Source organism: Phyllostomus hastatus, unplaced genomic scaffold (genome assembly GCF_019186645.2).
Source record: "Phyllostomus hastatus isolate PE091 unplaced genomic scaffold, TTU_PhHast_1.1 phas_contig_58, whole genome shotgun sequence".
Taxonomy (NCBI): Eukaryota; Metazoa; Chordata; class Mammalia; order Chiroptera; family Phyllostomidae; genus Phyllostomus; species Phyllostomus hastatus.
Genome location: NW_025333916.1, coordinates 3,622,175 through 3,694,263, shown reverse-complemented (window position 1 = coordinate 3,694,263; position 72,089 = coordinate 3,622,175). Strand labels below are relative to the sequence as shown.

The window sequence follows — 72,089 nt, the reverse complement described above, 5'->3', positions numbered from 1 at the left end:
TAGGGCATGTCTCCCAAACACGCAGTTGCTGTGTTGAACATAACAAAACCTGCCTCTCAATTGTGACAGGAATGGTGGCCTGCTGATGTACTTAACTCCTCCTCACGCTCCCTGACTGAGAGAAGGATATGCTTGTGAGGAAAGTAAGCTGAGGTAATTTAATAATGATTTAATGTATTCCTTTTGGAGCCAATTAGAACTTCAGTCATTTTTTGAATGACATCTATTGACTTTTGTATTACAGTTCACTAATTCTCTCTTCTGCTATATCTAATCTTCCATTAAATTTATCTATATGTTCCTTAAATTCAATTAGTATACTTTTTAGTTCTAGAATTTCCATTCAATTCTTTTTATATGTATAGAAAACCAACTCCAATTTAATTTTTCATCTTTTGGTCTATCTTGACCACCTATTTCTCTGTTCTATTGAACATTTTAAACAGTTAAAACTCTTATCTTCTTATGCCAGTATTTGGATTACCTATGAGATCTGCTTCTATAGTTTGTTTTATCTCTTCCTTTTAAATCTTATAGGGTTGTCTCTTAGAATCCCTCACGATTTTTAAAGATTAAAACCAGGGCAGTGTGCATTAAAAAAAAAAGATGCCTCAGTAGATGTTTTCTTTTCCCAGACAGGCTCTACCCCTCCCCTCACCAAATGGACAGAATGAGAGCTTATTACCCAAGTCACACCCCATACCCATTAAATAAAAATGTCTATGTTATTTCAATATTCAGCAAAGTTGGGAAGTGACTATTATGGACTGCTTTGTTCACTGAGGACTTTCTCCTAACCTTTGAGCCCTAATTTATATTACCTCAGCCTAGCAAAACTCAACAATTTCTTTTAACTCTCCAAGATATTGTGCTTTATTTCTTAACCATACTTGTCTCAAGCATCTTCAGTATTCAACAAATGTTTTCAGGGAAAAGCAGGTCATATTTCAGGTTCAATCATCTACACTTCCCTTTTTACCAGGATCATGGCCTCCAAATCTTTAACTGCTTCAGTCTTATGAGTTTGACAAAGTTCTGCTGGTTTCTTTAATACTAGAAGCTTCTCTTTGCCCTCCCCACAAAAGTTCATATTTTCAGCCTCTTGTCTATTCCTGAAATCAGCATATGTCCCCCAGGAAAATGCAGCAGAATAACAGTCCACTTTTTCAAGAACTGCTGTCCCCATCACTTACTAAATCTTGATCTTTCTAGCCTCAGCAACTCTGCACTGCCTCTAAAATACATATGTAGCTTTATAAATCCCATTTTCTAGTTGTTCTGTGTGAGCGTTGATCTGCTATAGACTACCGCACTTCACCAGAAGTAGAAGTCTATTTATTGATTTATTTATTTTACTTTGTCTTTAATGTTGACAGTATTACAGTTGTCCCCATTTTTCCCCTTTGCCCACCTCCACTCAGGCCTCACCTCCCTTCCCTCTGGCCATCACCACACTGTTGTCTGTGTCCCTGGGTTATCCATATACGTTCTTTCACTAATCCCTTCACCTTCTCTCATCCAGTCCCTCCCCCCACCCTGCTCCCACAGCTGTCAGTTGGTTCCATGTATCCATGACTCTGTTTCTATTTGTTTTTGTTTTATTTTATTTTTATTGTTGTTCAATTATAATTGTCTCAATTTTCCCCCCATTGATCCACATTATTGCTCATTTCTATTTTGTTTGTTGGTTTATTTTGTTCATCGGATTTCACATATAAGTGAGATCATATGGTATTTATCTTTCACTGGCATACTTCACTTGTTTAAAATATTTTCCTTAATCGTATTTGTGATTAATAGTACCTTCTGCCACAATCCATATTTAAATATAATTCATTTAAAACTTATTTGTGAACCACATACTATGTGACAGACACTAGGGGCAGAACAATGAGCAAAGCAAATACAGCTGCTGCTCTTGAGCACTTAACACTGCAGCGTGAGAGAAATAAGCACACAGTGTAACACCAAGTGGCAATTAAATGCTGTGAAGAAAGGTAAAGCAGGGTAAAAGGACAGGGAATAGGGAGGGTGCTTTGGCTTTAAAGGGTGGCCAGGAAAGGCCAAAGGTATAGCAGAGAACTGAATAAAGCCAGAAATAAATCCATGTGAATTATCAGAGGTATGTGCATTCCAGCCATAGAAACAGCAACCACAAAGATTGTGAGAAGAGAATGCTCCTGGAATGTTTAAGAAATAGCCAAGGGTAAAGTGGGGCAAGAATAAGGAGAAGGACAGTTGAACATCATCTAGTACTCTCCTTTCTCCTCTTTCTATTAGCTATCGTACCATGTCATGTTGCTTTTTTAAGGATTCTAGTGGGGAAGAGAGCACTATTTTCTTTATCATTCAACTTTTTAGGTACTAGAAGTCTCCATAGTCATTCTTTGGAGGTCATGGCCTACTAGGATGTCCTGGGACCTACCCCTCCACAGGTAAGATTTATTTTGTTTCACAGGAAGCCTTTAACATGGGGCCCATTTAATGTGTATTTATAGAGGACTGTCTACATCCAGACACTGTACTGAGCTGGGCATACTGAATCAGGCTGCTCGGAGTAGTGTTTAGGAGTCACTTTACTTTTCTGCAGCCCATAGACACCATGCATCCTTGTGCCATCAATTATATAATTTGAGAACTATGATCAAGCATAAACTATGTGTCCAGTATAATGGAGTGGACTTAAAGAGCACAAAAGAAGCATGGACTTGGCCAGCAAAGAGCTTCTTATAGTAGGAATCCCAACCTGAGCCTAAGTTGAGTTTGTACCAGGATTCAGCCACAACCTGGAGGACAGTCAGGAGGGTAAATGAGTCTCCTCTTATAGAAAAGACAGGTTAGAAACAGAGCTTTAGTCCCAACTCAGTAGATCAGTGTTTAATATTCAGCACCAGTGAACTCATGCCTCTGTCTTTGGGAGAAAGACTTCAAAAATATTGAGTAAAAATGAGAAGACCTATTTTCTGGATTCTAAGGCAGCCAGAACCCAAATTTGCACAGCTTTGCTGTCCGAGTGGCAGAGAGCAATTCTGGTGTTGCTGTATGAGCAGGAAAGGGACCTGGAGGGCCCAAGCAGCCAAAGGGACCGCCCTCACTCTAAACTGAGAAGACACATGAGCAGGCCTCTTTGATGCCTCTTGGATGATGGTCTTAATCCCCTGGCATTGGCAGGAGCAGTCATGCCTTTGGCAGGCATGGCTATCACTGGTGGCATTATCATTTTTGGCAGGACCATCAATGCTTTTGGGTAGCAACAGCCACAGAAGACATCACACACAGTACAATGGAGCAGGAGAAGAGGCTAAGGGCAGATACCATTTCGTACAGAAAAAAAGAGTCTGCTAGCACACGTGAGATAGTCCCTGGGGGTATCTCAAGTAGGGGAGGAATTTGAGGGAGCTGGAATGCCTAAAAGAGTGGGAAGTGACAAGGACAGTCATAGAATGACATTGTTGGGGTCATTCTTATGTTACTGTTATCTCTAAGATGTGTGGTATCTGGAGTGAGACATAAAATATAAAATCTAATCATAATTATTAAAAGGGGAGTAAAGTATCTTCATTTTAGGTGAGAAAACAAATGTTTGTGTGCCCCCAAATTCATAATGTTTAAACCCTTACCCCGAATGTGATGGTACTAGAAGGTGTGGTCTTTGGAGGTAATTAGGTTTAGACTACAATAGGAGGGTGGGGCCCATGATGGGATTAATGCCCTTATAAGAAGAGGAAGAGACACCACTCTTTCGGTGTCTCTTCTTGGCTATGTGAGGACACCCATCTACAAGCTAGGAATAAGGCTCTCCCCAGGAACAGAATCTACCAGTGCCTTGACTTCAGACATTATGGCCCCCAGAACTGTGAGAAAATAAATTTTTTATTTTTTAAGCCCCCTGGTTTATGGTACTGTGCTATAGTAGCCCATGCAGAGGCCACATGGCTAAGAGATTTATATAGAACTAAATGTATTCTCTGGAAACTTGAGTCTGAGTGTAGGCTTCTGTGGATTTAAACCCCTGGAAATCCCATAGAAACTTGTGAGCCAACCCATGACCAGTTTTCTTGCTCTAGCTTAACTCTAGGTATTAAGTATTTTCACTGACCTATTCATTAATTTATTCCATTCAATCACTATCTCTGGAATATCTACTATATATGCCATTAAATACTTATAATGGATTAAGTAGGAAATCAGGATTTTTTTGCTTTTGGGGGGGCTCACATTTGGTAGAGGAGAGATTTGTGAGCCAATGACCTTGAAATATTTGTTATCTCCTAAAGGCCCATGCCCTCTCCTAGCTCTCTGTTGTTTCCATTGATACACTTTTCTTGTTCTGCCCCATTCTACATTCTGCCTTGCAAGTTCCTGCTTACCCCTCAAGACAGCTCAGCTTCAGCTGAACTTCCTTCCCTCATCCTTCCTAGACCTGCCTCTTCTGCTTCCCATCACAACTTCCCTGTACAGTGATCCCTCACCTATCAAGGGAGTTACGTTCCAGAGACCCCCCGAGATAGATGAAAATCCACGAAGTAGCAGCGTTATATTTACTTTATTATTTATATATATTTTAAGGCTTTATAAACCCTTCCCATACTCCTATAAACCTTTCCCACTCTCTTATTAACCTTTCCCACACTCTTATAAACACTTCATATGCTCTTAAAGATTTTCTACTCAAATAATTAAAATCATAAATATTATATAAATACCTATATACCACAAAATCCCATGATATAGCAAAAACACCATGATACAGAATTAGATATATATAGTTTTTAAAAACCTGCAATACAGTGAAGCCACAATAAATGAACCGAGATATAGTGCAGAATGACTGTATCTTCTTGTATTGTCTCCGTACACAGGTTAGGCTTCCTGCTATTTTGATCTCCTTGAGGATGAGGTTTGTTTTTGTGCCTATCACTGTATTATTCAATAAACGATTCCCCTCAGTCAGACTCCAGAGGAACATGTGGACTGCCTGGAGCTAGTTCTGTCATCAGCACTGTTGGCCGATGTGCTGCTCATGTTAACATTCTCTTCTCTTGTGCTTTAACTCATCAGCACACATATGTTGCATGCCCACCATGTTCTAGACACTGTCAGGACTGGAGGTACACATATAAATGAGACATGGTTGGGTTTATAGACTAGAGGGGAAAATAGATAGTCATTTTCATAAAAAATAATCTATTGTACATTAAAATAGAGGTATGGGGAACTCCGAGGTAAGATACGAGACTAGGAAGGAGAGTGCACACTCCTAGCCCAACCTGAGGTTTTAGTAATCTTCTTGGCTCTGATAATCTAGATAAGCTTATGATTTTTAAAAATGCTTTAATTTACCCAGCATCTGTCATGTGCCATACACAATTCTCATTGTTCCAAAATGAATCTGGTTAAATTAATCCCATTTAATCTATACAACAAACCTGAAAGGAAGATATTATTCCCAATTTGAATATTAAAAAAGCTGAATCATAAAAAAATGTAAGCAACTTGCCTGTGGGCATGTAGCCAGTAAGTGCAAGAGCTGGGATGCAAATCTAGGTCCATCTGACTGTGTAGGTCCTGGGTAGACTGATAAAATTTTAAGGTTATATAGTGGAGAGAACGCCCTGGGCTTGCAGCCAAATCCTAGATGTATTTTATGTTATCTCTGTGACCTTGGGTAAATCATGAAAAACTCTCAAATCTCAGTTTTTTCTCCTATACAATGAAATCATGTAGCAAAGTACTTTAGCTCAATGAATGTATTAAGGAAAAATATTTTCATTTTCTTACATCTAAAAGCCATAGGCCCATGACACTCTTGAGGTTTTGCAAGATGCTTCCTGTCTCTTGTGTGCAGACCTCAAAAGCACAATTATTAGCCTGCAGCAGCTCTTGGGTCATTGTCTTGAGAATTTGAGGTTATATCAGTAGCTTTTGAGCTAAAATGTCTTCTAGGAGATAGAAGCATATTTTCACACTGGCTTCTAAGTCTCCTAAGTTCTTGAGCACAGCTATGTGAAATGAATTGGAAAGGAGTGAAATTATGATGTAACCTGCTCTCCCCACTGATGATGGGAATGGGTTTGACAGAAGACCAGCAACTCACACAGTCTTAGGACTCCAAGGAATTTTAATGGGCAGCTAAATGCTTTTAATAAGTTGCCAACAATTGTCAGAATAAGACTCAGATGATCAATTACATCAGGTCTTCACAGGCATCTTAGAGTTATTTCCTGCACATCTTATGTTTATGCTAGACAACTAATAGCATGGCCCTTGTACCACCGCACAGCCCAGAACGATGAGATGTGACAAGGATAGTGTTGATAACATCAGCATCACATGGGAACTCGTAATAAATACAGAATCTTGGGCTCCATCCCAGACCTACTAAACCAGAAACTTCACTTCCAATGATGCCTAGCTGATTCTTGTGCTCATTAAATCTGAGAGTACTGACTGGCCATGGGGCAGGAAGCATGGGGGCTCCCACCTAAGCTACAATGGAGGGAAGGAGAGTGGTAACAGATGATTTCAATGTCCTACCCCTGTGACTTTGGGCAACCTAGTTAACCTCTATTTCCTCATTTGTAAACTGGAGGTAGTAATACTTCCTATATCACAAACTAGTTAAACAGTATGTTAATAAATATAAAGCACTCAGAATAGAATAATACTTGATTCACAAATGATGATGATGATAATAAAGCTTAATAAATTCACCTTAGTCACACAGAGTGTAAACTGGAAATTATAAACCTCAAAATACAATAATTTCACTTACGAGACCACCAACTTGTGTTCCTATCAATGAAGAACCTTGAAGGAGGAAAAACATTGATACACTAGTGGTTTTGGGTAGATCATCTCTGGGTCAGCCATGACATCTTATCAGATAGATAGAAATAGATCATCATGTATCTGACATACCTATTGCCTGCCAAAATTGTTTCTTCTACCTTTTAGTATTGTAAACTTGAGTTTCTGTTTGCTACGAAGGCCAGAGAACCTCCTGGTGAAGCTGAAAGGTCTGTTTTCATAGTTGTAATGATGGTTGCCTTATAACATTAGGACTAGAATAGTTTTTTAAATAACAGCATTTATAAAAATATTTGCCTTAGACAACTGTATTTGTTCACCTAATGTTGTAGGAATTTAACTCTCTAACAGGTTGATACTCAACCTACTATTATATCTTTGATTTGGACTTAAACAACTAGACCAGTTAAAAAGGACTCTGCAGACACTCTTAAAATACATATACACCAAATAAAGGTGTATATGTATTTTTTTTTGTAAAATGTATTCTACAAGTAAAATACAGTGATTTGCAAATTAACTTTGAAATGTGCATTGTAGAATCTAAATTTGCCATGATGAACAAGTGTCATTATGTGACAATTTAGTTAGTCAGGAGAACAGGTACATAAAAAAGATGTACAAAATAGATTCATATTAGAACCTCTAACTGTGTCAAACTGGGAAAATTTAAGTACGTTACATAAAAAGCACTAAACATGCATATACTATACATTTAAAAAGAACATGAATGAAATCAATGATGTTTTATGACACTAAGTTATAGAGTTGCATGAGTTACTTCTAAGTTACTAAGTTTGATGAGACTAAGTGATGTTTATGAGTACTAAGCTATAGATGATTATTTGATCATTTTTGATATTTTTTCTGCTTTTCCTCCCTCATTAATCTATCATTAAGTGAGGAAGATTATTTGTTTTCAATTTGACCCTAATAAATCTTTTAAAATCACCTCTATCTTTATAAATATAATTAATTCCTTCAAGTGTTCAGGTGCTAGAATATCTTCTGCAAGTATATAGACACATAATTTAGATATTAAACAGGGGGCATTATATAGGTTATTGTGCAGACAGATAATGACATTTAGTTTATATGCTAGAAAATATTTGCATAAAGTAATGAAATTTGCTGAGAAATAAACATCCTCTGCTAATAGAAAATCTCTCAGATTTTCTTATACCAGGGAGCTCATTTGGAAATGCTCAAACATCAAAATGTTGAAACTTTCTCTTTTAATTATTGTGTAAACTGAAATTACTTTCCTAAATATAGAAAACAGCTTTGTTTTAAATGCTCAAGGTCTAATTAATCAGAGTAGCATAGCTCATTTGTACCAGGGGAAACCAAGAGAGGAGAGTGGGGAAGAAATTCTCACAGTTGTCTTTGTTCCTTGGTGTTAACAGATTTAAAACTTCACCTTTTCCGCAAACTGTACCTCTGTACTGACAGTGAGGAAGCACAGCTGTGTGCCTTGGCCCTCCTGCCACACCACGTGGCTTTTGTCGTGGCATCTGTGGTTAGGGTGAAGGAGCTCATTTGTTTAATGATACTTTGGTTCAAGACATCATTTTCCAGCCTCACTGAGGAAAATAAGTATGTAACCAGCACATGGGCACCATGTGAGTCTTTCTCTTTTCAAGTCCCTCTCTTTATTCTTTCAGGCCCCACCTCCTCTTTTCTTGGTAGGCAAAGGGGTATATATATTCTTTCTCATATATAAATATATAATATATATACATATATTATATGTATATGTAGATACATATACATGTAGTAATATGTATCTACATATATAATATGGATATATGAGAAAGAACACACAAGGGCTGCTATAGAATATAAAACATCTGTATTACATAATTCTAAAACATAACATAACAGCATGGTAGGAACCAAAGAATATAAACAAAAATATTCAGTGGCATAACCAAATGGATTGGTACAGTGAAGAGAGGCACAGAAAAAGGAAAAGGGGGACCACTGGTGTGACTCGAAAGGAGCGTTCACAAGCTTCAAGCACTCCATACACTCTAGCCAGCTCTAGCAGTGGCAGAGCTGTCCTCTAGAGGATGGGATCTTCCAAAGTTGATAAGTGCATCTTTTAGTATCTTTCCTCCCTTTGGTAGCAACAAACTCTGGTTCTAGTATGGTGAAGGGATGCAAGGCAGACTCAGTGACAGGTTTGAATATTTTAAGATAAACTTTTCATAAACAGAGAACTAGAACATGTTTGTATGAATTCTCCATTTGGCAGAAAGAGCAGAGACGAGGGGATTTATTATAACATATTTCTATAGCCACTTTCTACAAGGGCTATGTCTTCTTCATCTTTGTGTAAAGTTGCTAATAATCTTGATTTGTTCATCTGAATCACACACTTTCTCTTCACTCTTGTATATTTTTGTGTTTAACATGGAAGATAACAGCCACAGTGTAAAACATACATTACTTCTACATAATTGCCTCCTATCTCTAAGCATCTCTAATCATTCTGTATGTTTTTCTTATTTGATTGAGTAAAACGTATTAGTGAAAATAGAAAAATAGAAGAAAAAAGAAATAAACTCTTTTACCTGAGTAGATTCTTGGTCAGATGACAGGTCTGGTTTTGAAATCTAACTTTTTTTTTGTAGTGGAAAGCATTTCTAGGTCCATAAAAAGAAACATTTATTAATGTAGCAGAAGAATAATTCTGAAACTTAAAAACATGTAGGTGGTATTATGGGAAAATTAGACCACATACATTATAATATAGTATTTGGTTTTGTATTTTTGGAGAGTAATCTGATAATGTGTATTAAATATTTTTATGTATTAAGGATTTTAAAATATTCTGACCATTTGTCAAGTTAATTCTCCTTTAAATAAAAAAATTTTACTCATTTGGTTTCAGAAAAAAGGTGAGGCCATTTATATGAAATATATGTCATAAAATATACTCAAAATACTGAGAGAAGCTATCCTTAAAGAAAATAAATCACATTCTAAAAATTAATTTATACAAGCATTTTCAGAATGGTGCTACTAAAGATAATAAAAATTCCCCTGAAGAGTAAATAAACTTGAGATGTAAATACACTGAAGTACTATTCAAGATAAGTTTGGGAAATACGGTAATACATGGGAAGATTTACATGAAGCAATGTTAAATGACTAAAATAGAACACAAAACAATATGAACATGTATTAGAGTTATGGAAATATATGTAGCATATAAAATATGAGGTAAAATAGTTTAATGTTTATTAAGTTTTATCCCTCCTCTAAATTTACTTTCATAAAATGTGGAGAGAATCTCCTGAGTGAGAAGTTTTCAACATGGCTTCTGTTTGTTACTTGCAGCATCAATGGTTGAGGTGCAGGTGAATTTTAAGTCTTGTGTCCCTTGTCAAACCCTGACAGAAACTGCAAGAAATGTGTTATTGATAAACTGAAATCTAGCTTGCTATTTATTACCAGGATAAGAAATTTTATCTACTTTTAGTTTTTTCTATTTTTTTTACCAGGGTAAAAACAAATGTCTAATAGTAGTTGTTATATATATGTACATACATACACACACATATATATATATACACATTGATATATATATATATATATATATATATCATTCTGTTATGGAAAAAAAATTGCAGGCTTTTGCAATGTATCATTAAAAGACATTTTCATGGCTAATGAATGCCAAGTCAACAAACATGAAATGCTGAATCTATCATGTTGTTTTTATCTCCCTTTACTTTATTCTTAAACTTTAGCTTTATTTTTTATTTTTCCCTCTGATGTACATAAACTGCAATTTAAAAGACAATGTAAAAGAATTTTCTTCTTTCATCCCCAACCCCCACTTCCCCAATAATATTTAGGGCATGTCCCTCCAAATGTGTTTTTTTTTTTTACATATACTTAATTTAAAAAAACAAAGACAAATAAGCTTGCAATTTATGTATTGCTTTGAAAACTTTTTCAATTTATCTATATTGTATCTTTTTACATCTGTACATAGAGATCTATCTTCTTATAATGATTGGTACATAGTACCAGTCAATGCTGGCTAAGAGAGATATAAAGTGAGGTTCAAATATGAGCCACATATTCAATACTATATGTCCTAGTAGTCACATTAAAAAGGTAAAAAGTAATAGGTAAAATTAATTGTAATAATATGCTTAGCCCACATGTAGTCAACATAAAAATTATCAGTTAGATGTTTTACTTTTTAAAATATAAGTGTTCAAAATCCAGTGTGTGCTCAAGTCAGACTAGCCACATGTCAAGAGCCCAAGAGCATAAGGGGCTAGTCGCTGGCGTGTTGGATAGGGCAGTAAGGGATGCACTAACAACTAATCCAAACCTCCCAAAATTTACTATTAGGAACAATAAAATAAAGAACATACCTTTGCATATCTTCCAACATTTGTAAAAATGTTTCTACAGAATGAAACTGTAGAAGTGAAAAGTTCTGGGTCAAAGGGACAGACAGATCAAATTTTAATAGAGTTGGCTCCAGAAAAGACTATATTGATTTACATTCTCATCAAAACAGTGTAAGAGTATCCATTTCCTCACAAACTCATCAATGCTGGATATATAATTTAAAAAAAAATTCCAGTTTGATTGGTGGAGAAATTTTGTTTGGTAAGTGGTGAAATTGAAAGTGGAATTTCTTCTCTAAACTGCCTGTTGAGTTTGACTTTTTCTCATAACTGATAAAACCTGACTATTTTCTGCGTCAATGGAAGATCAGCCCTTCACTCTGTGTGTCTAGATTCTGGAGACTTCCCTCCTCTTACAGTTTGCCTCTGGGAAGTTGCAGAAACACTCCTGTTCCTCATTCCGCCCAGTGCAGGGAATGAAGGCAGTCTTCAAACTTCTAGTACAGTGTGCAGAAACCGGCATTGGTTGGCACAGATACTATCCTCCTAAGTTCCCCATTTTTGTAAAGGTTAACCAGAAACACACTAGGTAACTATCTTTTTGTGCCTTAGGATACAAGAAGCATGTTGGTTATAAAGAAAATCTGGAATAAAAAGTAGCTTTATGGGGATCCGATGCAAAAGAGAAGACCATAATCACTACAAAGTCAATCGCTTTCGATTACTTCTCACAGAACTTTAGTTCTCAAGTGTGAATTGAGAATAATTTGAGTGAAATGAATCAAATGTGAATATAAGCCACAACCGAGGGAAAACTGAAGACTGAACCCAGGGAAGAGTGCCGCCTTGGGTGAAAAGGAGAAATGAGGGAGTCAGGGGGGAGGGGAAGAAACGAGCCGGTGTTTGCGTTTGCGGTGAGGTGTGACCAGCCCTCCCCGGACGTGCCCTACCGTTCCCAAAGAGTCTTTTCTTCGCCGTGTTCCTCCTCTGACTCTGATATTCCCCTCTTCTAACTGAACAGCACATGGGAACTGTGTTTAAAATGGATTTTTTAAATTTATTTTTTAGGCTGTTAATTTTAGACCCTGTAAATCCTACCGCCCATGTGTGCGGCACCTGCAGGGCCCAGGAGGAGTTGAAGCTGTGCAGGTGGCAGAGAGGCAGCTGGGGAAGCCTCTTTTCAGAGCAGCGAGAGCTGAGGCCCTGGCTTTTCACAGGCAACTGTAAGTGGGACAAGGAGGTACTGTCCTTGGATTCCCATGAAGAAAATAAAAAGGATGCAAAGCACATGCCCAAGAAGACTGCTCCGGATGGAAGGCAGCGTGAAGGAAACTCGTCTTAAGAGAATTCACTACTCTAAAGGGCCCGATCTTTAACAAACATATTTATGGGAGTCATCATTCAAGGTAAAATGTTTCAGACTTCAGGAGAATTGAAATGCCTTCCCCCACATTTCGGATTTATTTGCTTTGTTGGCCATGTGACCAAAGAACTGAAAGATCTAAGTAGCCACAATGACTACATACACAAAACAAAATTCCCAGGTCCTTTGAAAACAGAATAACTGAAAGGGTAAAATAGCTGCTACTTTTTAAATTTATTACGATTTTGGGTTGGCTTTTCAATTCCTCTATTATGTTATTGGATCACCTGTGTTTTCAATATTTCCCTATGAATTTTGCATTAAGTGCTGCCTATTTACATTGGGACAGCATCTAACAAATCAGTACATGGAAACATGAAAATATCTGGAAGATACATGATAGATTGACTCAGAAAAAGTTCTTTCAAAAATCATTTTGTGATGGCCTGTGTCATGATTCGTGGGTCCAAGTGGAGCCATGGTTAAGGTTTGTGAGTCACTCAGTCACAAGTAAGGATGAATACACTACCCAGGCTATTAAAAAAGTCCAGTTTTGCCACAACTGTTTTCAATTGTCGGGATCAAGTGTTTTCTTTTCTATTAAGGGGCATTAGCAGCCACTGACAATGAAAGCCAGAGCCCACCTGAAGTAGACCAGAGGAAATTTCCAGACTCACTTGCAGAGCAACAATTCTTCAGCACTGAAGATATATGAAGTGTGATTGTAGAGTAATGTGGGTGATTAGGCTTCTCCACATGGCAGAACTCTCACATATAAATGGGCTGTCCCCTTCATGCGAGTCCTCAGAGAACCTGTATACTTACTCCAGTGATGTGATTTGTCTGGAAACACTTTTGGACCTCCCCTCAGGGCAGAATTTTTTTTTGAACATTCTTAATAGTGACAAAATCTGTCCTCTGGGGGTAGATTTGATTTTTGGAAGTGGTACAGTGTTTTCACAGGGGACATCTGCTGTCTTTTTGTGTATCCAAAAATCTTTTCCCCAACTAATATTTGGAGAGGCTGCATTTCTTCTATTGTTTATTCTGTTTCTGCAGGCTCTGAAGGAGAAATAGTTTCAAAAATGTCTTGGTAAATGATCATGTTGTCCCTGTTTTGGTCAGAGAACCACATTCACCTTGGCTGACTACTCCCCACCAGTAGGTCTAAGTTGCATGGGTGGGCTGATTTGACCACTCAATTCTAGAATTTGAGTGTTGGGATCTAGAGTTTTTAGATCAACTCCTGGTTTGTGCTTCTAGATCCAGATACACTCAGAGGCAAAAACTATCCCAGATTTGGAACTGCTGGCTACTGTCTCGCTGCTCCAAGGGGAGAGTGTGTATAAAAATAGTAGTCAATGCAAAAGAAAGCAGATTTGAGAAATGGACCATGATACACACACACACACACACACACATATGTATACATCTGTAGAATGAGAGAAATGAAGTCCTGGTATGTGCTTCTGGATCCAGATGTACTTGAAGCAAAAATTATCCTGGGACTCTTTTGTGTCACAAGTCAATAAACTCCCTTTTGCCTAGTAAGTTTGATGTGCATTTCTGCCTTACAACCAAGTGAGGCATGACGAATCCAGGAGAATTGAGCCAGGCCTGGTGAATAAATTAACTCACCAACCAAAGGAGTAAGAAGGCCTCAAGACACTGATGACAAATTTCTACTCAAGAAACATTCATTGAGCATGGGCTAAATATTAGGCCTAATGGTGGAGGTGCTGAAATAAAATAGTTCAGGTTGGCAAGATGCTTTCAGCCCACAAGAGACTGCTTTTCTGTCTTTGTACACGTAGAATCAGAGAGCCATTCCCAAGGAGGAGTTCGTGACAGGAATGTTTTTGGCAAAGACAGCACACTTCGGCATTGTCAGAGCATGTCATTAGTTTCCCAAGGTGACTGCTTTTTTAAGACAAAAATTATTTGAGATTATGAATTCTGTGTATTTAAAAATAGAATTCTATTTTCCCTCTGTGGCCATACTTCCTACTGAACATGAGAACGCAGAAATTTCTACTTAGGGGAGTGAGGACAAGATGGTGAGCACATAAATCATAAATTCATTTCAGATTTGGAAGGGACTCCGGACTGGTATGAGACTGCATTAAGGTGGGAGGGGTAATGAGAAGGGGGAAAGCTAGCTCTGTCACCAGTTCTGAGCATTATTTCTATAGCTTGAGTTTTTACCTTATGTAAGTATTTTTGGTCGATTCTTAGGATGCAAAGTCCAGAAAAATCTACTGCAGTTTTTCTCTGAAATGAGTAAAGTGCAGTTTCTTTGGTTGCAAGGCATGTGATACACTCAGATAAAGAATAAGCTACTTTATTGCAGGGCACTTGGGCTCAGGGTGCTTGGGCCAGGAGCTCTCATCCCTTTATGGGCCTCCTGCCCTCACCTGCTTCTCGTGTCTCTGCCTGTCTCCGCATCTGCTATCTGTACCAATTAGCTTCTCTTTCTACCGCCCTGTGGACTAATGCTTTCCACTTCCTCATCACTTCAGCCTGCACAGATGCAGCATCCATGAACATGACTCCGAATTCAGCTTCCAACTTGAACTGGAAAATTCCTCCCATGCTCCTTAGTTTACATTCCTGAGAGGGACAGACTGATTAGTCCAATTTGTCACTTTGGGCTGGATTGCCCAGAATTGGCTAACCATGATCAAGGGCAGCTGTGATCAAGATGGGGTTATGTCCTGTGGCACGAAGTAAGACCACCAAAGAGCAGGAACACCGGGGTCTGGGTCAGTGGGACAGGTTATGTGGTCAGCCTGCCCAGCCCAGCCTGCATCACCCGCCTGTGTCTTCCCCCACAGGCCCTGGTGAAAACGGACTCTGCAGAGAGGCTTAGTGGCTGTCATTTTTAGATCCCATGAATGTCCTTATTTCCAGGGACACCAGCTCTTACAAAGTTGTAAAGATTTGTGGTAAAGGCATTAAAAAAGTTACCTCTTCAGTAAGTCAGAAAGTAAAAGAAACCATGATTCTAAGAAGTGACAAATGATGGTGATGGGTGGGACAATGGCGTGCTGGTCTATGGGGGACAAAGAGAAATAAAGGGATGGATGGCTTGGAGAACCAGTTTGGGACTGAGAAATATGCTCCCAGGGAGGCCTTCAAATGCTGTGCTCTAGACCCACAGCTGCCCCGTGTTCTACCCTCCTCTGCCCACTCACAGCCTGGACCTGTAGTAGGTCCCATAGATCAATACTCTAGGTACCCCATTGCTTATATAGGCTAGTCTTGGAAATTTGCCACCATTTATGACCTGGCTCCTATAGAAAAATGCATCCTCAGGGTTGAACAACTGGCTGAGTTATAAATGGACTTGTGGAACATAATTGCTACTGACATTGGGAACTGCCTATAAATAGATATCTAGGACTTACACTTGGGAACCAGTAGTCCCTGGAGCATCCACAGCTCTCAGAAGGAAGCTTCTGTTCGCCTTTCCCACAACCTACTTTGTTCCCAGGAAGAGAGTGCTAACGGGGTTTAGTCAGGTTTAAAGAAGCAGCTTAGCCATGAGCTAAAAGAGATTTTCATGGTTTCCTGTATAGGAATTAACAGTAATTCCAAATATTGGGGCTAAAGAGATAAAAGAGTGGGAGCTGCTCTTTGGGGGATTAAAGGCAGCCATCTCTTTGCCCCTTCTGCTTTTTTTCTAGTGTCAAGAGGGGTAGGGCTTTGCTGACTAGTAACGAATGTGTTAGGTAGCTTTAGGCAAAAAGAGCTCAAATTTAAAGGTGATCAGAAACACCTGGTGAAGTGGCAAATAATCCAGACCCTCTCCTGGAATTTGGTCAGCAGGTCCGGGGTATGTGCCCAGGAACCTGTATTTTTAAACGAGCACCCCAGATGATTCTGGTGCAGTTCGTTCCTGTACTATATTTGAGAAAGAAAGCCTGGACCCTGGGGAAGAATCTGGTTCTCCTGCAAAAATGTGTGTGTGTGCACACATGCACCCTCCTTTAGTTCTAGGTTCCAGGAGAGTCTCTTGCCCAAGCAAAAGGATTTGCTCCTACCTGGCTCAGAAGAGCTCAACGTTTCACTCTGGGGCCAAGGCCAAGTGAGTAATAGTTCCCACTAGTTAGGACATTGACCTCTGAGCCAGAACTTCCTGGGTAGAGCAATGGTTCTCAATGTTACTGCACATTAGAACTACCCGAGGAACCTTAAAAATACGGATGCCTGGGCCACCCTTCCAGGGATTCTGATTTCATTGTTTTGCATATGGTCTGAACATTTAGGGTATTTTAAAGCTCTTTGGATATTTCTAATGTGCAGCTGAAGTTGAGAACCATTGTGGTAGGGAAAATTACTTATTTTCCTGGAGCCCTGGCTAACTGCAATCTTACTATTATTACCCCTTTAACATAATGGGCATCGTAGAATAAATCTTGATATTTGCATTTCTGCAAGGCTAAACAAAAAATATCAACAATATATAAAAGATAATATTTTGGATAATGGTTACCTGTGAGCATAGTCAAAGATAATGAAAATATTCTTAGTATAGCTCCTTTTGTCCTTTGGTAAGAAAGAAAGCTATGGCATGGCATAACTCAGAATTCTCTAAAGTATTTCAGAGATAAAGCAATTATAGTATTCTAGAGCAATTATGCCTCTAAAAGCTTTTCCTAAAGAAATAGGAAAGTGTTGAACCTTTATGATTTCTTCTTCTTTTTCCTGAGACCTAGCTGATCAGACTCATAGTTGATGTAGGTATAATATTTCAAGGATATCTGTTGCTAAAAACAGGTGAATGAATTTAACAGCAGAAGTATCCATGGACTATAGCTTTTGAACAAATGGACAACTGAATTCGGATCATTGGAGGAACAATGACTTTATTGAATCTGTGGGATTCTGATACATTCACATGAATTTAGTGACCGGTTTACTTCAGGCTGCTTTTTTTTTTTCCTCCATAACAGCCAAACATATTTGGATAGTTTGAAAATTAAACTTATCTCTTGTCTAAAAACAGGGCAATTTTGTATTTAAGGACAATGACGTTTCTCTTAGAAATAGCTTGCAGGGGCTATGTCCGAGTGAGGTTAGGTCCCTGCTGAGAAGTTGATGAGACCATAAGCATGTGTTCAAATTAAGAGTTCCAAACTGGGGGTTCTTGGGCAGAGAAATCCAAGGAATTTGGGGAGGTTCACATACTCTCTGAAACTGTTTGTGTAATTTTAATTGTATATGATTACTTCTATTTTCCTAGGAGAAGGTCCATAGGGTTTATAACCATGAAGGCTTTACAACCACTAAAGGTTAGGACACAGAGCTCCATACACTTACATCAAGACTCCTCCACTCTGGTCCCCTTCAACACAGTGTGTGATTGGGAACAGGATATAGAAAAGGAAAAATGATAATATTCTACTTTACTCTTCAACCCTGCTCTGCTCTGGGCCAGGATTATAGATGTTTTTGTGATGTATTGACAGCCATGATGTCTTAACTCAAATTGGTGTGATATGAAAGACCATCAGAGGAACCAGCACTGGTGAAGAATCTGGCCTTTGTGTCCTTTGCCGTAGCTTCCATGCCATTCTGGGAGGAGAGAACAGTTTGCACCAGCCAGGAAAAACAGATAGTGGCTGAGGGAGAGCTCCTATTCTCCATGAACAGAATGGGTGCAATTTGCTAATTGTAGAGCAGAAAGCAAATGTGATATTTTCCCAGCTGATTCCTGTTCCTGCATCTATTCAGATGGCGTCAGCTTGAGTAGCCGTTGTCAAAGGCTGCAATTGCAGTAAAGGTGGACCTGCCTTTAATTACACTCAGTGCAGGAAACTGTGGCTTTTTGCAAATGATAAAAAGTAATGACTTTATTTTAAAAACTACTGTAGATAGGTGGTTTCCTCAAAATTTATTCAACTTACAAACATTAATTCTGATTCTTTTGGGGGGAATATAAGGGAACAAAATTTTCTTCTAGGTGACATTAAGCCTCATTATGGGGAGAAATGTGATTTTTGTTAAAACAATATTTTAAAATAAAATGTATATAATGTTACATAGTATTACCTTTTCAAAACTTTAGTGTGGGGCAGATATGCAGGCAAATTTCCCCCAGTGAGGGAAATGTAATATGTGAAGTTAAGTTTTAATTATTATGACTAATTCCAAAATATATATGATCAATACATAATAGTATTCATAGGGATTTAAGGAGTGTCAAATATTTTGCTACATATTTAGATATAAGGCTAAAGTATCATATTTTTATAAATTTAAAGTAGCTATAATAGTTTTATCTTTCAGGAAAATTAGTTTCCATTTGCCTAAACAAGAAGGAAAGGAAAACTTATTTAAAATTGAGAAAATTGTTTTTTTAAATTTGAATTTTTGGACTAAATACAAGGGAATCCTTTCCATGTTATACATACGGAAATACCTACAAGAGTTCAAGTTGTCACTGCTGCCACTATAAATTTGAATGACCACCAACCATCTAAAATTTAGTTTGTATTTGCTTTTGGTTTTCTAATCAGCCGTTGGGCCCAAGCTCTTTTCAAAGAGAAATGGCAATGTCTTACTTTCCTTAAAGAAGATTCCAGCAATTTAAACTTAAAAATGGCAATAGATTTGAGCTACTGGTGACTTATGCTCTCAAACAATAGTGAAGGCAGCTGAAGATTCCTTCTCTCTAGTACATGAGAAATTAATTAAATGCAACATTATTAAATGCTTATAATTTTTCAAAATGTTTCAACCTTTAAAATGCCAGTAACCTTCCCCATGATAGCTATATGACTGCAGTGACACAAATAAAAACAAATCAATTCAAGTTATTTATTGCAAATTAGAAGTGAATGTGACTGATTGCAAAACTCATAAAAATTGGATATTCATTCTACTTGAAGATTCTTTTTAAGGGATCTATTGTAGGTGATATGGAAGGGTGTGGATTTAAAAAAATTATTATCACAACAGCATTTTAAATCACATTGATTTTTTTTAGTATTTTCATGCTATTACTTCAAGATCTCTGATAGTGGGATGTCCACATAAAGTTCTCACTGTAGATTTGGTTTATAGCTAGTAGAGTGTAAGCTCTCTTAGTTTACAAAGCTTAGGAAGAAACTCTGATCTTTGAATCTTTAACAAACAATCCATGTTTTCATTTAATCCCAACCCATGTTTTTTATTTAATAAAAATTGCTATCATGTTATTTTCCCCAATCCTGCCTGATGTTCTTTTGGGGGATGCTGCCCTGGCCCATTCTTTGAAACAACATATATAATCTAGCAGGTCACATGTCAACTGGGCCTTAGGCTGGAGCCAAACCTGGAAAATATTTTTCAAGCCATCCTGTCTCCATCCTTTCATTTTGAGGTAGAACTATTGGGAGTGTGATAAAAAAAAAAAAAACCCAGCATTGAGTGGGAGGTTGGGTCCCATATATGAGGGTCTTGCTGCTGCCAGATTCTGTGAATGAAATGGGCGGGGAGAATTAGTACCTCCTTCAGGTACTAGCTGTAGGTGCTAAAGCCTCCCGTAATCTCTCATTTAGTGAGCTTCCTAATGTTAGTGTGGGCTCTGCCAGCCTCTGGAGGAGTTGGAACCCAGCCTGGCTAGTGATAGCCACAAAGGGCAGTGAGGCTCAGCTGGTCATCACTGGGTGAGGAAGTGTCAGGATCGCTGTAGATCTGAGTCAGGGCTAAACTCAGGATTTCTTTCTTTTCTTTGTAAAACCGTAGTTCTTGTCCTGCTTTCCTGGCTTCCTCCAACTCCCTCAGGGCCATTCGTAGCTCTTGAGAGAGAATTCCTGGGGTCTCCTGCTCCTTCATGATCCAGTCCAGGGCCATGTGGCTGCGCATCTTTTCATCCAGGGAGTACTGGGAATAGTAGGAGATGACTTCCTGGGAGCCAAGAAATAAAGTCCAGAGTGTCAGTCAAAAGCAACAAAGGCACCTGTGTTCATGGCCTTTGGGTGCTTCTTTTCCTCTGTCCCTGCCACCCCCCACATCCATGAGGGTTTTACCAATGATGAAGCCTTTCTGATGTTCACAAACTGAAGCCAAATCCCATGACATACTTCTTAAAGAAAATGAAGGACTAGCTGATATGGCAAAGCAAAATCACTCCAGGTTGAGTTAAAACACTACACCAGGAAGAGTCAATAAAGTTCATGAAATAGAGGCCCGACCTCACTAGAAAATGTATTGTTAGCATAAGGAAGATGACAGTACAAATCGCTCACAGAAACTACAGAAATAACTTTAAAAAGTATTATGGCATGTAGGCATTATCATTATTGATATCATATTGGTACCTTCATGTACATTGTCTCTTACTTCTGTAAACAATTAAAAATCAGTCACTACCTGTCCATTCTCATGTGAAAAATTTGCCAATACATTGTAACGTCATGTATAGGTTTGACGGAGACAATTTAAGAAGAGTGGATGCATTGCTTATTTTTATTTTCAAGAACATATGGTATTTATTTATGACCTTAACAAATTAAAAACAATCATGGAAAAGTGTTTATAACCAACCCTGCATATTTCAAAGGCCTTTTATAAAATCAAAGGAAAAGAAAAAATAACCAAAGCCATTGTCAGCTACTCATTTCTTTTCCATCTTTGACATTTTGAAAGCCAGACTTTCTACGCAAAGAACAACTAAAAACTCCTGGGGCTGGAGTGCATGGAAACTCTTACATCCACCTCATCTTGCTGACTAGGGGCTTTGTTCCTCATACAAATTCCTGTTGGCGAATTCTTGAAAATAAACTACCATCCTTCAAAGTGTAATGGTGGATAAAGGAGGGTAAATCTTTGAGGATAGTGGGGGAAAACCATTAAATACACAGGAGAGGGTTTCCCTTTGCCATTAAAAAAGGGGGAAGGGCCCTTCTCAGGTAGCAAAGAAATAGTGAGACCCCCCTCTATGAAAAATAAAAAAGAAACTTCCAAAGCCAAAAACACTGAGGTGATTAAATACCAGCTTGCCCACTTTTATAATCATTTCTGTTGCATGCTGGGGACTTTTGGTTGTGGAGAGAAAACCCACAACCAAAAGTTCATTTTTCCTTCCGGTTGCAACAGTTTAATCTCTCCTCACTGAGGAGATTTCCAAGCATGCACCCTCAAGTTACCTTCTGCATTGGAGAGTGAAGGACACACATTCTACGTGGGCAGAAGAGGTAAATAGAGCATATTCTGCATTTGCCTTAGAAATGAAGTCTGTTTTAGTGATCCCTTCATTCTGGCATTCAGTACATGTATCTAAATCAGTCCTATGCCCAATGAAAGTTCTTAGTATGCATATTTGGACAGTTCCTGATTCAAATGTTTGGACATTTTATTTATATATATGTATTTCTTTTTGTTTTGTTCTGCTCTTAATAAATAAAGTACCAAATTTAAACAGAAAAATCCAAATGAAGGAAATCTCCCAGGAAGATGACTAGCCATCTGCTATGTCCACATGACACAAACCCACTCCAGACTGTGAAATCTCACCTGTCGGGAACACTTTGTTTCACGCAGGGCCTTCAGGCTTCCATTCCAGTGTAATAGTTGGAAAATGGTCATTAGCTCCTACAAAATGCAAACATCTGTCATCAGTCTTAAAGCAGAAATGTGGGGGGAAAAATTGCCTCAGTGATAGCTGAGCAGGACATAACTGTGGTCCCCAGCTCTATCAGGGAAGTAGAACACACAATATTGTCGAAACACTTCAAGATTACCAAACACCAGAGTCCTGACTTCCATAGCATTCTTCCTTCCTTCCCCTGCTACCTCCATATTTGCACAGTAAATGACTAAATAATTAATATCTTTGCATTTTACCAGTGTAAAAAGAGTTACATTGGTGTGTTCTGAAGTTATCTAAATAAACCAGTGCATCTGAGAATAATGTGTAGGAAAGGTTATTCACTGCATCATTTTTGAAGTTGCTTGAGACTGAAAGCATTTTAAATGTTCATTTTTAAAGGAATGGTTAAATAAAGTATGATATTGAAGGGTGGCAGAATATGCCGCCCCAGAATATGCCACTTCGGTGTATTGATTACTTTGAGCTGAACGCACTTGAAGACCAGCAAATACAAGGAGAGGCTTTCTCTGAACTGCTCTTATCTGTCTAAAGACAGATCCTCCTAAAGGCACTGATTGTCACAATCATTCCAGGGGAGTTTCACCAACCAGGGGAGACTTCCTCTTATCACAGGAGAGGGAACTGGAAGTCAGCTGTGACAAACCATCACACCTCTCATCAATTCTTCTAAGGGCCTGTCCAGGGTCTTCCTGAAAAACCATTTCCTCTCCCCTAAAAGGCCTGCATCCTGTCTCCCCTTGCCTTATTAAGATGGTATTTAATCCTGAATTCTAAGCTACCCCAGGAGGTAGTACTTGTTTTTCCCTAGGTATCTCTCATGTATACATGAGGTATTTATGTCAATAAACTTAATGTTTTTCTCTTGTTAATCTGTCTTTTATTACAGGGGTTTTAGCTAAGAACTCAGAGGTGTGAAGGGAAAGTTATTTTTTGTCCCCTATAATAATTCATACTACTAAATACATTGCAATCATAAAGCAAGAGTAAGATGGGGATAGTGGTGGAAGGAGAAGGGACTAGCCAAAGATATGTATGAATGACCTACGGATGTGGACGACAGTGTGGGGATTGACTGTGGGAGTGGGGGTGGGGAGATGGGCTGGGCAGAGGAGGGCAGAGGGGGAAAATTGGGACAACTATAATAGAATAACAATAAAAATGATTTAATAAAAATGTATTGGCTATTACACAATGCAGTTTTCATAGTGATAAAAAAAGAAGGATCTCTAAATTTTAATGTAAAGAATCTCTGTGATGTGTTGTTAAAATAAAAGCAAAGTGTACAACCTGTATACTGTGTGCTAGTAGTTGATAAAAACAGAATAGGTCTCTATAAACATTTGTTTTTAAATGCCCAGAAGAGTTCTGACAAGATACAAAAAAACTGGTTAAGAAGTTAGTCACCCCACCTCGGGAGAGAAAAGGACTATCTGGGGGCAGGCGGGGGAGGGGGGAAGACCTTCCTCTGATCGTCTTTTGTACCTTTTGAATTTTGAATCATGTGACAAAATTACATATTAAAGAAAAATTAAATTTAAAAAAGTAAGCCAAAAAGAAATATAAAACATATAATAGACAAACTCTAAAAACTATAAAATACTCCTAAATTTATAAATTCAGTCAAGAAAATTCCTTAAAATATGGATAGTGAGGTTGAACTGACATTAAATACACCCATAGTTTCCCATGGCTGGTACCTAGCATAGCAGACAGTCTTTCTATCAGCATCATGCTCTCCCTGCATGATGCCAAGGGTGAGCTAAAGAGTCTAGACATATCTAAGCTTTTATTTATCTAATGTGATTAGAACTAGCAATCTTTCATTGAAGTTATTTGCATTTCTTGTTTTTTTCTTCTCTATTTGGTCAGAGAGACATTTATTGTGGATTAATACCACAAACCACAGCCATATAATTATCAGAAAATAACAATACAATTAAGGAACTTCCTGGTAATGAAGCTAGTTATGAAAACCTTACATTTAGACAGTTGTCCTATGACTATTCAAAAAAGCTGACTTTTACTTCCTTTAACTCATCGTGAAAAAGTTTTCATTATGAAAATCAAGAGACACAAAGTCATTCTGAGATTTCAGACATCTTAGAATTACTAGGTAAATTTTAAAGCTATAAGATAATCAGAAGAGCAATTAGCCCTATTCTCATGTTGAAAATTGCTATTAGAGTATAATGTTTTGTTTTTTTTTCCAGTTTGGGATCCAGTTGGGTTTTTTGTCTATGTTCTACTACACAGTAAGCACCTCCAGGAGCCTACAGAGACCTCAGTAAAAACAAAACCATCTGTTTCCATTAATTAAAATAGGACATGGAAACCAGCTAAATTACTCCTGCCCCAAACAGAGACTCCACTGTCTGCCCAGGGTCCTGGGTCCAGTGCCCAGGGAAGCCATCCCCCTCATGCCGGCTCCCCGCCACTTCTCCCTGCCCCACCCAGATGCTCACTCTCTCAATCAGCAGGCTGATCTGGAAAAATGACAGTGGTTTGCTCCATAACCAAATCTTGCCTAATCTCGTTCTCATCACTGCTCTTTTTATCAAAGAAACCCAAGTGACTGAGGAAGGTACATTTGTGCTGCCCTCCTCACCTGATCTTCAAAGGTTCACTGAATGCCTTGTAGCCAGAAAAACAAACAGAAACACTCTCCACGTCTTGGTGTGGAGGAGTCTCAGTGGTGTTACAGGAGGGCCAGTATTTATGAAGAAGACATTTCGTCTCATGTCTTATCTTAACTCTCCACTTGGATTTTGTATTCTATTGGATATATATATATCCAAAAAAATATATATATATATATTTTTAAACAGAATAAACACCACCTCCACTCCTCCACATGTGCCCTTCTCCCCAAGTCTTCATGCAAAGATTAACAACACAGAAAGATGTACTGAGCTTGCTCTGTGGCTTCCAATAGCCCTGTCGGCATTGTCCGCATGCTGTTGTGACGTAATTTGAGAAACAGCCTGTTGCTAACGAAGAGCTTATTTCTTGCTCTGACAACTGTTGCCTTAGTAACATATTCTTCCTCCACGGATGTCTAGGCTCTCATTCTTATCTATACACCTGCCCCCCTTTCCAGATAAACTGTCATTCCATATAGCAATGCCCCCGCAAGACTTTAGAACCCACAATTCTGCCAAGAACAGAATCAGAAACCTTTCTCATGTCCCTTGGCAACATACATCTCTCAAAAACTTCCCTCCAGAGATGTGAAGTGTTTTTGCTTGCAGGAGGATGGTCATCCCTCTCACCCACTCTGATTTGTCTAAACTTCTATGTCATCACCAAACATTTTTTCCTCTGTAAGTAACACAAATGTCTCTTCCTCAGTGTTGCTTTTATTTCTAAAATCCTCCAGGGAGGATGACTTTCTGGCTTCTTTCATTATGTTCCCATCTAATTCTTACCTTCCTCTGTAGAGATATTAATCTCACTATCATTATGTAGAATATATTGCTATCATTATGTAAAGTATATTGAAATAGTTCTACATTCTTCCTGTTCCACTTCTTTATTTCCCCTCATAAGACCAAATTCACTAGCTTCAGATCTTCTGGAAGCTAAAGGAGCCCTAGGCTCAGCTCCAGGAAATTTCTGTATGCCTTCCATTGATTCACATCATCGGAAATCCTTGCATTACTGCAGATTGGCGAGGACAGGTCTGCTGTGGGCTTCTGCAAGGACTCACTTCCTAGTTTCACCATCACTCCTGCTGCCTGGTCTTCCAGTCTTGTTTTCTATCTATTGAAGTCCTGTCTCTTTATTTTTTAAAAGACTTTATTTATTTTTAGAGAGAGGGGGAGAGAGAGAGAGAAGGAGAGAAACATCAATGTGTGAGAGATACATTGATCGGTTGCCTCTCAGATGCCCCCAACTGGGGTCCTGACCCACAACCCAGGCCTGTGCCCTGACTGGAAATTTAACTGGTGACCTTTTGGTTCACAGGCTGGTGCTCAGTCCACTGATACACACCAGCCAGAGCTGAAGTTGTGTCTATTTAAAGGAAGTCTGTCCAATGAGCTGTCTGTCCTGCTCATTGCAGAAGTTTTTGTGCTGTGTTGCTTGTTATGTGGGCTGATTTAGGAACCTGGGGAGTCTGGGTACCCTGACAGATAAATAAGAAATAGCCTATGGGTTGGGTCGGGGCTAGGGTGTGGTGAGTGAACCAAGATTTCAGGTGAGTCATCCAGTTTCAGGGTCTTTTATTTAAAATTTTGTCATTCTTTAAAATTTTGATATTCTGTTAGTCATGAATTTTTATGTTAATTTTGACTCTTTATAATATTGCATTACAATATTACTTGTATTGATTACTGAGACTTTTGATGCTTCTTTACATTTTGTGCTTTTCTCTTCTTACCCTAGTCTGGGCCCATCTCAGGGGCCTGTCTCAAGGACAAGGCCAGCTTCACGAACTTGTGACCTGGGCATATACACAGGACCTTGAGCTTGGTTCAATGCTGTACTGTCTTGAAATTCTTGGTAATTTTTGAACAAAAGGCCCTGCATTTTTATTTTGCAGTGGGCCCCACAAATTGCAGAGCTACTCCTGATCAGCAAAGTAAATTTAACACCAAATGGAGAATCAAGCCCTGTGTTTTCTTTCTCCTCAGGGAAAATTGCAATTGTAGCTTTCATTCTAGAGCTTTTCCTGCTTTCATGTTGTCAATCATTCAATTTAAACCAACTACAACTGGGCTCTGTCCTCACAGTGCTTCCTGGTAAGTCCTCCTAGAAGAAACATACTTTGGCATCTCAGCTGCTTTGTGGAGAGAAAATGCACACTGACTCTCTCTGGAACCATGTCTGGGAGACTGGCGTAGTTCTGCAATTCATCAGAAATAAGAAAAACAAACACTATGAATGGAGAGCTTGAAAAACAGGTGGGTACCATCTCCCCACCCAAGAGAGTGGATTTTAAAGGAAATTTGTTTATGGGATGGGGTTTTAAAAGGCAACCTGGAGAATTTAGCAGAGATGTAAATAAACAACTCATCCTTGAATTGCATTAGGCTACAGAATAAATATATTAACCAGCTTCAGTCAAAGTCTGCCTTGAATCTGACCTTGACAAGACCCAGTGGCTAGTGCTGTCACCATCCCTCCCCCCCAAACATCAGGCAGTTTTCTCTAAGGCAAGGCTACCTCACAACAGGCATCCTGGCTTCCCTCCCACGAAGTGAAGGTAAGCAGAAGCCTATCACATTTCCTCTGATCGCTTCCTCCTTGACAGCCCCCCTGGAAAGCCTGAAGGCAGTCAGCAGACACCAGCCTTGTTTTTATATGGTATAGTCATCTATAGATACAAACACACATCTATTACCCACCAGGGGTACTGAACTGCTGTGTCGGCTGCAAAGAGCCCAGGACTGTGGTCAATTCCCATTATGTGCAGAAACAAGCTGACACACTGAACCTGGGTCACCAACGAATGTGCAGGACCCGCAGTCAACCTAGAACTGGCAGAAAGAAGAGGGATGTGCTCCAAGGCCTTTTTCCTGGGTTGCCAGCATCCCTGTTTGAGGAAGGGATTTTGGATTTTTCCTGTCCTCAAATTTTCCTCTTCCTATGTCTGTACCACATCCCGCCCCCAGCTTCCTCTGGGAGAACTTATGAAGCATTTCTGCAGCATGGCTGAAATTATTATTTCATATATTTAAATACCTTACTACGTAGACCACAAAAGAACACAGCCTCTACCAAGGCAATTCAAGTATTACTAAAAGTGGTTCAGTACAGCCTATAACAGTGCTTAGATGAAATTTTAAGAATAAAAAAAAAAAAATCTTGCCTTCCCCATCTTTGCCAGACTAACCCAACTGTATTTTTTAAAAAATCATTCTTGGCACTGAGGCCTATCACCAGCCTCCTTGCGTACTCCAGCCTTCTGTGCTGCCCCCAGCTTCCGGCCCACACCATGATCTAGAAGGCCTTCATCCTTACCACCTGGTGCTTCCTGTCTGTGACTTCCTCTCAGTACTCCCACACACTGATGCTGACTCAGACACAGGCATTTCCAATAACTCAGAGTTACAGACTGAACCAAAGCCAATCACTTACCCGGAGTTGCCCACTGCCCTAGACCTTACGGGTGATAAAGAATTGACCATTGATATTTATCTGCAGAATATGCAGGCTTTGGAATTGTCTACTGATGTAGAATCAAATACCCCCAGCTTTGTGGAAAAAGCCACTGAGGAGGCCCCAGTAAGTGTCACTGGTGATTATTTGAAAGAGCCCACAACCAGAGCACCAGACAAGCCAAGCCCCTCCAGGGAAAGCAACAAGTTCATCTCAGTGCTTGTTAAAAGAAGCAGATTCTCCATTGACCGTGATCTTTATTCTACCAACCACAACTTCCTAAGAAGATTAAGAGCTTCTGCACAAACCTACCATAGGAATTTGAATAATTCAGAAGACTGGTGAGCCATAGGATGTACCCAGTTGGGGAAAAACACAGTGGAGAGAATTGCCCACAGGGAGACAAGGTACATTTCCTAACCTTGTACCATTTAATGGTATCAGTAACTATTCATTTGAAATGAAAAAAATAATTCTTAATTTTCTGAAAATCAATCATATACAAAGTACTATGTACTGGGGCAAGCACCATTCATTCTATAATAAAATAAATACAATATTTTTTGTTGGGTGTGGAGGGGAGGAGGAATTTTTTAAAATGAGGTTCTTCTTTGAGGAAATCACTACACTAGATGTTTTACAAATGTCATGTTATGTAAGTCCCACAAAAATCCTATATAAGGGGCATTATTATTCTTATTTTATATGTGGAAAAACTGAATCTTGGAATAGTTAAGTTCCTAGGTGGCAAGTGGTAGAGTACGCCTCACACACAGGTCTGTATGATTTCTAAAAATCTCTGTTCTTTCCCTTGTGTTATTATCCTCTATTTTTTTTATTGTTTGACTTTAGACTGTTATGAGAGGGAATGGGGAAGGACCCTTCACAGTTCTACCTTTTAATTCTCCAGCAAGGACCCTGAAATGTGTAGTGTAGGGGAGCTACCCTGCTTCAGCTGAAACCTGTAGGTCATACAAAATTGTCAAGGGAGTCCACCTGCAGCCACAGACACTTCAGGTAAAGCAGTCCTTCTTTAGAAACACATCTAACCATGGTTGTTAACCTTCATTGAGCATTTATGACATGGATATGCCAGGAACTATTCTGGACTCTTTCTGTATTATCCCGTTTAATCCTCACAGTGGTACTGTGAGATAATTCCACTACTATTATTCTCCCTGATTTATATGCACACGAGGAAACAGATTTAGAGGTGAGCAGCAGAGCCAGGCTGAAAGGGACCAGCCCCCTCCAAAGCCTGGGCTCAGCACCACCGCGCTGATGCGTGCCCTGGTCTGCTCCAGAGGGTAGGCTGTAAGGGCACCTGCTCTCCTCCAAACCAAGAAAAGCAACATCAAAGATCCATAAGATCACGGCCACTTAAAAAACAACAAAACAAAACAAAATCAACAAACAAAAAACTAACTGGGTGACCGAGGTCTCCATAGGACAAGGTGAAGAAAGACTATTGCTTCGTTCAAACAAGGCACTGATGAGGAAATACACTGTTGTGAGAAATGGGCGGGAAGGACATACTCACCTGAGAAGTGACTATGCCTCTGTAGGCGGGAAAACAGTTTGAAAGGTATCAAAGAAAATATTTGAAAGTTTGTGGCCCCGGGGCTCAGCTATAACACCATTGTAAATTATTTCATGATAAACATATTTTTTTGTCCATAAAACACTGTATCTCTGATTCCTTCTTAGAACCTAACCTAAAAAAAATAGAAATACTGGGGGTATGTTCAATTGCATTCAAGTTTAGTTTTTTAGAGGACAAACATTTCATGCTTACTTACAACTGAATTTTCATCTGCCCAGCCCAGTATGGAATAACAGCTGAGGGTGTGAGCTCAGAAATCAGATTGCCTGGGTGTGAACTCTGGCTCTGCCGTTCGCTAAGCTATAGGGTCCACTTCTTTCAGAAAGACATGGGGATAATACTTATATGTTTATTTTGAAGGTTAAGTTATGACAGTATTTGTTAAATGTTTAGCATAGTGCCAAAGTAAGCATCCAATAAGTATCAGCTATTGTTGTTCTTATTGTTGTTGTTATTGATACAATTAATTAATTTGGAAATAATAGATAATGTAGTTCATCAACTCTATTATCACATGTCTGAACAGACAAAAAAGGGTTATAGCTTGCTAAATCTTTTTGTTTTGTTAATGATAGGAAGTGGCAGATTGTATTTAATAAAAATGCCAGAACTAAGGGGAGCACTGTCTAATATACATTGCGGGAATCTTCCCCTATGATTTCTGAAAATTAAGAATCAAATGGTCACAACCAACACTTCAAACTTCCTGACTTGAGGAAAGGGGGAACTTTGTACTGAAAAGCAGGTGAAATGTTACAGACTCCTAAGTCAGGGGTGATCCCTGCTTACTTCTTAGACATGGGTCTTTTAATTCCCTTTAAGAAAGCAAAAACAGTGCCTTGTTTGCATGTTTGTTTTAGCCCACGAGGCCTAGCAAAGATGGAGCTGCCTGCTGGACTTTAGGAGGGTTACAGTAAAACGTCCGAAGCAAACAGAAAAAGTCGATCTAGGGAACAGGAGATGTCAGTGAAGAGAGTGACATTCTCCCAGGCTTTTAGATGGTGCAGCAAAATAAACAAGTGGCAGGAAGTCAGGCACCTGAAATTCCAGCATGGTCTTCCCCATGTTCGACTCCAACATGTAGTGGTAGGCTCCAACGCTGGTGCTGGGGTCGTCCGCATCATCCAGGGTGCCCTTGGAGGGAGCAGAAAAGGGAAATGTTATGGATTGCCTCCTCTTCTTTGGGTGATCACAAATGACAGCTGTGGCCCCACAGGGACCCTCCTGTTGTTGTCCTGACCCTCCAGATGTGCACTCTACTGCCAAGTCTCCAGCTGATTTGGGATAAAATCCTGAATCTCACCATGACTCGGGGGAAAGAGGGTTTTATAATAAAGTTGAATCTGGTATTTGGTCAGAATGTTAACTGATTATGTCTATTCACTAAAAGAATAATTGTCCCAAAGCAGAAATTCCTGTATCTTTGCACAGGGTTGTTGTTTTAAGGTTTTATTTATTTATTTTTAGAGAAAAGGGAAGGGAGGGAGAAAGAGGGAGGGCAACATCAATGTGTGGTTGCCTCTCACATGGCCCTTACCAGGGACCTGGACCTCAACCCAGGCATGTTCCCTGCCCGGGAATTGAACTGGTGACCCTTTGGTTCACAGCCCGCACTCACACCACTGAGCTACAGCAGCCAGGCTTGCACAGGGTTTTTGTTGATGGTGGTATTAATGTATGAGTGGCTGTCCTCTGAGCATTGCCTTCATGAGTTATTAAACTCCTGAAATGATGACCTTGCTCTGATTCCGATGATAACCAGGCAAGATTATATAACTGACAGGGACAGAGTTCTCCAGTTGTGTGGACCGTTCATATTTTACTGCCATAATTCTTAATGGGAACTTTTAAAATAAGCTGGTGTGTGGCCTACAGACATGGGTCTTGGTTTACATTTTCACTTCTAGATCACTTAATTTTTAGCGAACAAGGTGGGTGGGTGATGAGTAGAAATGACATTCTCCTTCAATTTAGTTAGAGGGAGTGGCAATAAAAAAGCTAACATCAGTTCTGGGCCGCCCTTCAATATCCCATGGTCTTGGATTCCTGAGAAGGTGGGCAATGGCTTTGTGAGACTGAACATATGACTGCCAGCATCAGATAGCAGCAGATTTATAGCTTTTGAATGCAATAACATTAACAAACTGCTGCTGAAATATTTATGTTGGCTCTTTAAATATCCCAGAGGAAATTCATCCAGAAGTCTGCAAACCTTATATATTCTCTTTCCTTAGAAATTTCCATGAAAAAATGATAAATTACCTTTACACTGACAGCCCCTCCCTGCTCCTGAATAAATTCCACACACAGAAATCGGCATCATTTTCCTAACTTCTCTTCCTCAAAGGCAGTTGAAATTTACAAGGTAGCAAAACAAAGGCTTCCTTTCATCCTCAGAGAAGATATAGAACAGAACTCCTGACTTCTCCAAGCCCAGTCAACCACTTTGCCCCTTTCCTTATCTCTCTTCTGTGTGATAAGAGCATGTATGAGGGGATAACTGTGAGTGTGATAATGTCTCTCTCATTATCAATAGCTTCTCCAGAATAACCAAGCCTTTACAATCAGACTAAGGGAATCAGACCATGAAAATCTTAGATTCGGTTCATCTATGCTAAAGACAAACCAGGAGTCCGCTGATCCCTTTGGTAATGCCCTGTTCCTGCCCTGGGAAGTTGTACAGGAAGAGATACCCGCCACAGCAGGGATCCAAGGCTTCCTGGAGGCTTACGGCGTGGAGGTAACAAGGATCAGGACTCCAAATAATTCATGGGCAAATCATACGCTCCTGAATTGTTGAGAAAACATGCTATTTAAATTTCTAAGACAGAGGTTTTTGCTCTTAAAGTATTTCGCATTTAGTTATATCCATTACAAAAATTTTCAAAGCCCTCTGAAAGAAGTAACTGATTAGGCATGATAATTCTAATAGTTAACAAATCTGGGGCACCCAGCTTTCCCATACCTAAGCGGTCAGCAATTCCATAAAAATACAGGTTGCAACCATCCATGGTGGCTGCACTTTTAATAAGCACTTCAGACAATTTGTAAGATTAGTTAAATTTAAGGGGAAATGAGCTAGTTTGCCTTTAGATTAAAGCAGTGTTCCATTGCACATGGTCTCAGGCCCTAAAACAAATCAATGCTCCTCAAACAGCAAACATTCAAATAAGGAAATCAAGGTGGATCAAATTATCTACCTTGATTGAAAGCTTAATTAATTGTGATCCAGGGGAGTTAAAGAATATTACTGAGATGAAGAATAGGGAGCCAGCTCCAATTTTGTGCTTTCCAATCAAGTGTTCTTTATGCTGAAAATTAATGATTCAATGGGTTAAAAATTAAATTGGCACAATTCTTAAAGAATGTGCTCACTGTAGCATCTCGCATGATTCGAATGCCTCAGGATTCCTGGTGCAGCCAGCTCCTCCCTCCCTTGGTGGGTACTCACGCTAGTGGAGGCGACTGCTTCCTGCACACTCTCCATAATGAATTCCTTGGTGATCCTTCGTGAGGGAAGCTCATTGAAGAGAGAGTTGATTAGGGCCACTTTAGCTGCATCCCGTCTGGCTTCAGCTCTACTTAAGCAGCACTTGAGAAGGGAAGGAGAATAGGGTTCATTGAAAGATTTACCATTCACCATATTGTCCCTACCTCAATGGGTCTCTAGACATTTCTATTCATACATTTACTGTCTGTTCCTATTCTTTCATACATATTGCTAATGCCCTGAAGATCATACAGATTTTCTTTCAGGCCTAGATTCCATGCAAATGTGTTGGTTGGGCTTCAAATGCTTTTTGTCTTATTTCATAGTCATTGAATAGTTACTATGCGTCAGAGATTACATACTCTGCTGATAAATAATCACAAAAGTAATAATGGCTACTAGTGTGTGCCAGGTGATTACATTCACTATCAGGGCCTTCCTCAAATTTTTCTTTTTCTTTTTTTCAGAGGAAAAAATGTAAAGAAAGAAGGAAAGTGGAAAATACGTTTACAGGTTCTGGAGTCAGAAGCTGCTTAGCTTCAGATTCCAGCTCTGGCACTTACTAGCTGAAAGACCTTGGGCAAGTTAGTCTTTCTGTGACTCAGTTTCCTCCTCTGTAAATGGGAGTAATAGTAGCCCCTCCATAAAAGGTTTGAGGATAGCCTCAAATAGTTAATATAGATAAAGCAGTGCAAATATGCTCTATCTAAACACTCTGTGAGAACATTCCAGTCATATATATGACTGGAATGTTCTCACAGAGTGTTTAATATAAACACAGAGTGTTTAATCTCAGTTTATATACTCACAGTGTTTATATACTCACAGAGTATATAAATATATATATATATATATATATATTTACTTCCAGGTTAGGTAAGGAGACTGCTATCAAAATCTATTATTTTTGCTTTTCCAGCACTTATCTTCCACCTCCTTCTAATAACAATGCCCTGATTTTCTTGGGGACCACTTTTCCACCTTGGTTTCAGTCTATGTAGTTTGGATGGGACGGGCTCCATTTGACCTTCCCAAAGTTAGCAGCCAGAGGCAGTGTATGATTAGTAACTTGTAAAAAAATTAATTTTTCCCAAATGTAATATTGCTCTCCTTCTTCCCAGCCTGGCTTTCCCATGCCTCACATGAGTCTGCTCAATGTATGCTGATTCTTTAAAAAGAAATTAAAAATTTATTGATTTTAAAGAGAGAGGCAGGGAGGGGAGAGAGAGAAACATTGACTTGTTGTTCACTTAGTTATGTATTCATTGGTTTATTCTTGTTTGTGCCCTGACTGGAGCTGTAACCCTCAATCTTGGTGTATCGGGATGACACTCTAATGAACTGAGGCTGGCAAGGGCTGTATCCTGATTCTTTTCTGTTCCCTCTGTCTCTGTACTTACCAGCTACAACTCCTATTCTAGTTCTGGACTGGTGTGGACCCTGGAAGTCCAGATAGAGGGATGAAGCCCTATGAGAACAGCACTGTCTCGGAGCTTACTCCTGTTGGAGGGTCCCAGAGTATGGTGGCCTCTCTCCCACAGCTTCTGTGAACTGTCCAGGGTCCTAAACCCTACTCCAAGACTCCTAGAGGGAAACGCCAGGAAGAGAAGCCCAGGCCCAGGTCCTGGTCCACAGGGTGGCCAGGCACCCCTGGCTCTGCTACTTAGTGACTATGACATGTGGGATGCCTGAATTTGGGGTGTATTTCCTTACTGGATAAATGGGGAGACTAGCCTCTCTGATGTTGAAGCCTCCTGATATCTAAAATGCATGATTCTCAGAATCAGTAGTGCTTGGTGACTGATGTGAAGAAACAGGGAAAGTACCAAAGATCCCACTTCATTTTGCAGTTTCGCAGCCTCAGTGCCTTGGCAGCACCAGTGGGAGAAAAGCCAAACCCCCACAGGTTGCTTTTAGCACACGCTGCCTCTACCTCATCTGCCAAACATCGACCATCTCGCACTGACCAGGGACACTCCAAACTCACAGCATTGTGTCATCCGGAGGCCAGCCTCTCCTGTCCATCTCCACAAACCCAGTATGAGTGTCCTGAGGTGAGGCCCTGGCCCCTCTGGTTTCCCCACAAGACCTTCCTAGAACAGTTGTGACTACTATTGTAAAGATGTTGCACTTGACTACAGATTACTTTCTCCTGCCCCTGTCCCAACCTCCAGGCCTGGGATGGGCCCTACATTGTCCTTGAGTATCTTCCAGAGTGCCGCCTCTGGGGGTCAGTGCCAGCAAGTGCATACGCACTGTTAGTACTTGCAGTTAGTACTGCAGACGAAGTAATGACAAGACTTATGAAATGGTAGGGACATGAAACCAAGGAAAAGAAATGTGTCAGTACCCTAATAAAACAGAACAATCAATCAAAAAAGAAAAAGAAAGAAAGAACTCATGGACACAGACAATAATGTAGTGATTGCAGTGGAGGGGGGTGGGTGGAGGTAGAAGATGGTATGGGAGATAAATGATAATGGAAAAAATACAATAAATAGTCACTTTCGTGCCAAAAAAAAAATCCAGCTACTTTAACTTACAACACAAAGAAATTTCTAATATCTCTCTGAAATAAAGAATTGAGCTACAGATCTAAAATGTAGGTGAAAAGCAGTTTGGGGCTTTTTTTCCTTGGTGTGGAGTGACAAGCAAGAAGGCTTTGTGGTAGCTTTTGGCAGCAAGCAAAGCTATTCAAGGTTCAGACCTCTCCAAAGGTGTAGGTGCCTGCATTAAACTGTGAAGTGTGCGGGGTGGTGCCTGGGCAGAGGGGTTGGCTCTACATTATGGACTTGGCTGGGAGATGATGGCACATTGAGTCCTGAGTTGGCAGTATTTCACTGATGCTTGGGTGCCCCCTCTTTAGAAAGCCTTCCCTGATCACTCCCAAGGCCAGCTGGGATGACCACTGTCCATGAGAGGCATTCACCACACTGTCACATAACTGTCTGCTAGTGCTTTGTCCCCAACTACAGGCTGTGAGCAACCTGGTGTCAGGGTCTGTGACTATCATCTTTGTGTCTCTGCACCTGCAGTATGGTTCATTGAATGAATAACTAAATGCAGCCTAGGAGATTCAAACACAAGTCACTAATGCACTTGCTAAAATGCTCAAATAATCCTTATAAAGAAGAATTAAAGGTATACATTTATTGTTTTTGAAAAGCCCCTTTTAAATATGTCCTGTATAGTATGCATAACCCAGTAATATAGAAAATACATTAATACATGAATTTCAGTATATAATTGGACATTAAGCTCAGATACTCTGAGATTATTATTTTTGCCTGAGTATAGGATACATTTATTATTCTTTAGCAAATCACTTCCTCATTAAAAAGCTAACAAAGTTTTTGCAACTATTATTTGACATCTATAGGAGCAGCTCATTTTAATAGGAATTTGCTTTACCAAATCTATAAGAAACCTATAGGGGTTTTAAAATTTAGAGAATTAGATTCAGATCTGGGCACTCTTGAGACACTTTATATAACTTTCTATCTAAATAATAGCATTTTGCACCATCTTTCATAGAGAGAGACCTAGTAAACACTACTTAGATAAAAGAAGCTATCTATTTTAAATAGAGACCAGCTAAGTACTAGATCAAAGGCACCACATACACTTATAACCAAATGGCACTGCCTCTGAGATCAAAGTGCTGCCGGGCTGCAGGAACAGAAAGCCTGAAAATGGACTATGGAGACCTGACTGATATCAAGATGTTAAAGCAGACACATGTCTTTACTTACTTTATTGTTGCAATGCACAGAATCTCTGGTTAAAATGGGGGAGAAAGTGTACCAATTAATAAGTACATAAAATAAATTCTGGGCCATCAAAGGGCTTTTCTTACTATTGTACTTTGCATTTCTGAAAGACAAGTACTTCAAAATGTTCATAATGTTAACCAGCTGCTTTCTCCTAAAATTTGGAGCTACGAATCCAGGCCAGTGAAGGCTGCATATTTTTCTTTAGGGATCTTTAATGGGACCTCTCAAACCATAAGGACCTGTGCTTGGGAAAGAAATTTAGCCAAAAGCAATCTGCTTGGCAAATCTAAATCAGAGCATGGCTTCTGCTGTGAGAACAGGAACTGTTCGAGTTACCATCAAACAGTGGGAAACGCTGCAAGAAAATAAAATATAATAAGTGACAGAACGTTTTATTGATGTGTCCAAACCAGTCATCAAAGACATCGGCTGGAGAGTGAGTGAAGTATGGGGTTATTTCAAAGCAACTTCCTGCGAGAATTAGACTTCCCAGCCTGTATGGTTGATTCTTGCTGTTTTTCAGCCAAACCTCAATCATAAATACAGATTTGTAAACCATGCCATATCTGCTAACCATTCTTACTTAATATAAAGAGACAGCTTCTGTCCTTTGCACTTTGAAAGTGCAGAGCTGGAATATTTACTAGTCAAGAGTCTACGAAAGTCAGCGGTGGATTTCTTAGGCATGTGGAACCACATGCTTCTCATGAGGCTGGCAGGCTCCACTCAGACATTTATCTTGATGCTCAGATGCCTTTCATTGCTGCTAGATTATAAACCAACATACTTACTCCAAAGCCTCCTGACTCTAATCTAAAATTAAAGCAAAAAATAAGGAAAAAAAGAGCGTCTGTGGCATCATTAAGGAAAATGACATGAAGGCAATAGCAGCCAGCCTCTGAGCAAGCCCCAGCGAACTCCACCTCCCGGCATCCACACCCCTGGGCTGTCCCCTCTCACACTGTGCCAGGGCTGATCTGTGTCACCAGCAGAACATGGCAGAAGTTATGGTGTGCCACTTTTGATATTCAGTTATAAAAGACACTGTGGCTTCTGTCTTGATCACACTTGTCTTCTCTCTTGGCTCACTTGTTCAGGGAAAAGTTAGCTTCTGTGAGTGAGCAGTCCTACAGCAGGGCACATGCGGTAAAGCACTAATGCCTTCCACCAAGAGGCCCTGGAGGGAGATTGGAAACTGACCCTCCAGCCTGGATCAAGCTCTCAGATGACTGCAACTCCAGGACACCCTGAGCTGGAATCCCCCAACTAAGCTGCTTCCAGATTCTTGAGCCTTGGAAATCAGATGATAATTTAGCTCTGAGGCAATTTGTTATCCAGCCATAGGTAACAAATACAAAGGCTTTGCACGAATAAGGTAAGTAGGACTTCTCTCAGCTCACCCTTGATGGAGAGCCTGATAATAGTAATCCTTGCTGCTGAGTTAAGCACTTTATGTTTATTGTCCCATTAAGTTATTACTACAGTATAGTGAGGCTGGCTTTATTTTGCAGTTGAGGAAACAGAGATTACATTTCCCAAGGTCATACAACTTAAAAAGTGACCAAAACAAGATTCAGCTCCAGATCTAACTGACTTGAGAGTCTACAGATTATTAAACATTACACTATTTTCTGTTTGTCACAGAAATGGTCAGTCACCTTGGAATAGAGAGGATATACAATTTGGCTAAAGCCTCACAGAATTCTGAAATCAGTATAGTACTTTAGCCAAAACTCCAATTTTGATATTCTGTGGGTCACTTGAACATAAGACTCCAAGAACATCTCTTCCCACCTGGCATGGAACTCAGCTTCCTTTAGAAGAAACTGTGCTCAGTGAGGAGGGAAATGTGCTCACAATAATTGTCATATCCTTTTTCTTCCTAATGCCCATTTGATGCTTTTCTCCACCTAGACTTAGAAGAGAAACAGAGAGAGAAAGGCCAACTATGTCTAGACCAGAAGACCAAATGTTGTCTTCCGTAGGAAGTTTTTTGTGCTGTCTGGAAGTGACCCCTTGATTAAATGTGAGTCATGAGAATTTGGGACTTTATCGAATAAGATTGCTAAAAAAAAAGAAAAAAGAAAAAAGATAACTCGTCAAAATTAAACGCTATTTGAATTAAACTTCCCAAGATGCACTTAATAAGAAATTCTCTCAAGACCAGCTCATGCTCATTCTGGTCTGTATTTTATTTTGAGTGTTAGATCACCAACAAGCTACTGGGAGCCCATAGGGCACACTATGAAGATCATTGCTAAGCATAGGCCAGGATTCTGATACAATAGCTCAAAAACTTTAGTGTGCATAGTACGATCACCTGTGGAGGTTGTTAAACATGCACATTCCCTACTGAATCAGGGTCTCTTCAGATGGATGGTGGGAGGTGGGAGGTCCTGCATTTTAACAAGCTTAAAAGCTGCTTTTGAGGCCAGGTGAACCCAGGACTATTTTAGAAGAATGTTGCTCTAGCTTCACTGAGTGTCCCACATCTACTTTGCCAGGGATAGAATCAGGTTTTGTGGGATCTGAAGTTTACAAAATTTGGGAAACTTTGTTTAAAAAAATGATATGAAATTACAGATAAAAACATTGACACTGTTATTCGGAAGGAGCCTATGCAGGGGCTTCACTGGCTTCATGGTGGAGAAGGAAAGCTCTCTTCTCTATTGTGCTACAACACTCTGCATTCTAATACTATGGTCACCAAATGTTGGGGAAAACCCACTTCTTTGATGGGATATCCAATAAATGAACTCAATTTGGACATGATCACCTGTAGGTAGCATCAACTACCTCTGATTAATAGCTTTGTCCTGCAATACTGCCCCCACTTCAGACACCAATGGCACATCCAGGTTGTTAGTTGTTTCTGAGCAACCAGCTATAAAGGAGAGGCTCTCCTGACCCATTCCTCCAGCCATTGCTGGAATGGCTCATAGTACTCAGAACAATGTACTTACTAGATCACTGATTTACTAAAACAGGTACCTCCAGAGGAAGAGATTCACAAGGTGGGAAGGGGCTCAGAGATCCCCTGCCCTCTCTAGGCCCACCACCCTCCCAGTGCTACAGATATACACCAGCCTAGAAGCTCTGCCAGTCCCACCATTCTGGATATTTATGGAGGCAAGATGTAGGCATGAATGATTAAATCCTTGGCCATTGGTGATTACGGCAAGCATCAGCCCCTTTCCTCTCCTAGGAGGTCAGAAGGTGGGGCCAAAAGTTCAAATCGTTTAGTCACATGGTTGATTGTCCTAGCCACTAGTCCTCACCTTTAGGGACTTTCCAAAAGTCACCTTACTGACACAAATTCAAGTGTGGTAGAAAAGGGTTTTGTTATGGATAACAAAAGATATCTTTATCACTCTTATCATTTGGGAAATTCCAAGGATTTAGGAACTTTGTGCTGGGAATCAGGATAAAGAACAAGTATAAAAATTTCTTACTGTAAATCACCATATCACAATGGTAAATCCACTCCTGCTAACATCAAAAATGCTAATTTCTCACAAGGAAATTCCTCAAGAAAAGCAGTGTTCAAGCTGAAAAAAAATTCCTTTATGACAGTTCTAAAATTGGGCCCTCAGGAAGTATATTATATAGACACTGCTGATTTAACTAAGGGAGGTTTCAATTTTCTTCTTTTGCTCAGCAGTTTTTATTTCTTCAGTGATAATTTTCCAAAGGGTCACACTAGGCAACAAAAAATTAATCAACTGAGGTTAATTTTGGCCAGTAGTCTGTCCCAAAATAGAATAGTGGCTAGTTAATTTTTTAGTATGTATAGGAGTTCTTAAGTTAATTGAAATAAAATTTCAGTAGTCATGTACATGTCATAAAAATAGAAATGCCTATGAGAAAGTAGTTTTATTGTTAATTATTTTACTTTAATAAGTAAATACTAAAGTATTTACTTAAATACTTTATTGATAAGTGTGTTACTGTTCATAGGAAAACCTTGTAGCCAGGCTGACACAATTTCTACTCTGAACAATTACACTCCTGGTGGCCCTTATTTGATTAACATTTTTTTCCTGTGCATTGTGTTAGAAAGTAGGTAGGATACATGGGTGCAGTAGCTGTTTCTGGACCCCAAGATTTTACTGTAGATACATCCCAACTCTAGGGCTTTCTTTAGGAAAGCACATGGAAAGACATCGATACAATAACATCTCTCCATTTTAAACAGACTTCTCCATACAACAGACTTCTTAGAACCTATTCTTACTTGTATTTTAAAGACATCAAGAAAAAATAGGTCTACAGGTTCAAGACATATAAAATGAGGTCAGGAACACTTTACTCGGTGCCTACCAAGAGCACCAAGGAGTTGAAAAATGGTCTATACGGAGTGAGGTTTTTGAGCAAGAATAGTAAAGTAATAGTAAATGTGACAGATTGTATCTGCATGGGAACTCAAAGCTGAGATGTCCTTCCTGGATTCAAGGACAGGTCACTGTTATTGAGGCAGCATGCATGCAGCTCAATAGCACATGGTACCCAATGGGATTTCCTGAGCTGGGACTTTTCAAGTGGCAAAACCAAATAAACTGACTCTGTGAGAATTCTTGCCCAAATCCTTTAGGCTGTCAAGTCTTCATTCAGGTGGTTGAGAACATTTTCCCTTTGTGACGTGGAGTCTAAATCTCGGCAAGTGACTTGACTTGCAGAATTTGTGTGTATGGCCTGCCAGGTCTGGTCAGTGTCACCAACACCTTGGTTTCATCGTGACAGCAAGCCATCAGCACAAAGAACACCACAAAACCAGGCCCCGCTGCTAATTGTCCCCCTTTCAGTTCTTTAAGACCTTGACTGCCCTGGTTTAAGCATGAACATTTACATGTGTTCCAATTTATCTAATTGTGGATACATTAACATTTTTTCCCCTTCCAGATGGTGATGTGAAAAAGGGCAACGGTTGAAACCCAGTCACCCAAGTTAATACTGTGTCTCTCTCTCCGTAGGTCAGGCTGGCTGCAAATATGTTGGGAACAATTTGGAGCTCTGTGCGTGCTGGGAATGGGGGTCTTGGCTAGGAATGGGGGAAGGGAATGGTCTGGGAGTCCAATTTTCAGAGAAAACTCACCAGTTCCTGTCAAGTGAAAGAAACGTTTCATGCACATGGTGGGTCAGAATGTTATTTTTATAATATAAACCACCTGGCCTCCTCCTCATTTACCTCTGCCACAAATGCTATTCTACACACATACCTAGACCAAGGTCCCTGGTAACTATTACAAAACCATGTTGTGTTTTGCTCCTCGAGGTTTTTTCTTTTCCCTTTTTTCTCTTCTTCCTTTTCTTTTTTCAAGGTAAGGTGAAGACAAGATGAATTGATCAGGGCTCAAAGTTTTGGTTTATTTTTATAGTTGCTTTGATGTAAAGGGACTTGGCTCTGATTGCACTTGAGCAGGATGAAGGGGGGCTGGGGAAGGATGGAGTCAGCCTTTCTTCCTCACTCAGCAACTCCTGAGATGGGGAGCATCTTCCTAAAGCTCATCAGCTAGGGGCTGGGGGACTCCTGTGGGGTAAGACCCAAGCCTTTATTTTCTATGAAGGCCTTTCCCAAGTGTTTCTTTCCCTACACTCTGCTCTTCAATTTGGAGGCCGAGCACCTTTATTTATTTTGTTTGGTAAGAAAAGATACAGATTGAAGCTCCAGAGAAATAGTGTATGGTCTCACTAAAACAGCATGCACTCCCAGTTTCATGGGCAAGGCATTGCAGTTTTATCATCAGCTGATGTATGACTTTCAATGGAAAGGGGTTATAACTAATCTTCCTATCTTGGGGTCTCATTAGTTACAAAATGGGATGCTTTCCTGTGGAGATTTCTACCAAGAAATATCTCTTTTAGAAGTTAAGGTACATTGCATATAGTGTGCCGTGCATCCAAGTCATGTATACAACTCCAGAGACAGGCAAAAGAGGTCATGGCTGATTCCAAATAGAAACACTGGACATTAAAACAGCATCAGTAATAAATAAATAAATAAATAAATACATACATACATAAATACATAACAGCATTAGTGAGGGTCTACAGTCTCGATTCTATGGCAGAAACTAACTCCCTGTTTGAGGCATGGAATGTGAAGATTAGGCTTTATTTAATAATCGGTAAAAAGGGAGCATTACAATTCCATTAAGTCAAGTCAGCTGGGAAAAACTTAATTTTATCAATTTAGCTTGTTGTGATTTAAATATACTTTTATTCCCTGGACTTTGAGAAGAATCATTCAGTACAAGAAAGTATGAAATATGTGTTTTATATCTGATAATATAGGTGAAGTGAGCTTATAGTATTACATAACTAAACAAAATTAAGCACCCCATCAGCTAGTATTTGTCTTAAAAAAAGTTTTTCTAGGTACCTTTGTAGGCAAAGGCTTTGGTTTGTAAACTAAGTGGCACAAAAATTAAACGCCCTTTAGAAACAGAGCCTTGGAAGACCCTCCTCTGCTGCGAGTGTTCCACACCGCGTGCCCCGGCTGTGTGGTCCTGTTATGCAACGCCAGCACAAAGCCAACCAGCAGCTTGCCTGTGGAAATACTACATATCTCGGTTTCATGTGGCGCCTGGAGTTATACAAACAGCTTAAGTACCTGGACTTAGTGTTTAACACCTGTATTTATTATTGTGAAGCGATTTTAACAACAGCAAAATGCTTGTGAAAAAGATATGATACCCCAATGAATATGTCCTACACTTCAAATAAATTGAGCCAGCACATCAATGCTTTAGCCAAGGGATACATTCTTCATTCACCCATAACTCAGGCACATAAATAATTGCCTGGTCTAGTACTATACCCAAAGGAATTTCTGCTTTTTATTCCCAATAAGAATAAAATTCATTAATCCAAATCATTCTAGCAGACTGTATGGAAGACCATGTCACTGGCTTGAAAATAAAGCTTGAATCACAAACCTTTTCATCAAAATTTAAAATAAGATAAAACACTCAATTAAGTACCCATTTTGGATTTGGAAACAAAAACAGCCGCTGAAACGATGAGCAGCTTTCCTTCTGAGTTTATCAAGACGGAAGCCAGAGGTGGGTCTGATGGCCCTTGTGTAGTTCTTATTGTAACAAATGGAAATTACTGCCAGTATTCACGGTCATGACATGTGGCTAGGGAAAGATTAACTGCCTAGATGAAAATGGCATAAAAAATAATCCAAAATGCATGAATTCCTACTTAATGCCTCTAATATTAGAGGATGGTTTCTTTTTATAAAAGACACTGTAAGTATCAATGAATTTCAATATAACTTTCTAAAAACATAATTTTGTATTAACATATCATTTTGTTCATTCTTTAGAAATTAAAAATAAATCACACTTTCACTTCTCTTTTCCTCTACTATGGTAGTTTATGAAGGAGTGGGTTAAAGACAGGATTATGGCTGTTTTCTTTCCCTCCGGCTCTCTGTATTTTGGGGGGTTGTGGTGTCAAGCCTAACTGAGAATTCTTTCATTAGCCTTCTTGGACACAGTTTCCTCTTTACTTCAGTAGGAGGTTTCTTCTCCTCAAACCAGAGGTTCGTGTCCATCTGAGCCTATGACTGCTTTCCTTTGATGAATCAGAAAACTAAAGTGCAGTCTGAATGCCACTTTTTTAAAGAATGAATGAGCATAATCTCGTACAGTTTTCATGAAACTAGAGGGATTAATCCTGCAATCCAGTTCTGCACTACACTTCAAATATTTTCAATTACTTGGCACCGTTGGAAGTGACGTCCACGCCTCAGTAAGAAGGCTACTGCTGGCATAATGGTTTCTCCATGTCTCAGCACATGGTCTTGGCATTAATAATCCATCGTGAAATGATTTGCAGTGCACAAGGGTGACATTTGATTACGTGAAAGGCATTGCAGGAATGAACATGTAGGCTCTCACAGGCCAACTGCTGGCAAAAACATGATGAAATGTTATATGGTGAAAATAGCATTTAAGGTGGTTTCTGAACTGACAAAAAAAAGTGCAAGGACATTGCTTTAGGGGAAATTTTCTTTCTTTATTTTCCTTCCTGGTTATCTTTTCTCAAATCATATTTTGGAGGGCCAAATGGGTTAAGGAGCCAGATTTGGCAGCCAATCACCCAAACACATTTTCAAAACATATTTGATTCAGGAAATTCTGGATCTTTTAAAGCAAGGATGTTAACAATACTCCTGAGAACCTTAAAATATGATGATTTCAACATAAGGAAAAGGAGACCCTGAGACGATCAGAGAGATCATCAAGACTCCTCCATGATGAAAAGTTGTTTTTTTCATTTTGTTTTCTATTTTTTAAAGACCACAAAGAGGATGTTTAATGTACTCCCTAAGGGAGTCCTCTCATTTGGGGTAGAAATTTATGAGACAATTGGGAAATTCACAGTTCTCAAGGGAGCAAAAACAAAAACATTATAATTTCTTAGACTCATATCCTGTAGAACCATTCACTGATCTGTCAAATGCATTATATTCTAGATAGATTATAATGTGTGCTTTTTACATATGAACAAATTTAATGCATACTTGGGTAGAAGTATGGCCAAATCTTGGTTATTCATGGTCATGGGTATAAGGTGGAGGGAAAGTTACTAATGTATACATTAAATAGAGAGAGGATTAGGTTTTTAACATCAGCACTTCCAAATTAATCCACTTCCAAAACTTTAGTCACAGATATGAACCTAATAAGATGAGCTGACTTTAGTGTTACTGACTTTTTCTTCTCAGCCCAGTCTTGCAGAGTTAGGTGAAATATCTTAGTTCATATGTTATACTGCATATAATAGTGTATGCTATTTTATATATCAATCAATAATGATTATACACAAAAGTGGACAAATAGAAACCTCATTGATTCTTGGGATTTGTCATTCATTCACTTAGTAAGTCGTTCAACAAAATTTATTAGGCACTTTCTACATACAAAGCACAGTGCTTAAAGTCATAGCAATATAAGAGTGCAGACCCTGTCCCTGAGGCACTTACATTTCATCACAGAGACAGAACATGCACATAAGTAGCTGTAGCAAAAGGTAAAAGCAAAACAAAACCAAAACCAAAAAAATTAGAAGAGAAACTGAGATAACTAACTGCTTGGGGAAATCAGAAGTTGAGAAATCTAGCAGGGAATTCAGGGGAATTCATGGAGAGTGTGACATTTGAGTGGAGTCCTCGGAGACGGGCAAGGTTTAGACGTGGAGAGAAGTCGGCAGCAGCGCTTCATGAGGAGGTTACAGTGCGTGTGTGAGTGGCTGGAAGAGGTCCTGGCAGGAATGAGGAGCAGTTACGATGAGTCACTGAGTGTCAGAAGAGAAATTTGGGGAGATAAAGCTGGAAGGACAAGTTAGGGCCAATTGTAGAGTCTTTATTGACAGAATAAGAAATTTAGACTATAATAAAAAGGTAACAGGGAGCCCTTTAAGCCTTTAAAAAAACTTTTTATTTTGAAATACCCATATTTGCCATGGATAATGTGTGCTTTTTTTGCCCAAATTTTGAAGGAAAAATAAGGATGTGCATTATACATGGTAGTACTAATTCTGTATCTATATGAATGTTTTAATTCTCATGCTTATGCATTAAAAGCGTAAGCAATAACAATATCTGTATGTAAAATAATACCCTGGAATATGATCATTAGTTTTGTTTCTAAATACAAACTAAAAAATTGAATTAAAAAATTAAAACAAATGGTTTTTTTCCTCAAAGTTGGGTCAAAAATGTGGGTGCATCATATATAGGGCAAAATATGATACATTTTGATTTACAGAAAAGTTTCAAAGATAATACAGAGAACTCCCAGGAAATAATCAATATCATCTAAGTTTTCATGTTTTAAAGAGATGAGTATAATAGTGCAGTATTCCAATACCACATTCCTATAATCGCATCCTCTTTCTCATGCTTACTGTAGTATATTTGTCAGTTTTATTCTTACTCAGAAACACCAAAAGATTTGTCTCCCTTATTTATCTTTTCAAATAAGTGTTTTTCATGTTTGTTGACTCAGTCCTCACTTTTTGCCTGATTTCATCAATTCCCCAAACTACCCTACATATAGGTAAACATCAAATCTATGTTAAAGAACAAACACTGAGATCAATGTACAAATGCTAGATCAAAAAGAGCCCCTCAACTCATCTTTTAAGCAGAGTGCTGTCCCTGAGTCCTACATAGCCATGGAGCTGAGTGATTCTTCTGTCATGATCCTGCTTGAATTTGGTGGGCCATTTCAATATAAAAATTTGTGCTTTTCTTCAACTCAAGGAAAATTACTTCCATTATTTATTTCCTTTGTCTCTTTCTAGAACTGTTATTAAAATATTTATCTTCAATATTTACCCCCATGTCTTCCATGCTATTGTTTTCCATCTCTTTGTCTTGTGCTCTCTAAGTGATAGAACACTTATGTTAGTATTTTTTTTTTACTTGGTTATACTTTACAATTTTTTAAAGGATTCTATTTATCTATTTATTTTTAGAGAGCAAGGAAGTCAGGGAGAAAGAGAAGGAGAGAAACATCAATGTGAAAAAGAAACACTGATGGCTGCATCTTGCATGCCTCCAGACCAGGAATTGAACCTGCAACCCAGGTATGTGCCCTGACCTGGAATCGAACTGGCAACCTTTTGCTTTGAGGGACAATGGATGCTCAAACAATTGAGTCACACCAGTTAGGGCTCCTCTACTAATTTAGCTGTTATCTATGTCCACCTGTCGATTTACTGCTTATTTATTTATTTATTTTTCTAATTCGGAAATCATATTTTAAATTTCCTGTTACTTGCTTACTCCTGATATCATAGATATTTGAGTGATAAATATCTTCCCACAATTTTTTGAGGATTCTCATTGTAATACTCTCTTATGTCTTTTGCTACTTGAATCATTTCTATTCTTTTGTTTGCTTGCCTTGAATTTTTCTCTTTTGCTTTTTTGGGTTTCCTGAAATGTTTGGCCATCTTTAGTCCATTGACATTCGTAGACAGAGAAATACATTCGGTTAGGTGTCAAGACTCTGGCTGAGCCTGTCTGTTTCCCTAGGAGGTCTCCCCTGAAAGAGGAAGTCTGATGGGAGCTCTGTGTGAGTGGGCAGGTTCATGTGCATTAGGGATTCCCTTTCTCAGTGCTGCCTTTCTTCCCCCTCCCCTGCCTATCATTCTTATCTAAGTGTCTGAGGTTATATCAAGCTCTGTTATGAGGCTTCTAGACCTACTTTCAAATCATCCTCCTAAGGCAATTCACTTTCATTACTCAGAGGTCAAGATCCACTGGTGACCACTGCTCAGTGCAGAAGGTGGCAGGACTGTGTTGATTGCTGCATCAGAAGTTTTGAAAATAGTTTTTAAATTATCCTTAAAATTGTCCCACACTACTGCCAGAGTAATCTTTCTGAAACACATTTGAATATATCACTCTCCTTCTCAGAATCCTCCAGGGGTGCTGATTTTATATAGAATAAAACCTGCTGTCCTTTCCAAAGCTTGAAGATCCCTGTGGTTTGATGTGGGTGCTTGGCCATCATCTCCCACTACTTTCCTGCCACACACAGGTAGGCTCCCAAAATTCTGCAAGTGCTTGTGGTTTTCTCTTCTCCATGCCTTTGCACACACTGTCTTCTATGCTGAGAATGTCATCCTCCTCTACAGACTGGCAAAGACACCCTCAACTGCACACGTCACCTTGTGAATCCTTCTTTGACTTCCTCTAGGCAGACACAGGTCTGTGGGTCCATTTATTAAACTATATTCTCCTCTCATTCACAAAATATTTAAATAACATAAAACAGATAACAATGGTAATAGGATAACATAAATGAGTGAGACATACTAAGTTAAAAAGGGGACTAAAGATAGAAATATAAATACTGGGTTGGCCAAAAAATGCATTTGGTCTTTTCAGTAACATGACTCTAGTAGCCTTTAGCTGCCTTTATCTTCATTTGAAACAATTTTGTTAGATTGTAGTATGACAGCTGTCATATCAATGTGCATTTAAAAAACTTATTGAAATTGGTGAGTTTTTGTGTAGCCATTTTAATATTGAAGATAGAAGAATATACACATTATGCTTTTTTATTTCAAGAAGGCTCAAAATGCAACTGAAACACACTAAAAAGATTTGTGCAGTGTATGGAGAAGGTGCTGTAACTGATTGAATGTGTCAAAAGGGGTTTATGAAGTTTTGCGCTGTAGATTTCTTGCTGGATGATTCTCCATGGTCAGGTAGACCAATTGAAATTGATAGCAATCAAATCAAGACATTAATTGAGAACAATCAACGTTATACCACATGGGAGATAGCTAACATACTCAAAATATCCAAATCAATAAAGTTATTGTGTCTTTTATTTTATAGGAAAAAACCATATGGATTTTTTGACCAACCCAGTATTACATGACATCAAGTTCTGTAGATATACACTACAAAGAGACACACTGAAAATTTGACCCTGAGCATCCTAGTTGTCAAAGCTAAGAGGGAAACTTGAATGCTTATGAGTTTCAATTGTCTATAAACTGTAAATAAGGCATTTTTGCCAGTCGTTGAAAATTGAGAGATGGTTCACTGTACTGAAAAGACACTTATAGAGGTCACTGGTAAACTAAGAAATTCCTTTCTTTATGCTTTCAGTGACCCTTAAATATAACTATATATAATTACTATAATATTTTTGTACATTCATTTCCTAAAGGTGTGAATTACATACTCAACACTTGGCCCAGTGCTTGATACTTTCTCTTCATTCAATGAGTATTTGTTTGACTGGATAACCAGAAGTTGATGGTTAATGGAGGTCACTGTTTTTGTGTGAGTAGATGTACAACAGAAATGAATCATCACCCATCATAAATATAATAAAGACTTAACTAACTGGAAGTCTTCATAATAATTATCAAACAATAGTTGGAATACCTATGTACCAAATAAACATGCTGCATGTATATCTCATGACTTCTTTTTTTTAAAGATTTTATTGATTTATTTATTTTTAGAGAGAAGGGAAGGGAGGAAGAAAGAGAGGGAGAGAAATATCAATGTGTGGTTGCCTCTAGTGCACCCCCTACTGGGGACCTGGCCTGCAACCCAGGTATGTGCCCTGATGGGGATTCGATTTGGTGACCCTTTGGTTCATAGGCTGGTGCTCAATCCACTGAGCCACACCAGCCAGGGCTCTCATGACTCCTCGCCAACCCTGTGGGTGTTATTCCTCTTCTCACAGCCAAAGAGATCAAGAAGTTAAATTGATTTCCTGAGGGTAAACAGTTACTCAGAGGTAGAACTTGGGCTTAGCACAAAGCCTGAAACCCAGGCTGAACCCAGCCCTGTAAATCGTAACCTTTGTTGTTGGTCATGCTTTGGTGTGTATGAGACTGACCAGTCCTTGATCACAGAATTCGTGGCAATGGAAACTTTCTCCTGCTGAAAGGGCCATGATGGAAGGACTTTGCTAAAGTTCCTTTGTTATTTCAGGTATATTCCAAAATATTTTGAGAGAAAAGGCAGCAACTATCAGGCCAATAAAGTACTATAAAATTCACTTTCCATAAAGAATTATCATAGGATACTCCAATTTAAAATACAATACTTTTATTTTTTAAAATGGAAACATCAGACTAATTTTCCTGTATATATAATAGAATATGACACAACTTTTTTCACTGCAAACAAAAAAACCTATAATATTACCATTTTAGAAAAAGGCTTACTTTATTTTAACCCAATTAACTTTCATTAACCAATTTATGATTGCTTCTTACCTGAAAGTTGCCAAAACAGCTTCCCCCTGGAAGGGTCACGTAACTCACAAAGGGTGGCCCAGGAGATGGAAGGGACTCGTACACCACGAGGCCTTCACTGGGGAATGCAGCCCTCTGTTGCTGCTTGCCTTCCCAAAACTCCTGCAACATTGACACCACATTCACTGGAAAAGATAAGAAACAAAATCATTATTAAGAATGGACAGATCCTGGCAAAACAAATTTTGATTTGAGGGATGTTTTCAATTGTGAAAGAAGCAAATACTACTTAACACAAATGTGTTTATTCCTTCATGAGTACGGCTCAGGTGGTTTGGTACCCTAATTCGAACAATATTGTAGTATATTAAATTTACTTTGTAAAACATCTCACTCATTCTTCTTTGAAAATTTGCCTTAATAAATTTTGTCCAGATCCATGGCTCCTCCTCCCATTTCTCATAGATTCTTAAACCTGCAAATTGAAAACCAAATTCAAAGACAAAGATGTAACCAATGTAATTTTCATTGGGATTCACCTATGATACGGTTTAAGAGGAAAAGGGCACAAAGAAGAAAACTCTTTCATGCTTCTTTCTACCCCAGTCTTAAGAATGAAAGGCAATTGTGTAATAAGCAGGAGACTGGAAAAAGCCATAAGTGAAACTAATAACATGGAGACCTTGTTAAGGACCACGTCTGTGAGATGACTTCAGAAAACACAGTAATGGCTATAGCCATATGTTTTAGATTAAATGACCTGTGATAGCCTGCAGAATTTCCAGATCAAATTAGGTTGGTTTGTTTATCCTGTACTGCAAATTGAATTGTGGAAATTAACAAGGATAATAGAATTGTAGAACTTATAGGTCATGCAGGCAAAGCTCTGCCTAATGCAGGAATTCCCTGATCAGCAGTACTGACAGATGCCCATCTGGCCTGTGCCTGCACGCATGGGAGGACTGGCACTCGGCACATCTGGAGGCAGCCTATCCCAACTGCTAATGGTTCTGACTGTGTAAAGGTCCTTTTTGGGAGTAAGGTGAAATCTGCTTTCCTGTAATCTTTGTGCAAGTGGTCTCCTTCCAGTTTCTGGGGCCTCATAGAAGTTTATCCTCTTATCTACATGACAGCCTACCACATAACTTAAAGGCAGTGTAGGACATCGTTTGTTTTTGCCTGCCTGTCATTTGTTTGCTTCCTTCCCCTCCTTATGGAAATAGCACAGAGGTTTTCCTAAAAGAATTACCTTTCTTTCAACCTTGTCTTCCCCAAGGCTGAGGGTGGGATTTTGACCAAAGCCAAGCCATTTAGAGCCAGTTCAGTCCAGGAATTTTGTTGGAAATATTGGAAGCCTGGATTCTTCTTTTTCACTAGGGATGCTGGATGGGGTGGGGGGTGGTGAGGTAGGAGCTAAGTGTGGTGCTACCCAAGCAAAGGGAAACGTGCTGATGAGAAAGCCAACACGGAGAAGGGTAGAACTAAGAGATGGAGAAAGACTCAGTTCTGATGGCGGAGTTTGAGCTCTCAAGCCAACCCATCTGATTATTCCTTTAACCAGTTTGAACTGGTATCTCTCTCTCACTTGCATATGAAAACATACTAATACAAACAACTTTTATATTTTTCTCAAAATATGTAGATTAAATAATTTGTGTACTTTCAAGTGTTCTTTGCGTACCATAGTATCTATACTCTTTTGACATTCTCTGGGATACATTCCTGGATGTGCTTCAAAATGCTGGGCATTGGTATTCTTCAGGGAGTCAGGAGAGTCACAGAGTTTGACCTGGAGCCAAAAACATTGTACCACCAGGAGGTATTTTTGCCTCCAGGTCAAAATGTTTAGTAAAGCACCTGCTCCTTTGCCTTATTCCCTAGGTCACCAATCAGCTTCACAATGTGTATTAGTTCAGGCAAATTATCAAGATACCTAAGGAGTTAAAATCCTGTGCATACTTAAAAATTGTAGTGTTTAGTATTTTTTATTCTTTTCTTTTTTCTTTCCAGCTTTATTGATATAAAATGCAGTGTTCAGTTTTTAAAAAGTAGTTTGTAAAGAAACCAGGAAAATGTAAGACCATCAGAGGGGATAAATGAACTAACCAATGAAGTACATGCTGAAGTGGTCAAAGTGTGAGTGGCCATTACAGAGCTTTCTCATTCATTCACAAATATTCAAAATAGTATTTTCTACTAGTTCATGTAACTCAAAATAGAATTAGAACTTTTATTTTCTAAACTGAACTTCTGCTTCTTATCCTCCCTTCCCTCCTATTCCCAAGAAAACAAGAATTTTGAGTTGGTTGATTTTTGTTTTTACTTGCATTTGACCTTCAGAATTCAGCAGAGGTGTCTTGAAAATTGAAGCCTAACCCTCAAGCCAGTGGCTTGTTGCTCTGATAGTCAACAAAGCATATTAGCTGCTATTTTAAATAAATTCATTGTTGAATGATATTCAGCCGAGAGCTACAGTAGGAAGTTGAAGACTCATGATTATTTGGGTAAAATGAATATAAGAAGTTTGGCACATTAAGCCCTGTGGATTCAAGAGTTTGAAGGTATGTAGTAAGTAAAACTTCTGCATGAATAAAAGTAGCAGATTTTGTATTTTTTATTCTGCAACCTCAGAAGACTTCTTTGATGGTCCTGTGTATGTCATCGCCTTTAAAGAGTGCAACATATGTCCATGCACACACACAATCCATCTTCCTATTTCCATCTCCTCTTGATGACTAGAAAACCAGATGAATGGAGTGCAGAGGGAAGAAGTCCAGCTTGCTATTTGGAATTCCAAAGATCAGTATATCAGAGGATACTGTATTTATGAAAAACATGTTCCTCGATTTTTTTTTTGAAGTAGCAACAACAAGGTTCACAGACAATATCAAAGAAAATGCAAGCAGTGGGTCAAATACTGCTAAAGAAAACCATCCAAGTTTGAGGACAGGCCTCCCCACACAGTTGAGTCTCTAGCTGCAGTTGCACCTTCACTGCTCAGCAATGATCCTGCCTCCATGTTACAGGACAAACTTGGGCTACTGAGCATGTGACATCCAACCCTACATCTAGAGTGACTCATCTGCACAAGTGCACAGTTCCACCTTAATTCCTCCAGTCTCAAGTGAATTTGTGTTGTTTCTCCTGCGGATTGTTATATTAATCATTCTCTTGACCTCCTATTTTTTTAGATATTTCCTCTTTACACATTACTTGGCTGCCATAAATATGCTCAAAATAATAGATGGGTGAATCAATGAATGAATGAATCAGTTAATCAACCAATTAAATGAAATATAATATTGAAACTATTTCTGGCTGCTAGTTATTAAAATTTTCCCACTATAGCCAAGTTGCTAGAAAGAATGTTCTACATCACAACCTCTGTTTCCTTAGCTTCCATTCATTTTTAACCTAATACAATCTGGCTTTTCTCCATCAGGTGTGTCCAACTTTTTGGTGTCTCTGGGCCACACTGGAAGAAGAGTTGTCTTAGGCCGCACATTAAATACACAAACATTAATGAAAATTGATGAGCAAAAAAAAATGTTTTTAGTAAATTTACGGGTTTGTGTTGGGTTGCATTCATACCCATCCTGAGCTGTATTCATGGCCATCCTGGGCTGCATGCAGACCATGGGCCGTGGGTTAGACACCCCTGCTACATTATTCCACTGAAAGTACTCTGGCAAATATTGCCAATTCCTAATTTTCAGTCCTTATTTAATGGACTTCTAAATGCATTTGATACAACTGATTAATTTCTTCTAGAAACCCTCGTATCCCTAGGCTTTTCTAACAGTAGTCTCCCTGATCTGCTTCTCTATATCTAATCATTTCTTCTCTGTCTGTCTATGGGTATCCCTCCCTTTGCCCACCCCTCTTTTGATTTGCATGAGAATCTTGTTATAGTTTTTTTTTTTTTTTTGCTTCTCTCTCTAATGTTCTCCTTCTATGACAGAACCTATCTCCATGACTTTGCCTACCATAAAATACACTGACAGTTCCCAAACATGCTCTTGTAACTCCACGTGTGTTAGTAAATACTTTCATTTGGATATCACACAAATTAAACATATTCCCAAACTCAGATCAATTTCTTGCCCAGAAAGTCTTCTCTTTCTCCCAAATTACTTAGAAAGTGATGTGATTATCCTCCCAGTCCCCTAAATCACTAAATCAGAAGCCTGGCAGAAACCTTAATTTCCTCTTTCTATATTTAATAAATGTCCAAGATGTGCCAGTTCCTTACCCTGATGTCCTCTGTAGGCACCACTTCTTCCCAGTTTACCCGCCTTTGCTGCATTGGCTCCTGTCTCACCCAGCACACACCACAGTGCCCTCCAGACTCCAGGCATCCTCCCATCCCACCCTCCAGTTGTTTCCTGGGTAATCTTTCTGAATCTTGTAGTCCATGGTCACTCACAGCTTCTTAAATCTTTCTGTGAGCCCTTCATTACCTACAGAATAAATGACTCATTGGCAAGGCATAAAAACACTATGTCTTGATGCTCCTTCTCATTCCAAATTTCTGTCTCCAAGTCACATTCCAGGCCCCTCACACCCTCCTAGGCTTCTTACGTTACTGTATTTCCCTTCTCTTCTTGGAATGCCCTTTCTCCCACTGTCTGCTGTCTTCTTTGGTGGCACCTACTCATTTTTAAAGATGCACCTCCAGCATCAGCTCCTTAGGAATAAAACCAAAACCAAAAAAAATATCTAAATCCTTACTACAGAAACTGCAGTTCTCTGAGAAACAGCACAGTTATCACTGGGGGATGTATTAGAAATGCGGAACCTCTGGGTGCACCCAGGCCTACGGAACCAGAATCTGCTTTTTAATGAGATTCTCAGGCAGTCTGACGCGCAACCAAGTTTGAGAAGCCCTGCTGTAGGAAGGAGTTGCTATTCTCGCCTCCCTTATCGTGCACCTATTATATGCCAGGCACTATGCATTTTCTTATTTAATCATTACAATGCCCCTAGAAATAGATTTTGTCATCCACAACTTACAGATAAGAAATAAAAGATGCTCAGGGCACAATTACGTAGCTACTAAATTTTAGACCTGGGACTTTAAACCTGGTTCCGCCTGAGTGTATAGTCCATGTTCTTTGTTTATTCTGAGACACTCCCTAATTGTGATGGAATTTAAGTTGTTTTCATGTATGTCTATCTCCACCAGAGACAGTGCTCTTCAGAGGAAGAATTGTATCACTTTTCCCACAATGTTTGGAACATGGTGGGAACATAATAAATGTTAGTTGAGTATTTAAGTGTCACAAAAGGTATGGAGCGTGTGCTGCATTTGTTGGTAGGGGAGGCACAGGAGGCTCTTTGTAAGATTTACTTTACTTAGCTTTTCCCAGGGCTATTTTTCTTTTTAAAAATATGTATGTATGTATGTATGTATGTATGTATGTATGTATGTATTTACTTGAAAGAGGGGAAGGGAGGAAGAAAGAGAGGGAGAGGAACATCAACATGAGAGAGAAACATCCATTGGTAGACAAACATCGACTGACTGCCCTTGCATGTGCCTGCAACCCAGGCCTGTGCTCTGACCAAGAATTGGACCAGCAAACTTTACCTTTGTGGGATGATGTCCAACCAACTGAGCCACACTGGCCAGGGCTCCCAGGGGCCATTTTCTGACACTCGTTCATTACAAAGTTGAAGGAAGCAAAGTTTAATATTTTTTATGCAAGTGATAAGACATGTTTACAGCTCAAACTCTCACGCTGGATGAGCAGTCTGTGTGTGTGGGGACAGGTATGCTGATGGCCAGTCTCCAGCAACACTGTGCTCCAGTTTACAGCAATGGTATCAATATCCACTGACTGTGTGCCTCACAGAGGGCTGTAGCTAGGCATCCCTTCACATAGCCCCTTCTTTCATGGAAAGATGTCTACTGGAGAGACCACAAGAGAAACAAGAGGAAATGACAAAAGACTGAGATGGGCTTGACACAGGCTTTCTGGGCAGAGGGGCATGAGCAAAACTCAAGGTCACGTCTGCCTGATGGTTCCCTCAACCTTAGGGTCAGGACGCAATGGACTGGAACACATCTTTTTCAGCCATGCATTATTTATCCCAAAGCTTAGTAAAGTTTTTTAAAAGTCTCTCCTTTGTCTCAATGGACACTAAAGGAAAATGTTTTTATCCTAGGAATAATAGCATAAAATCCAGTTTCCTTTTGTGACTCCAATTAGTGTCCTTCTAAGAACAAAATACATCAGAGCTTCCTTTTTCAGCCATGTGAGCACACAGCAAGAAAGCAACTATCTGTAGCCAAGAAGAAGGCTCTCACTAAGAACCAAAACTTTTGGAATCTTATGTTCCTCACCTTAAGAACTGAGAGAAATAAATTTCTGTGTTTAAGCCACCCAGCCTATGGTACTTTGTTACAGCAGCCCTGGATGACTAGGATAAATCTCCTCAGCAGTTTTGAATATTTTGTGTGTCGACACCAATACAATTTGCTACATAGTTTATGGACATTAGTGTGGCTACTTTCTTTTTCACTGTGTTTTGAAATTTGAACATGACAGTTTTCAGAGCAGTAATCAGATCCCCAAGCAGGTCTCTCATAAATGATGTTTTCATTTTCTCTTTCTGCATGCTTTCTTCTTGATGATAAATTTCAGCACTGAGGTATTCACAGGAGACAGCTGGCCAACGAAGACATCCAACAATGTGTAACACCTGACCAGCCAACCTGTGCCTCATTCTAGCAGAAACCCTCAGTCAGCTTCAGTGAAGGCTAAATTGATCAAGTCAGGCTTGGCTGGACTTCCTTCTGGCCAGAGGAAAATCACCTTGTGACAATTCATCTTACAGAGTACGGTGTCTGTTATTTCACTCACAGCAGACTGTGAGATTCTAGAGGGCAGAGACTCTGGTTCATTGTTCTCTGTAGCCCCCTGGCATCCAGCACAAGGCTATTCATCTAGAAGCAGTTGTAAATTCACTTGGAATCTAAGAAAACTCTACATAGCCGAACAGTTTTGAAGGCAACTGAATTAACATATAGAAGGTAAGTGAGGTCACTATGATTCATGGACAGGTTGATACTTGCTCTTGAATGGCAGGTTTCATGTACAAACCACCATGGTACCTGCACAACACGGACATGGTGGTGGTAGCCATTCCTCAGCTGCAGATGGTGGAGTATGTGTGGAAAGATGAAGCCTGGTCAGAGTAGACAAGTGAATGCCAGTCGCTTGGTACCTGGGGCTGTACCTTCGGAGTAAGTAGGAAAATCCTGGATGGGGGATGGTGAGTACTTTCTGTCCTAGAGTGCCATCTCTAATCCCTTTGTGTTGACTTCCTGGAGCACTCTTTTGAAAAGGATTTGAAAGTAGCTTGTGGGAGCCGTGGAACAGAACACCGTAACTAACCAGTGGTGTGGCTCTGGCAGGTTTTGTGGAGTCACTGACATTGGTAGTACGGAGTAAAAAAGAAGTTCAAAACAGACCTCTGCCACCCTGGCTGCCGTAGCTCAGTGGATTGACCTCAGGCTGTGAACCAGGCATCGGAGGTTCGATTCCCAGCCAGGGCACATGCCTAGGTTGCAGGCCATGGCCCCCAGCAACCGCACACACATTGATGTTTCTCTCTCTCTCTACTTCCCTTCCCTCTCTAAAAAATAAATAAATAAAATCTTAAAAAAAAACAGACCTCTGCCCATGAAGATGTACAATTTGATTGCAAAAATAATATTCATAATAGAATTGGTGAATGAAATATTAGTGCTACAGAGATGATTTTAAAGTGATATTTAAAACCTAAAAAGGTGTGGCATAATAATTAAGTCAATAGAACAAGACAAACAAATGAATGTGGGCTGAAAAGTTCTAGAAAAATCTGTATAAAAGGAGGGTCTTAACTGAGCCACCTCAGAAAAATGAGATGTAGCCCAGGATGGGAGAAGGGAGGGAAATTGTGCTCCCACAGCTGTGAGGGTGGTATTTGATGAAAGAGTAAGAACAATAACAAAAATAGTAGTGCCTCGGCTGAGAAGTTATATAAGGGAGTGATAGGAGAGGGTGCTATTAGGAAGGGGGTATGATATGACAAGAGACAGAGAAGGGAACTTAGCTTCTTTTAATAACTGAAAATCAACCCCATTGTCCTGGTGTCTCAGGTTTACCCATGAAGGGCACCTTGCTGCAGGGTTGTGCTGGTCATGGTGGTGGCTCCCTCCATGAAGAGGAAGGGCCCAGACACCTGGAGAGAATGTGTGGTTGGTTTTGGCATCTGGGTTACCTCAAGTAGAATGTTTCTCCAGGAGGAGCTTGGGCAAAAAATCTCTAGGGCTAAAAATTTATGTGATTGGGGGTGAAGCAAACAAGAGAGGGCTCCCTCAGCAGCTTGGGAAGAGTACAAAGTCCCTTCAAGAAGGAAATCGATAACTGGACACTCACAGGGCTTTTATCGTAAAAATATAGAGCTGGTCATTTTCACAGGTTGGACACAGTGGAGATGCCAGTAGGGACATGTGCCCTCTGTTTCCATGTGGCAATTCTGAGAGGTAGAGGCTATAAATGCCCCATGGATTACAGAGTATATCATAGAAGGGCACTCAAATAAAGGCACTGGTTCAAACATAATAAAATGCAAATTGCACCTTGTCTTGCCACCTTTTATCTATAGGCAGGTAGATTACTTAGTAGTTAAAATTATGGACTCTGGAGCCAGAATGCCTGGGTTTGTTTCCTGTTTCTGCCACTGTTTCTACCTCCCTAACTGCCCCAGGCCTATCTGTAAAATGTAGTACTTACATCGCCAGGTTGCTCTAAGGCTCAGACTGGGAAATGCTCAGAACAGAGAGCTTCAGCACAGGGAGCCCTACAGTGTTAACTATCACTAGTGTTAGAGAAGGTGAAGGGAGAAGTGAAAAGGCATGTTTCTATGCTTGTGTATTGCATCTTTGAAGCTGACTATTCCTGGATTGGAAATCATATCATTAAACATTCTAAAAATAGCCTGTGAGTCTGAAAATTCTCTAATTGTATACATCGTGCTATTCAATTCATTTCCAAAATATGTGAAGAGTTCAAGATAGAAAAGAGAAAGCTCTTTTGATATTATTCACCAGTAAAGTCAAAACTTCTTAAGAGCCAGAAACTAAATGGAAAAAATGGTACATGCCTCAAAATCTGGAAACATGAATGTTTATTCCAATTTTTCACTTTCTGATGGATGCTAAAGGCAATAGACTTGCTCTTAGCCAAAACTGTAGAAAGTAACTTTTATTTTTAAGTTAATGTTTAATGGCTGTTTATGCTTCAGGAAAGTAGAAATATTATAGTTTATTGCCCAGTTCAATCACATGATGTAAGTCCTACATAGAAGACAATCATTTGTCTGCAAAAAGGAATCATAAAAGTATGTTATAAACCCATCAGGAAAAAAGAACGAATTTCTTTATGCCTTACATAAGAAAAAAATCTAATTGGGTGAAATGTACCTTGCCAAAAACAACTAAAGATGAATTGAAAAGGCTACCATTTAAGATTAATCATTAAGAGGATTTCTAGATGACTAATGTATTTTCAAATTAATTTTTTCACCTCCAAACAGATGGATTTATGATCTGTAATATTTTAATATAATCTTCAATTAAATTGGTTTTTGCAGAAGATATTTTAAAGAAGTTAATTAGTATTTTCTATGCTTGCAGTTTAACCATGTAAAAGTTGTTTTTGCCAATGTGATTTTTTTTTTGGTTTTGTTGAGAAAGAGACCCCCACATAATTTGGGGGTAAGCTCAAGTGTGATGCAATTTGCCACTCATGCAAAGTGGGTTGCAAAATGCAGTACCTTTGTGTTGTGTGCATGGCTTGGTGAACTCCAGGACACTGACCAAGACAGCCAGCTATTGCTACAGATGCCCAGTCATTTATGACCATCCCCAGGCTTTGCCAAGTTTTGACCACACACACTAATGGAATCCTGCTGACAGTGCTTGTATGTCAGGCACAACGTGTTGGGAACTTGGGCCCCTTTTTCTTTTGTGTAGACACTCTTTCAAAGGTAGCCACAGCCTCACAGCAGGACTGAGACAGCTTGGAGTCTCCTTTTGTTCCCAACAGAGAAAGGTTCTGTCAGTACCGCTGCAGAGTTGGTGCCTCACTCTGACAGCAGCTGGAAGGTTGGCTGTGTCTCTTCTCTTGTTTGCTTTTTCTTTTCTTCTGTTCTGGTCCCTGTCCTCAACGCTGAACACTTTCTTCAGGGGAATTATGACCCTCTTGGTGTTTTACAGAGTTAGCCTTTCAGGAGGTTCTCCAAAATATGCAAGAAGTACATCCTTCTTTTTGGTCTGTTTTTTATCTTTAGGGTTTAAACTTGCTGGACTTTTGGGGGGAGAAATTAAAATAATACTTATTTTTATATGTTTGGAAGTACAAGGTGATGTCTTTTTAAAGGCAGAGGGGAAAGACTGTGAAGGAACAAGAAGCAATTATTGTATAAAGACAAATTAAAATAAAAAGTCATTAAGTATGCCAGAATTAAACAGCAGCAGCATGCGTGAGTCCCTGTGTGTGGTCGATATGTGCACCGTAGGTAAGATGATGTCATACAGTCTCAAAAGCTATGTAAAATAAAAGCCTGATGCAATCTGTTTAACCAATCAGGAGGAATGTGTCTTCTCACATTCCGCTGGGCACTGACAATGCCCTGTATTTGGACTATTGAGTGTAGGTGACCAACATAAGATCAAAACAATCAAACAAAACAAACAAACAAAAAGCCACATTGTTTTCCTGACCAGTTCTATTTAGTTAAAATAGTCAAATCTTTTCAAATGTGGCTTTAGGCGTATGTATAACATATCTTTCCTGGAAACATCATCATAAGAATGCTCTTCAAAACCCTGCCACAGCTATCTTACAAGGGTTTATGTGCAAGGCACAGAGTTTGGCCCAAAAGAGTACAGTGCAAGGACTTTGGTGACTCACAGTTGAGTAGATCTGGGGGATGAATGTAAGGACTGATCATCTAAGTCACTGTACCAGCGTGGTATATGGGATGATGCGGGCTGTTCCACCGAGGCCAACCTGAGGCAGTCCTCCAGGGGAGTGGCCTGAGGGGCTGTGTTCATTTCAGAGCCCCTTCTTACTCCAAGCTCCCTCCTGTCTCATCTGACTGTCAAATTAACCCTGCATGTAATTAGGCTGTGATTAAGGTGTCAGTCGATGATGACTTAGAAGATCTCAATATAGTTTATTTTATCATAAAGGAAGAATACCTGACAAAGGAAAAAACATTCCCCTTTTTGAAAGAGAGGATCCCAACCAATCAGCAATGAAACAGGTCAATCCTACTTGCTAGGTGCTTAGCCACATGCACCTTGGGAGCTACAAAGAAATGCAAGCTATGGCTTTGCCCCCCTGGGATTTCCAACTCAGGTGTGGACAAAAACATGCCGGGGAAGCTGGAACTCACAGCCCAGAGCCACATGAGAGAAACATAAACTACCTAGCGCAGGCCATAAGTGCCAAAGGAGTGGTGACTAAATGATGGGTTCCCACAGCTGCCTGACAGGATGAGATCAAAATAGGGATCAACTGATTATCATCACAGCCGGAAAGAAAAAGCCAAGCCGTAATTCAAGCAGCATTCCAGGGACACCAGAGAGAATAGGGGGAACTACAGAGAGTATGATAATCGCCTATTTCGTCAATATTAAACTTTCAATAGGACTCTTTTTATTTCTTTTTCCTTTAAAATAAGATGGTTTTAACTACCTTGACAGACTAAATTTACATAAGCATTTGAACATGGAGGAAAGGAATGAGTCTGTGGGGTTAAAACTTCAATATGAAGTATATAAAATAAAGAAGATTCTTTTATGAAAGGCTTCTAAAGTTGTCTTACATTTCTTAAATCAATCTGTGGCACATAATCAGTAAAACCGAATCATTTAAACAGAAAATTCATAACTTAGGAACTCACCCTTGTGCAGCTGTATCCTATTATAGGCTGTAACTTAACACACGAGTTTCAGAAGTTGTTAAAGTTGAGTTCAGGCTAACAAATCTTAACTGTTAAAAAAAAAAGCCTACAGTGAGAACAGACAGCAGGCTAGGAAGAGGCACCTGATTTGATCGCAGGATGAGTGTCAATCACATTTTATTTTGATTTGTTAAATCTTATTTATATATTAAGAAATAAATGTATTAGGACAGATGTGGCCATTAAGTGTTCAAGAAGCCACTCTTTTCCAGTTTGAAAAATTTTCCTCTGGGGCTGAGCCTTTCACTATTTAAACTCTGCCAAATGTGTATTTACTCAAAAAAAAAAAAAAGAATAGTGCTTATCTCAGTGATATCTGAACTGAAATGCGCATTTTTCTCTTCATAGAATTCAAATAAAAATGGTTGGTATTATCTCTTAGCATACATTTTTTTTTGAAGTAAAATTAGCCTTTGAGTACACTTCAATAGACCAGACGTTCACACTTCAAATTGTTGTAATTAAGATGCAATCATTGGAGCTAGTGAGCAGTGCAGGGTTTTTTAACCACATTCTCTCAGGCGTACTTTACGGGGTGGGGGCAGCGTGGTGCGTGTAGAGATTTCAGGGCACACACACTTCCATCCCTTCCATCCCACTCCGTTCTTTTCTGTGAAATGCAAAAACCATAAATGTACCATTAAATTTATAGATTTCAGATAACTACACTAAAAAGCATGAAATGGAGAAAATGCTTGACTCTTGAGGACTTTTGCTCTTTCACACAGCATACAGCCAGATTCAGGGTTTTCATAGTTCTGTAGTCTGGTCTAATATTTCCAAAGGGTAAAAATGTACTTTTTGAAGTATTCACCTACCTGATATAAATAAAACCTTTCATGCAGAAAAGTGTTTCCCCAAGTGGAAGAGTTAATTGCACCTCAAATTGTGAGAAGTTTTCTTCTAATCGTGCAATGTTTAGTAAAGGTTCCATCTTATCTTTTTCATCATACAATTTGGGGAGACATAGTGGTGAAGTCTAACATATCACTTTGTAAGTCAACTATGCTAGAAGCCAACACATTCCCATGGCTTTAATGACAACTCACATAGCTTTTTAACAGATCTGTTTGGAGAAGTTTGTCTTGGTTTTTGGCCTTCAAGTAGTGAATGTGGTTTCTCCCTGTAAACATGTTTATATGTACAAATCTTGCATCATGTCTGAATGGCAAAAGGATTCTTGCTGCACTTGTCTCCCAACTCAGTACCAGGAAGTGCACACAGACAGCTGTCAGTGTGATCTTTTCCCCAAGGCAGCACACGGCCACGAACTTCCAGAGCTAATCTAGGCCCACTGTAAACTCCGATGGCTCCCTGGTGCCTGTACTTCAGGGTGACCCCACCTGCCTTCTCAGCCTTGTCCCCCCACCCCACCCCAGTGCATTGTTCTTGTATTGCCTGACCTGCCTTTGGACAAGCTGTTCTCTCTCTTCAAAAATGCCCCTCTCCTTTCATTCTCATTCCTGTTCAGATATGCTTCTTAATTGGGTTCTCTCCATACTTCCAGAACAGTTCATTTTAATCTCCTCTCTGTTTCCCTAACAGATATGGCTATGACATGGCCATTGAACACCATGGCAATGTCCAGTAGTGGCTAAAGGTGAGGAGTTGGAAGATAGATTCGAACTCTGGATCTATCACTTACTAGCTGTGTGACCTTAGGCAAGTCACCTTAACCTCCATGAGCCTCCGTTCCCTTACCGATAAACAGCAATAGTACCCATATTACTGTCTTGCTATGAAGAATAAATGTTCCTAGCATAGTGCCTGTCATCACGTGATGAGTTGCTGACATCCTAGCATTACTGTGAATGAAGGAAGAGCCCAAAGATGGCAGGTAGGCATATTGTGCTGTTGTAATTTGAGGGGTTAAGACTCGGAGTAGGATCTGACCGTACAGCCACCTAGAAATCATGTGGTGGTTTCCTTGGAGGAAGCATGTGAGAAACTGTCCAACAGTGGCAAACCAATAGTAAGCTCACAAACACACTCTTGAAAGACCTGACAAGGGCAGCTTTTAGTATTGCTCGTCTTTGCTTGTGACACATGACACATACAAAGAAATTTGTTGTTGTGCAAAGCCAAGAGTGGAAGGTGTCAGGGAGATATGCCTTCATTTCTTTGTGAAGAGATCGTCAAGTGGAGTGGAGACTCCAGTGCTATTGATACTTGTTACAAAATGGGGCCATCTGGGGAGTGGAGAACAGTCCAGTGAGAGCTTAAATGAACAAACTTCAAATCGAGAGTCCACCTTATTTAAAATGTTTTTCCATTATTTTTCATTTGAGATGTAAAATAAGGAAAAGGGAAAAAAATGTTAATGAAATCCATTTCTTCCCAGAAAGAAAATTTAAAAAAAAAATCACGACAATGCCATGTGAGCACCTTGTCTAAAACAAATGAGAGATTTCATGAATTGTAAAATGCCACTTGGAAGGCCTCCTTGGCTGAGAAATGCATTCAAATTTTATTTCTTTAAGTGAATATAACTATCCCCATGCACTCTGATCTCAGACCAGAAAACTCTGGATGCTTTTCCTAACTCACTTGAAGAGGAAGTTCAATTTAATATTGCTTGTTTTTTAAAATATCAAAATCCAACTGAGGATAACAAATTAATAAAATGATCACATATCACCTGTATTACCTATTTCTAAAGAATTTAAAAAGAACTGCCTTTGCATTTACAGAAGAGAAATTTAGAAAAACACTATTACAATGTTCAATAGTGCTGGGTTTTAAAAGTTCCTGGGTTGGCTTTTCATCTTGAAGGAAAGTAAGGTAACAATCTTTCTTAAGCAATTGGCAGCGATGTGCTTAAGTGCTTCGTCCTTTTCAACTGGAAGGAAGAGATGGGGCCAGGGTAGGGGAATAGGAGCCAGGAGTGACTAGGAAGAGAGGAGGCTGTTCAGAACCTGCCATTCAAAGCAGATGGCAGCTTTTTATAGTCTGTGTAAAACAGGAGTGTGGTGGCAGCAACTTATAGGTATGCCAAAAAAAATGAGCCCATATGCTAAATTCTGGCACATGCAGGAGAGGCTGCCCAGGCATGGCATAGCCCCAGGCCTACTTTTGATGTCCTGCCCCAGAAAGTAAACCTGTTCCCATTTACTCTATGAGCATGGTGAGTGGTTGGATGTTTTGATGTTATAAAAACTCCTGGTACAGAAATTTGCCATTTGGCTTACTTTCATTCCGTCATTTTTCAGATTAGAAACACCTGAAGGGAGAGGACTTGCAGTTTAATATTCATACCTACTGAGCCAGGCAAAGAGTTGCAGAGTGGCAGCCCATTCTCTGGTAAGCAGGCAATGCTATCTGATCAAATTTAGGGTCCATGTTAATGAATGAAATACATAAAATAGGACACCTGTTTGTTTTTCCGTATGAAAGAGGTCCTTTAATGGTCTGGATGAAAATACATAATATACTGTATGCTTTCTTTTAACCCTTCTATTTTATTTTCTATGCTAAACTGTAAACAATTTCTGGGATTAAATTATCTTAAAAAGTGGGCCATGATTTCAGGTTAAACTTCTTAAATTCACAATGAACTCAGTAAAAAATGTCCTCTTTATTTTTTATTTATTTATTTATTTTTACTGCTTCTACTATCCAAACCCTCAGTATAAAACCCCTGATCTTATACAATTTATCCAAAGCTCTGAGCAGGTCAAGAGCTCTTTACCCTTCACTAGTGAATTCAGTGCTATTGTAAGAGACAGACATTCTTTTCTTCCCTTTTCACTTAAAGAAACATACCAAACCTGAATAGACTCAAGGCTAGGCTGGGGTAGGGAGTGATTTTATTAGTTCCAACATAGCTATTGACACACACTTGAAGACAATGAGAGAGAGAGAGAGAGAGAGAGAGAGAGAGAGGGATGAAAGAAAAGAGAAGGCTTTCATTTTATGTCTTGGAGGGCAGATTGGTTATAATTTAATTTCTAAGAAGAAATTTATAGAATAAAACAGCCTGACATTTCTTTTTCTTCATCACACATATGAGAAATATAAACTAAAAGGACATCTGGAAACTAACATTATTCAGCAATCAGAAAGAAAAAATCCAAACCATTGAAGTTTTGATGGAGACAAGCATAACGAGATTTACAAAGAGGAAAGCTGTAACCTATTGAAGTAAAAAAAAAAAAATCCACATGCATTTTACCTTTTGGGCAGTTCCATAGCAAAGTTCTATTTCAGAAGCTCTTTGTAATGTGAAACCCACTGTAGATAAGATACAACGGGAAGATAGTCTATTTTGCAGCAGCAGGAAATCAAATTGGTTCCAGAAATGAAGTTACAAGACAAATGGTTTAACAGTATTGCCAGATTTGGGAAGCTTGATTAGATCATTTTTCATAATTATTAAAAAAGATTTTGAAATAACTTTATCATAGAAGTTTAGATTTTTTAGAGGGGAAGGGTATTGCAGGGGTGGGGAGATATCTAATTTTATAGGTCTTTTAACTAATGTGTTATAATTTGTCATCAAAATTTAAGAGCTCTGATGATTTATTAACCTTTGATGGAAAATTTAAAATTACGGACAAACACAACACTTGATTTAACATAACTAATATATGTTATAAAAGATTAAACAGGTTAGTAATTATATATTTTATATCATATGTAAGTTATTTTTAATTTTGATCTTAGTAGTAGTCAGCCTTGTTTCATTTTTAAAAAGCATTTGGAAAAGTCCATTAAGTCTAAGGCCAGTCTTAGATCTTAGGAAAGACTTCTAAACACTAAGCAAGATGTATCATTGACAAAATAACCCAGTGACTAATACCCGTAGGTAAAATGAAATGAAATCATTCTCCTGACTGAAGTCAGGAACAAGTTAAATATCACTTAGAACACAGCACACGACTACAGAGATTTAGAAGAAATCATACTTAAATAGGATGTGACGAGATGTTTAGGACTATTTTCTAAAAAAGTAAAAAAAAAGTTCCACCTTTTTCCCCTTCAGTACTTACAATCTTTGAAGACTAGAGCCGGGTCTCTGTGAGGCAAGACTTGGGCAATGATGTGTCTCAAGGATTCCAAGGTTCTGTCCATCTCGGGTCTGCCTGTGTGAGCCTGCTGCACAGGGTCCTCATGCCTGAATTCCTGCAGTCCTGGACTGAATTTGTGCAGCTCATTGATGCACAGGATTACCAAAGAATCCCTTTTAACATCTGCCAATCAGACATTTCCCAGAATCTAAAGACCCCTCAGGGGGCCCTCCTCCCAGGCTCACTTATCTTTGTTGTGTGCTGAGCTAATTAGCTCTAAAGGCTGGCTGACAGGCAGGTTTCCATTGCTTCCTTCTGTTAAACACACCCACCTACAGGCTAGCTGAGGAAGCTCCCTAATCGTGGGAACAGCTTTCTTCTCCAACCAGATTTTGCCTGAATGGCATGCAGCTTTCCGACTCGGATAGTTCTTTTGGTCCCTTCTCTTCAAATGTGCTTTTCCCAGGTATATGGAATCAAGAAGGTTATTTCTCGAGGAAATTTTCTTAGTAACAAAGGAGTTTCCAGCTCGACTTCCAGTTTGGAATCAGTATAATCTAAATTCTTCTTTGGTAAAGAAATGCTGTAGAGATTGTACAAGTAGCCAAGCACCAGATTATGTCTCTGTTTGAATTCAGGAGCATCTCTTTGGAAGCCAAGTTTTCAATTTCACCCTCCTGCTCAATTATGTTCACTTCTGATGAGCAGTGGCAAGTAAAACCTCATGGACTGACTTTTGGCTTGCCTGGGAACATTTGTTTCCCGATTTATCCTTCAAGGCAAATCATTCCCAAGATGGACTTTAATGAATTCTGATATCATTCACTTCCTTTCATTTCATGATAATTACTTTTTTAAAAAACTGCAGGAGAAGCAAAAGAATATTTTTCAAAAGAATATAGGTAGTTATTTTAAAAGCTTAAGAAAACAAATTTTTTTCCCATATATACTACCCACAACATTAATCTTTCTACAGGAGACAGAAATATAAGTCATGGGTGCCACTGCAGTAATGAGAGTTTGTACCAGATATAAAAGGACTAATTTTAATGGCTGTAACATAATTAGTTGTTGAAGACTTACTGAGGACTTCTTTACTTTTATTTAGAAAACTTTACCACAGTAGGCACAAGAGGTTGCTTTCCAATGTTCTTTCCAATTTTCAGATTGCGTAATTATGTTGTATTATATGATTAACTGAAGCAAGTCCTTTGAAGACTATATCAAAATAAAATGTTTTCCATGTGATCGGCTTCTTCAGCGGGTTGGTAGAAGGACGGTGGGCTTAATAAAAGGAAACAGAAGGAATGGGCCTGTAATAATAATTCCTGTTATAATGACTATCATTTAGCAAATGCCCATAGCCAGTACATGCCACACGTAAGAGACATGAAGCTGCCGGAGAGTGCAAATACGTTATTATAAAAAAGAACTGGAAAGAAGTAGCATTTAACATTAAGAAATTTATTTAGAGTCCCAAAGGGTACTTTACATGGGCTGCACTAAATAGTAAATTGTCGATATCCTTGCCATCCAGTTGATCATTTAAAAGAGATATTGGGCAGTTTGTAGACAAAATAAACTGTTATACATTGATTGGACACAAAGCATAAATGGATGTAAGTACTTTAAGTGTGGTATTGAATCAGAAACCAAGATATTTATGGTCCCCTTCAGGGGAACACAAAAAATATGGAATTCTCAAAGGACTAGACTGATAATATAAAAATAAAAATTGGAAATGATTGATGCTAGAATTTCAATCAATAAATGGATTTTTATGGGATTAAAATTAATTCCTGTAGTCCATATAAATATTTTGGTCATGTAGTATGGTGGGTGGAACACTAAACTTGGGATTATTAGTAAGATCTAGGATTTTATTTTTGTTGTCTATATAACTTAAAAAAAATCACTCATCTTCTCTGGGCTCAGAGTTCATATCTAGCAAATTAGGGAGTAGAGCTGGATATTCTCTCTCTCAGATCTAACATCTACGATTCCATGGCTATATTGCAAATGAACACAATATTATCATACATTTTCTAGCTTTCTGGAAAGCCATATATTTATTTCCTAAAAGCTGCACTCGTCTTCAAACACCTCTACTCGGCACAGTCAGCCTCTATCCATGCATCAATATAAGAGACACAGATTAACAGGGTGAATTCAAAGATACTGCTAATGTAGCCAAAACAAAAGGCAAGAATTTGTTAAGTAAACTAATCTTCAACCTCCACAAGATTTTTCTAAAGAAAGCCAATTAGAGAAACCCAAATCAACTTTGCAAAACATAATTTCATAAAAATAGCATGTTCTTTAATGTTATATTTTAAAAAATGAAAAATTTTAGAAAGGTAGATTATACAACATTATAATTAGTTAGTATAAATTTTTTTTCTCATTAGGCCCTTTCATTCAGCAGAAGTTTTATGAAACCATTTTTCTTACTTGTCTGCCCACAAAGATGTCTCACCTTAAAATGCTATTGTGAGACAGTCTAGAAAAACTCAGCGGTTTCTTCTCCTTCTCTTTGATGCAGAAAGCACCTGATACGGATGGAAGAACCTGAGAAATTCCTGTGCAATGTGTCTATTTTAGTACACATTCTACATACAGTTCACATTAGATTTTACCGTCAACCTCAACTGTCTGTAGGAATGCCAAAAGTGAAATCTAAGTACTGACACAGGGTGCATGACTACAGTGAAACCAAAGTGATGTTTTCACAAATCCTGTTAGAGTACTACTCAGAAGTGTGAGAAACGGCATCCGAATGGCGTATTCAGGATCACGTTATCATCCAATGGTAAAAGAGGAAGACTCAGTGCAACAACACACTTACTGAGCATACAGGGAATACAGAACTCTCTGAGAAGATGACAAATCAAAGTGGTATGCAAGACCTGTCCAGGAGGCATCCAACCATGTACCATGAAAACTAGAGGCATTCACTGAAGATACAAGATACGAGAAACATTGTACATAGGACAATGATGCTTCAGTCCCCTTTAAAATAGGCACCTTGGACTTCACACAGTTCTCCCAGTCTCCATTGGCTGCCCCATTGTATTTTCTTGAATCTCACTGACTGTCTGAAATCTGTTCTCTTTCAAAGGAGACTTTAGTTTTGGGAGAAGTCAGAAGTTGCAGGGCATCAAATCTGGGCTTAGGGGGGCTGAGTCTTCTGGGTGATTTGATGTTTCACCAAAAAAAAATCTGTACAAGATGTGATGCATGAGTGGGTAAACCATGGTGATGAAGCTTCCAATCACCTGTTGCCCATAGCTACAGCCTTCTGAGTCATCTGAATAGTTTCCACGAAGGAATGTTCAAGCATAACCAAAATCTGACACAGATTCATTGCTCTGCCATTTTGAATGCGATGACCATACAAGTACACAAGCTCACTCAACAGTGTCTACCACTCCACTGACTAATGCAGTGAAATCATCAATGTTCACGCATGCGTGTTCCAGTCCACTCTTCTTGACTGCCCATTTATTTACATTGATGTCATAAAAAAACATTCTTGTTATGTTAATGATAATGACTTTTCCTGGACAGACCTTGTATTTTGTACCATTTCATGCACAAAGTGACAAAAAGTGTATGGAAACAATAATTTTTCTGGTAAGGAAAATTTATTCTTATCCAATAATATTTGTATTGTTAAATAGTTTATTCCAGGTACAAAAATGATAAGGAGTCAGGGACCACTAATTGAAATAACATTCAGAATGTTAGAAAACATAGTAAGTGCACGAAAGAGTCATCTTTAGTGAAAAACAGGAAGGAAACCTACCCTCTTCCTTGCTTCCCTACTTCATACTCTGCTCTGCCCTGGAAGGAGAGACTGGGGTAAGTGAAGCAGGAGGGTGGGCCTGTAGGTGAGGCTGCAATGAGGTTTGTGACTCCAAGTCCTGAACAACTTCAGCACAAAGATTGCAGACTAAAGAATACGCCTGTGTAACTGAGTCCGAGGCAATTTGTAACTATTCGTCTCTAAGGAATCAGGTGACTGAAGGAAAAAGCAGCGGCTGATGGAAATTCAGGACGATTATCTTCCCTGAAGTAATTTCTTCACTTATCGCTAATGCCTTGATTCTTAAAAACTTACAATTTAAGACAAATAAAATGAAAAAAGAACTGGATTCATGCAGTTAAGTAAATTAATAAATAGGGACAGCAAGTAGTTTAC

The 72,089-nt window shown here is 39.2% G+C and overlaps 1 protein-coding gene across 2 annotated transcripts; it reads right to left on the bottom strand.

Moving 5' to 3' along the window:
• Positions 1–17,397: 17,397 nt before the first annotated feature.
• On the bottom strand, positions 17,398–68,189 carry LIX1 (limb and CNS expressed 1). 2 transcript variants are annotated; one of them, XM_045848037.1, is made up of 7 exons: positions 67,871–68,189; positions 50,883–51,046; positions 47,464–47,511; positions 33,301–33,441; positions 30,888–30,983; positions 22,051–22,128; positions 17,398–20,442 (listed from the first exon to the last, which is right to left on the bottom strand). In XM_045848037.1, the coding sequence occupies exons 1-7, from the start codon at positions 67,950–67,952 to the stop codon at positions 20,155–20,157; spliced, it is 897 nt and encodes a 298-aa protein (XP_045703993.1). In that variant the 5' UTR covers positions 67,953–68,189; the 3' UTR covers positions 17,398–20,154. The 2 variants fall into 2 exon arrangements, with proteins under 2 accessions (XP_045703993.1, XP_045703994.1); XM_045848038.1 differs by lacking the exon at positions 47,464–47,511.
• Positions 68,190–72,089: the final 3,900 nt, after the last annotated feature.

Excerpts from the sequence above, each read along its gene's own strand:
- LIX1 (XM_045848037.1), bottom strand. The coding sequence starts at position 67,952 with ATGGACAGAACCTTGGAATCCTTGAGACACATCATTGCCCAAGTCTTG. Across the intron at positions 47,512-50,882 it reads GCTGTTTTGGCAACTTTCAG|AGAGCACAAGACAAAGAGAT; the intron begins GTAAGAAGCAAT and ends TCTATCACTTAG. Across the intron at positions 30,984-33,300 it reads AAGCAGTCGCCTCCACTAGC|GGCACCCTGGATGATGCGGA; the intron begins GTGAGTACCCAC and ends GCTCCCTCCAAG.